Genomic DNA, 71,816 nt, shown 5'->3' with positions numbered 1-71,816 from the left:
CTATACCAGATATGAAATTTATCTTGAAATATACTGCTAGGCAAAGCAAGACATACTGCTAGACAAAGCCAAAAAGTTAATGGAAGTGACTGTATCTAGACACAACTGTATTTTAAAGGTATTTAAATATAATTATTCTTACATTTCACACAACTAAATGTGTTACCTAAAATAATTCATCATATTCTCTTGAAATTTCTTGTTTGAAATGTTGCTCTATTTTTCTGTAAGTCTAGTTGAATAGTTTACCTTCCTCAAAAATGGCATTAAAAGTTGCTTTTTGTTTTGAGCACACAGAGAAGATTTACAGAGCTTCTGCCACACATACTGCTTAATCAAATAAAATATGATACTTTCACGTGTAGAATACATATTTCTGAGATTCATTAAACAACTATCTCCCCTCAAGGCAATTTATTGTTATGCACCAGAGGGCTTTATGATGGACTATTTAGAGGGGGGGGGAAAGGCAGAAAATAGGACAAGAGGAAAAGGGAGAAACCTAAAATAAGCTTGAAATGCATATTCACAGTTTTAAACATATTTCCAATTTACTTCAGCCCCAAGGTGGCATTGACACATTATCAAGTTATATACTCATTATATGCCTATTTAGCCTAGAATTCAATAAAAATAACACCAGGGAAATCACTGCAAAACACTGCATATACAGCACATGTTTAAAGTAGGGAACACCTTACAAAAGCAGACATAATATTAACAATAAAGTGTTGCAGTTAACTCACAGACTGCCCCTGCAGCTCACGTAATTGAATTGTCAACTGTGAATTTGCAGAGGCAACTTTACCATATTTTAAGGCAAAATCTTATAATTCCTAAAAATTAAAGAGAATTTAAATTTATTTGAATAAGGTCCAGTTTTCCGTATCAATATACTATAGCATACACCCACAAAAATAGTAATCATTCAATTTTTGTTAACATTAAAACTGAGAAGCTAATACTTACTTCAGTGTCTATTCTATAAGAAGTGGAGTAATATGCATTTACAATAGTAGGGTAAAAGAGTTACATAGCTTATTTTGCTGTACCAAGTGAGAAATAAAGTTTTCTTTCACAAATGAAGTCAACAAATAAAGTTGTCTTTTCAGAAATGAAGACAACTCAGCATTTCAGGATCCCGAAATTCAGTTCTAGCTATTGAGACTATAGTATTGTCAATTTTTTCTTTAAGGAAAGTTTAGGAATTCTTTCACTGTTTATTTTTATGCTTTCTTTTCTTTGAAAGAAAAAATGTAAAAAAAAAGAATCTTACATATAACACTGCAGGTATCACAAGAACCAGATCTGTTTAGCAGTTTGAGTGTCAAGTCAGATGACAATCATGCAGATTGTTTCAGTATCCTCCCGTTTTATTTATCTATTAAATATAACCTAGTCTAGATAAATGAAAAAGTGAGAATGGCTATACCAAAAGACACACCTTTTCAGTATGTAGAGAATTGTTACAGAAATGTTAAGATCAGTGTCTATGGTGAATCAATAGCAGTATCTGGGTGTGGAAACATCAGAAGGAAAAAGCAGCTGAAGAACATTTTCAGAAATGGCTTGTATTCATAGCATGTAGCATCAAGATCTTAGCACGTATCTACCTACAGTTTAGCAGGACACCCAGATCAGGAGACAAAGGGCAATGAGTAAGTCCCCATGACTTTGGAAGTGGGACAGGATGGTGAAAATAATCATGTTCAGGTTACAAAAAGCCATATCCAAAACCAAGATGTCAGAAGAAGGTATAAACAGATGATTGAGGTTAGTTTCGATTTTAGATAACAGCACCCTCCACCACTAGGAAGTCTTTTGTTGTCGCTACAATGTTGCAATACTATTTTCTACAAACCCTGCGTATGTTATTGTTTAGTATATAAAATCAAATAATCGATTCTGTATGTTCACAGAATTTCCTACAAAAACATACTGCATCAATTCACCTGTTTTGGTATAAGTGGGCCAAGGCTGAATTTAGTATTTTTTGATTATGCTCTCTGCTAACTCCCAGAATTATATAAACAGATCCTCAGCTGGTATTCATTAAAACCAGGACAGCTACGACACTCTACACCAGCTGTGGATCTGCTACCTTAGTTACCAGGCATGAGCAGAATTCAGCTGCTTGTGCATCTTGCCTCAGACCAGGTCAGAGGCCTCATGAAAAACAGACTGCTAAGGTTGGATATACTTCAAAATGAAAGAGATGCTTTTAAAAAAAGATATATAATCAGCTGATCTGCAATTATTAAATTATTCATAACTTTTCTCAATAGCTTTATGAGATTAATCTGGCCAATATAATTCACTTTCTATAGGTGGGAAACGACACCTAGAAGTATAAGCGGCCTGCTTGCAATCACACAGGGTTACCAAGCTTCAGCTATAAGCTGTCTCAAACGCCAATTTGACTACAAGATTGGCTGTCTTCCAGTGAGGTTAATAAATGATTGTACACTATTGAAGTAACAATCAACACTGTTTAAGCTGTCTTCCTGAGCATTTAAGCTTAACTGCAAGCAAATTTTGTTCTGTAATGTTAAAATTCATTTTATGTGTTGCAAGCTAGGTTGGATATTATTTAGTAACACTGGTGATGAGACTCGATTTTTCATACTTCTAAACTAGGAAGTAATGATTGTTCTACAGACAGTTGTTTCTGGATATCAGAAACTACATCTCCAGGACAGATCTGCAGAGATACCAAGGCCTGAAAATTATATTATGTTTAGGCATGTGAGTGCTGTCAACTTATTTTTCATTGATGTATACAAAATTCATGAGTAAACTGTATATATACATATATATATACCCACAACATGTGGAAGAGGTGATTGGGTGTACATTCTATCCCAAACTGGAGTTTTGATTATAAAAGTCTGTTTTGTTATTGTTTAATCAACTGGCATCATACTGCAATGGCTTGTACTACTACATAAGCTACACATCAGAGGAGACGACTGATTTCCAGGTTAATTCATTACAAAAAGGAGACATAAATGATGATGATTCTCGCTGTCCCTTTGTTTCATTGCAAGTAGGAAGAGTTCTGCCCCATGAGTGAGAAGCACAGTATTGGCTTTTTAGGCCCGTGGGTATGGCCTAACAGTGGGTTTGTCACACTACAGGGTAACACTACCAGCATACTTTTAAGTGCAGACCCCATAACCACAGGGAACCGGTTACTTGCTTTTAGGAAGCTGAAGTAGAAAAAGTGTCTTATTTATAGGGCATAACGTGCCTCCAGCGATTGATAATCGATCAGGAGAGCCAGGGAACACTTTCCGCTCGCATAAACATAAAGCAGGGACGCGCTCGTCCCAGGCCCAGCCGGGCCGTAGCCCGGCCGCAGAACGACAGGGGCGGGGCCGGATTGCGCGGGGGAACGGAAAGCTCCGGCCCGGGTTTCCCCGCGTCCCGGTGCCATCCGGGGGGAAGAGTTTAGGCGGCAGCAACCGGGAACGATGAGGAAGGTGGAGGTGCGGAAGCTGTTTCTGTAGGTTGCTCCCTTCTTTGCCCCGGTCCTCCGTTGCCGCCTTTCTCCTCGGCCCGTGGTCAGGGCTGCTGGGTTGGTTACGGCCCCAGCATGGCACTGCCGGCAGGCAGTGCAGTGCGTCGGGGCAGGGTCCCTGGGCACGGCCGGGTGCGGAGCCATGCCCAGTGCCGGATGGCAGGCAGGGGTGTCGCTGCTGGCTGGAGGAGCCGCGGCGGACGGGATGCAGGCCGGGACGGTGCGGCCCTAGCGGGGAGCCCGCTTTCCGAGCGTGGCCGTGTGCCTGTTGGCGGTATGCCTGCTGCAAGCGCCACCTCACCAGTTGCTTTTAAATTTCTAACTGGATTTAAGTGGGGGGGTGGTGTCTTCCCCGGGGGTCTCAGGCCCCTTCGGCAGAACTGGGGTTTGTTCTGTCAGCCCTGCCGGGCCGTCATGTGTTTCTTACTTTGCTTTCCTTCAGAAAATGCTTTGAAAAATATAGGGAAAGCGTGTAAGAATGAGAGGAGTTAGTTTTGAGGAACCATAACATGAGGTGTTGATGTCTGTGTGACTTGCAGGTGAAGGGTACGTTTCTGGTGTAATTGGTTGCCCCATCGCGGGAAACTTTTCCCTAGGGGAAGATGGTGAGGTAATCTAGACTGCGATGTGCTTGCCTCAGCGCTTAGGTTCCTACCTCTGTTGCAAGCTATGCATTTTGTGTATCAGCAGCTAGATTTTCAGTCTGATTTGTAGTTAATGTTGCAAGACACACATTACTTTTCTTCACACGTTCATTGTTATAATTAATTTTCTTTTAACAGGAAAGCTCTAAGTGTTGGTTTATCTCAAGGATCTGAGGGTATACTACTAATAATGTGGAAGGATTCTTCAGTGACAACTTTGGAAATATACTGAGTTTTCAATTATTAAGTGTCTTGTTTTGAATTATGAGTCATGGGAGAGCAAGGCAGAATATTTATCTTGTATAGGGTCAGCTCTGTGGGTGTGAGCATTTCAGAGGTGTTTGTACAACCATTTTTAGAGACCTCCAGTGTTGGTGGTAGAGCAATCTCCCTATACAACTTGTATGCTAAGAAAAACTTCGCAACTGTAAAGACAGTAATGTACTTGAATCCTTCCTGCTATAATTTGAAGCCATTTCTAGTCACATCTATAAATGGCATGGGGAACAACTTTCTTTAAAGATGGCTCTTATGTTTGGTTTTGTTTGGGGCTTTTTTTTTTTTTTTCTTTTTACTCAGGTCTGTTCCTTAAACATTACCAGTTGTTTTAAACTTTTTGTGTATGTTATGCATTTAAGCTCTGATGATTCTTGATCCTCTTAACTGAATTAATTTTAATTGCTTCATATGCGTGTCTCAATTTGAAGGACAGTATTCAAATCTGGGTAGAGTATTCCAGCTGAATTCTACACAGTAGTGAGTAGTATGGAAGATTTATGTGCCATCAAAACTTAACTTCTGTTTATGCATCCTGGTATGGATGGCATGCTGCTGGCATACTCAGCTTCTTTTCTAGCTTAGACTTCAAGGGCTTTTATGCACAACTATAACCCAGTATGTTGTTCCTTTCCAGCTGATTATTCTTGCCTAAATTGAAGATCTGGTATTATTATTAAAATGCACTTCCTTTTTAAAAAAAACAAACAAACAAAACCCCCTCTCCTGTTAGTAAAGACTAGATTAGAATTCAGAATTTTCTTTCATTGTGTTTCCTTTTTGTTGCAGCTTGCTGCTATCTGTAATATTAGTAAACATAAACATTTACTTAAACATTAAATAACACTAGATTTAGGAGGGCTCTCTATGGACCTTCAGTGGCCTGTATTACTTCTTGATTCTGTTTTTCTGCATCACCTCACCGCCAAAAGGAAAAGTAGCACCAATTTAAAATTAGATTGGACGTATGTCACAAACTAAATCCTTATCACATAGGGAAGTACATTTTCTGACTTTAATTAGGGCAAGCCTGTGTGCTTCCAGGCCTGGCAGGAGACAATATTCCAAGATGGTCTTTTGCTCTTTGATGTTTAGCAGCAGCATGCTTATTCCTTAGAGGTGCAAGTCACAGAGCACCCTGAAATAGATGTGAAGAAGTGTGTCCTGAGTAAATAGGATTTGCAGATATATTTGGGCCACACTCTAATGCCCATCTTAGCTCCTTCTTCCTTCCCTTGCATCCACTAAGTTTACCTTATCTGAGCCTTCCATCTTTCACAGGGCACGAAGACTGCGGCAAGCTCTACTCTGCTTTTGACACCTTGTGCTACAGAGCATTTTTCTCATTTACCAGATAGAATCTTTAAAAAAATTATAAGCTAAATACAAAATCCCTTGTGTAATATGCCACAGCTGTCTCTTCCTTTGGACTTTTTTTCTTTGCATGTCACTATACTGTTAGAGCGTTTTCCTGATGTGTAAATTAGAACTGTATGACAATATGTTAACTAAAATTCATCACTCTTTACAGTTCTTTCTCAGGAGGTTTTTCTTCCCTGCAAATGGAGGTTGCCTTGAGCAGTACAGAAAGTTTCAGCATAGCAGAGAAGCTTTTCTCAGCCTACCTGTCTCTAGTACTATTCACAGTAGCACAAACTAGAAAGCATTTGGTGTCACACGCTTACTCTCTCTAAACTTCCAGTTTTCACATGATGTGATAACTGGGAGGAAAAGGGGGTCTCCTAAAAGCATTGTTTTCTTACATCTTCAGAAGGAGACTGAAACTGAGTAGCTGTTAAAATTCAACAGGAAAAGAGAATAGGAAAGGGAAAGTTGACTTTCTGAACTGCTTCAGCATTGATAAATGCTATCCTGAACTACTTCAGTGAGATTAGGTGACAATTGCATCTGAGGCATACATTCAAATGTTATTTAATAACGCCTACAATTACATAGAATCACAGCGTCACACAGAATCCCAAGGGTTGGAAGAGACCTCAAGAGATCATCTGGTCCAACCCCCCAACATGTTCCTCCTCTTAACAGCTGTTAGAAGTGAAATGATTCTACCAGATGATCAGGTTTCTCTCTCTTAAGGTTAAGGGAAGTATTGGTTCACCAGATATTTTAAGTCTTTTGTGCATGTGTCTTGAATCTTGTTGTAAGTTGCAATAGGCTTTTATTCTTTGCAATGACTTTAAATGGACTTTCCAAATATTTCTGGATTTTTAAAACCTAGGGACATTATCTCATTATGAAGAGACAGGGCTGTTGGAGATACTGAGTAAATTATTTTTTTTTCTTCTGCTGGTGTGTAGAAAGAGTGTATCTTGTGAGTTGTAGTATCAATATACCACAAATGTGGTTAGTAGAAATGTCTTGTGCATCTTAAAGTTATTATAAGTCCTAACTATTATGTTGTTGCTTTAAAGATTGCTCCCCCCATCTGTTTTTTGTGTTTTTTTTTTTTTATAAAGGGATATATGTAATTTGATAGAGGTATTTTTATTCTGTTGTTCATACTGCTGAAATACTTAGTCCGGTTTTCTACAGTTTAGGAAGGATGTGACCAATTAAAGTAAGTCCAGAGATGCGTAAAAAGACCAGTCTGTCTGGTTTGGGTTTTTTTTTTTTTGTGTGTGTTTTTTTGTTGTTGTTTTTTTTGTTTGTTTGTTTTTTTACCTAAAACCAGTACTTTTAGAAAAAAAGTTTTTCTAGTTTTGAAAAAAACAAACTCCACATGAGAGAAAGGAGATTTTAAATACACAAACTCGGTGGCAGAGAACACTTGTTATTTATTTTCTAGGTTCACAGCGGAAAAGACAATGACAATAACTTTGTAGTGAAGAAAGGCTCAGCTGAGTGCAAGGAGAATCTTCATGAGAGGGTGGCACATTGGAGCAGGAGCCCTGCAGAGATTAAGGAATCTCCTTCAGCAGAAGTTGAGACTGCTTTGGAAACTGTCTAGACATGAGTTGGCCTCACAGTAGAAGGCTTGGACTAAATGGTTGTTGTTCCTATAAATATTTTAATAACACTTCATGAACTATGGTACTTGCAAAGTCATTCTTTTAAGTTTGTAAGTCATTATGCCTTACCTGAGAAACAGTAGCTTGCCTAAGTGTGTTCTGTCTGTTGAAAATTCAGTTAAAACTACTTCATGATTTTGGTTTAGACTAAAACAATTACAGTGAATTACTGTAAAATCCTGTATTTTGGGGGGTTTGGTTGTTTTTTGTTGTTGTTGTTGTTGTGTTTTTTTTTTGGGGGGGGTTTGTTTTAAGAATGTGCTTTATTTGTAAATAACCTGAAATATCATAATGTAGCTGAACTTTGTATTATTTGGAAGTATAGCTTGAGCTTGACTTAGACGTGTTTGCTGCTTCTGGAAAATAGTGTAGTTTTTTCATATCATGTAATATAATGAGTGACTGCTCTGTTACCAGGAAATTTTAAGCATTTTAAGCAAAGCTAAATCAGGAGTATTCTAATCTGGATGCTTTTGGTCTCATAAAAATTGAGACAAATTTAGGCAATTATGTAGGAATGTAGGCTAAAATAATGCTCTTTTTCTTATTTTAGGGACCTGTGGGATTTAAGAATATTTAAGAAAATTTGCTGCTTCTACAGCCTTCCATCTTAGTGTGCAGTTGATGATTTCACTTGAAATACTGAAGAACAGTAAGCACGGTGTAATTGCTTTTCAAAAATGTTGAAAGTTCAGCAGTGTGTAACAGCTGATGGGATACCCAAGAAAAAGCCATATATTTGTGACATTTGCTATAAGCAGTTTGAAACTCCATCAAAATTAGCTAGGCATTATCTGATACATACTGGTCAAAAGCCATTTGAATGTCATGTATGTCATAAAACATTTAGGCAGCTAGTCCACCTGGAGAGGCATCAGTTAACCCATAATCTACCCTTTAAGTGTATTGTTTGTTACAGAAACTTCAAAAACTTAATCACTTTCTTAGAGCATCAGCAGCATCATAATGAAAATTACCAGAATGATACCAAGCAAGCAGAAACCTTTGTAAATTCGGAGAAAGACGTGGTCACTTGTGGCATATTTCAATGTTCTCTGTGCCAGAAATCTTTTACAACTGAAGAGAGTTGGATGCTGCATCAGTGTCTGAAGGCAAATTTTCTAAATGGTGCTAGAAGGAGAAAGGAAAGTCATGCTTGTGAATCATGCAACAAGACATTTCCATCAAGATCTAAGCTAGAAAGACACTTCCTGATTCACACTGGCCAGAAACCCTTTAAGTGTTCTTCATGTGGCAAATCTTTCAGACAGTCAACGCACTTGAAAATCCATCAGCTTACACACACAGAAGAAAGACCTTTTCAATGCAGCTTTTGTCATAAAGGGTTTAAAATACAGAGTAAACTCATGAAGCACAGACAGCTTCATGTCAGAAATAGGATTTTTCCCGATATTGTATACAAAGCAAAGACTCTTAAATATCCCAAAACATGTAACCTTTTGGAAGGGAAGATGGATAATTTTGAGAATGCTGACACCTGTGAGTCACAGAATGACCTACGTGATGCTCAGTTAATCTATATCATACCCTTTCAGTGCCCTGCATGTGAGCAGTGTTTTGAAACAGAGCAGGTCCTAAATTTGCACAAATGTTATCTGAGAGATAGCAAAAGTTCAAATAATAATATAACAGCATGCAGACACTCAGTCAGCATGAAAAATAAGATCCTGAAGAAGCTGAAGTGTACTGGTGGAAAGGCAACAGATTTTTCTCTGACTGATAGAAAAAAGTCAAAATCAGGTCACTTTAAAAGTCATAACCTGGTTGCAGCTAGAGATCAGGGCTCTGATCAGCGTGCTTCCACTAAACCTTTCAAGAGTTGCCATCGCAAGCTTGACGTACGCAAGGCACCCAGTAATCAGTTGAAAACGTTTTCTGTGCCGTTACCTTGGCAAGAACACCTGCAACCTCACGACTTTGGAATTAATTTAAAATGTATGCTTGCTGGTAAAAGCATGTTAAGCATCAGTGATTCACTGGATAATAAAAAGAATGATTTTTATGGTTCATCAGATGATGGTGTCTTTGATAATCCGGAAGTACTTCAGTGTGCTTTTTCAGCTTCTGCTAAAAATATACATAACAGACACAAAGTGTGTAAATGTGACAGATGTGAAAAAATCTTCCCGTCTTCATCCAAACTTCAAAGACATTATCTTATACACACGGGACAGAAGCCCTTTGGCTGTAATGTTTGTGGGAAGACATTTAGACAGTCAGCTCACTTAAAAAGGCATCAGCTCACCCATACTGAAAAGAAACCCCATAAAAGCCCTGTTTGCCAGGTAGAATTTGAAAACCTGAACAAACTTTTCAATCATCAGGGAGATCACATTGAATTTAAGCCTTCTCAGCCTGTGGGTTATTCGGATTATTCTCAAACACCTTCACAGGCATCTGGCTTTCAAGAATTTGAGCTGATTCAATCAAACCAAGCAGCTGAAATCAAAGTTGAAATTGAGTCAGGGGACTTTGTTCTTGACACCAGCAGTAGAAGCATACAGCCGTATTTGTGTAGTAAGTCGTTGGAAATGGAGCAAAGCAGTTATGGGTATTGGCACAATTTTTCTGAAGGTACTGGAAAAAACAAAGTTGCTAACAAACTGTATCAATGCAGTATTTGTTTTAAAACTTTTAAATCGCCTTCTAAGCTTGAAAGACATTACCTAATGCATGCTGGACAGAAGCCGTTTGAGTGTTTTGTTTGTGGTAAAAATTTCAGGCAGGCCCCACATTTGAAAAGACATCACCTTATTCATGCTAAAGAGAGTTTAAAGCTGAGTTCCACTGAGCAGCAGCCAGAGGACATACTGTTTTTATCAAAATTGGATAATGTCTTATGAAACTGTATGTTGAAATTTTGGGTTACATAATTATTAAAAGTCTAACATATATGTTAGACTGAACAACTGACCGAAAGGGATTATCCTTTTCTGTTATGGAGATGACATGTTGAAGAATTAGTGTACTGTCTTCAGAACTGTCTACTTGATATAATTTGTGATAAATGTGAGGAGATGTTTAAAACAAACAAACAAAAAGCAAAGTGGCTGTTTAATGGCATTTCTTTTCCTAAGTTAATTTATAAATACACATTCTTACCATATTAATAATGTTGCAGTAATCTGCAGTCCTCCAGAAGTCAGGTATTTCAAAAGTTAAACTTTATATATGTATAATATTTTATGACATGTTATCCCATGATAACTGTCAGAAAAAGAAGGATAAAAAGGTAATGTCCAGAATGCAGAAAAAATGGTCCTTTTACTTTTTTTCTGGCTCCCTGTATGTTGCAAGCAAAGGATACTTGCTGTGTATATTTCATACTGACAAAAATAAAAAAAATCCCATAGTTATGTTTAGATAAAAGAAGCAAAGAAGAATTGAGTAGAAAAGGGGGAAGAAGTGTAATGAGAAAAAATGTAGATGTGGCATTATAGAACTGTTAATAGAAAAAAAATTAACTGCTTTGTAATGTGCTTGGAGATCTATGCATAAGGAATTAGATCTTTCCCCTTCTTAAGATGTAAGTAGGCAGTGCTAAAACAGTAGCGTTTATAATCAGTTAATCCATTCTACCATTTCATTATCTCCAGTTCTTTGTATATTCCTTGGCTTTTCTAGCTTCTTTTTTTTTTTTTTTTTCCAATTCATACAATAGCGAACCATTTTTTAGAAAAAAAAAGAGGACAAGAAATTAACATTAACATTACAAACGGGCTTACCATCTGTTCCAGTCTCCTAGCATACATATTGCACCAGTAAAAGAAATGTTCTCTAAGATGTGATAATAACTCAGATGAGCAGTTTTGTCAGGAAGTCATGTTCTTGTTACATTAAATATAAGAGACTAAAAATTACTTTTAGTTCAAATTAGGTAATTCTGGTTTTGCATTAATAGAATCTGTAGTTATACTTTCTGGTAAGTAGAGAGCTGCTGTGCCTGTGGGACTGGCAAAAAGTGAAAGTGCAGTGGAGATTTCTTCATTATGAACAAGAATTAAGTCTTTTTTTTTTTCTTTTTTTCACTGGAAAACTACCTTTCAGGATATTTTACATTGTTATGCAACTTGAAACCTTAAGTTTTTAATCCTGTTTCTAAATTAACATCTGTAAGGTACATGGCATTCTTTTCATTATTTAAATAGATCCATATTTATTTAAGTAAAATGTTTCTTTGGTTCTGTTTTAATTTTTGAAGTGTTTTATCTAGGTTTTGCTGTGGCATGAGCTTTGTAGTATTTGGTATAAATGAAATGAAGGGAGTTTTTATTTTCGTACCTGTTATTCTTTCCTATTTTCAGAGAGAATAAAATCAGGAAGGGTACTCAGAAACAGTCTGTAGTTAACTATGACTTTTGTATGACAGACAATTTCAGTACATTAATAATGACTATACTTATATATTGAGATTTTTTTTTCTCCCTATGTGAATTGTTTCATATTGAAAGAATACTGTATAAAATGTTTTGAAAGTGTATGGTAGAGCTTTTAAAATACTGGTAATAAATTATTTTATTTATACTGTACTTTTAATTGTATACTTTATGTGCAGGTCAGTTTTGAAACTATGTAATATTCAATTTCCAAAGAAGTTTAAGGCTACATATTAAAATAACTAACTTTGCATATTAGAAAAATAGGCTTCAAGATCTCTTTTGTTACCAAATAGAAATATGCTTAAAGATAGTAAGATCTTTTTTAAGGAGTCACAGTCATTTAAAAAAAATTCTATGTTTGAGAGTAATGTTCAGAGAACACTAAACTTGTTGTGTTTGAAAATACTCAATTTGAGTAAAATGAGGGAAAAGAAATATATAAAAAGCTCCTTTTCAGGGATAAATAGACATACATGTGAGGTGCTACTGTCTGATTAATTTGGAAACTAATGTAATATTTGGGTTCCATGGGATTTCAGAAGGGCAGTAAGGGCCACTTTGTTTATCTGGCTCTCTAACCCTTTATGAGAAGTTCTGTGTCAGTATAAATTAATTGTTTTTGAGGGGATTATAGCATAAACTAGCTAGGAAAAGGTAAAGCAGAAGGAGGAAAAAAATCTTAAGGTCGAAATCCTGTCTCTTTTGAAGTTACCAGTAAAATTCTCCAAGTACCTTTGAGAATTTGAGCTAGAATGGTTTTCCCAGTGTTAACAGTAACACTTTGTGTTGTTCATTAATATGTTAGTCATTTTCCATAATGCTTCAAGGCAAGGTCAAGCCATCAATCTTTGAAGTGTATTTTGGTGGCAGAGCCATTGCCTGTGGTTTTGTTAGAATGAGCTGATGTCAAATAGCAATAATCTCATAGTACTGAAGTAGTGGGTTTTTGTAAAAAAAAAGACTATATGCAGAACCAATGCATATTCCTGCAAATATTCCTGCAAACAGGAAAACAGTGGGTCCTCATGTGTTAATACTGAGCTCTCCCCAAGGAGAGCCTCTCAAATTACGCAGATACAGCTTTGAGGTAGTTTTGTGTGAACAAACAAAAGGTCAAATATTTTAAAACAAACAGAAGAAGGTGAAAGTACTTTTAAGACAAAGTACACAATATTAAATTCACTAGAACTGCAGTACCAACTGATCACATCATTTTCTATCTAGGAAATGTGGCTATAGATAACTCTAATATGATTTGATTGCTGTGCTATCCTTGCAATGTCTGCAGAAAACGAAAAATTGCAAAATATATATGTAAGTATTCCCATGTATGTCTAGGGGAAAATTCAGAAAGGAAGACAAGCCATCATAAACCACAGAAAAACTGTTTAATCACTTTTGTACCTGCTTCTCACAGAGTGTTTGGTTTTTCACTTGTCTGTGATCTGCTCTCACTCTTACACCCAGAGCCACAAGAAAATTTAGGCAAATGGGAGACAAACACAAACGAAATGGAATTGTTAATGAGACCCGAGGCTTCAAATTTAGGTGCTGGACTTAATGCTTAGTTTTCCTGGCTACCTTCTGGTATAAATGTAAAACTCTGAAAGTCATAATCTCGCAACAGTAGCTCTCTTGAGTAACACTTACAGTTGGATAACTCTTAAATCAATAAAGGCTATGGGTTCAGTCTTTCTAATGGCCCCTTGTAATAATGTTGAAAATGCCTAGATGTCCTAAATAACTAAAGGGGTCACGGTTCATATTCCTAGCACAAGGTTTTGTGGATTTTTAAAGTGCAAGTTTTACCTTAATAGCCTAGTTTTATGGTCTGATGGCTATAGATGAGATGTGTCTGAGAGGCAGTTATCATAAGGAAAATTGCAGTTACAGAAGTGACTTTTCTATGGTCTCACCTTATTTTCTCCAGGTTGAGCAAATTAATTGTACTTTTTCATATAATGACTAGTTCTGTCAAGTAGCTTTTAAACAGCATCTTTCTTAGCGTGTGTTAAAAAAATGAATCTTCAATGTCCATGCAAGTGAAGAAGTCAGTCTTATGCCAACAAAATCACTCACAAGTAGAATTGATCCTTTCCTTGTTCAAAAATTGCTGTTCTAACATGAAGGTGTCGTTTTGTACATCCTGAGTTACTTCAAGTCTCTAAATGCTGTTTTACTCCTGTACTCTGCCATTCCAGTTCCTGTCTGCCTCTAGGATATGCAAATGTGCATCTTGATTCTGCTGTACACCTGACACAGTTTGTATATGCCACTGAAATTTTTCCTCTTCACTGGAATACTTCCAGTGTCGCTGGTCCAAATCTGTATGGACCGGTGAAACACCATATGTGATTTGCGGAGGCTCATGGAGCTGGTTATTGCACATGTGCTGCCATGGCATGCAAAATGGTGCCTGAGAATGCGAGTGCATGAAGATGGGAGCAGCTGACTGGCTATGGTGAACACTGTGGCTGGTATGTAGGATAGCGATATGAATGAAAGTGGCCTGGGTATGTAGGATAGCGATAGCGTATGGAAATGGTGGCTATCCAGCTTTGCTTATGGCTGCTTCTCCAGATATGGCACTGGAGTGTACTTTGCTCATATAGTGAAGTAAGGGAATACAGAGAATTACGTGGCCACTGCTGTATAATAAATTACCCATGGTGTTTCCCATTTGTAGTGCTAATGCATTGCACTCAATTTCTATTGGAGTCAAAGAAAGCACTATCTTCCTGGTATGCAAATTTGTATTATTTTATTGGTGCATTTTTTTATGAAAGTGTAAGTTTTAATGCTTAGTATGTGCTTGCAAAAGTATGTGCCTGCTTAGTTCCAGGAACTCAGATGATTTCCGCAATATTGACTTTTATTTTGATTATAAGAGGATCCTGAGCAAAGAGATTCCCGTTAGTGACAATAGTTGTACTAAACTGAGTAGAAACCTACTAAGCCATCTAGACTCCTCAAGTGTATCAGTCAATTCGAGGATAATTTTTAAGATCAAAATGGTATAATTTTTCCATAACGTTGGGATCAACCTTGGATTAGTATCTTGGCAACCTTGTTTGCCATAGTGCACTGTATCTTGTATTTTATACTCTTGATCTGTATAGTAGCAGTTACTTGGGTAGTGAGAATGGCTTTGTAAGAATTCCCTCAGGCATTGAATAGTGTGTGTGATGCTGTGCAGTTAGCAGAGGAAAAATGTGAATTTGCCAGTAAGCTAAAATGGTTTGCCATGTAATAGTTGATATCACAATAGAAGCTGGGTTTTGGTTGGTTTCGTTGGTTTTTTTTGAGTAAAATATTAAAAGTTAATAAATTATTTTTCAATATTACACCAATGTGAGTTTTGGTCTTCTCAATAGCTATTCTGTTTTACTGTCATTTTATCCTCTCTTAAAATCCTGGCATGCTAATGGAAATGACTACCAAAAGCCTAGAAAATATGGAGAAAGGCACAGGTGAAAGCTTTAGGAGACTAGAGCTAGCTCTCAGCATCTTAGAATTGTTCTCCCCTGATTAAGTTTTATGCTGCGTATTAGATACATATCAGTTTTGTCTGCAATCTGTGGGGTTTTTTTGGTATATTGTGAGAAAGGATGTGATTGAGAATCTACTTTCACAATGATGCTGCAAATAGATTCAACTTCCCACAGCATTTCCCGAGCATTAGCAGCAAGGACGTTACTTGCCTTAGAATCTCATTTCAGTAATGAAGACCTATTCCTCCATCAAACAGATTCCTCATACATTATCTTTTTTTGTTCCTTAGAAATTTTGCCACATAACAGCCTCTTGCGGGATTTTCAACAAATATTTCTAGGGCTTTACTGGCCATTAGTCTCTTGTCTTCATACCACTGTTCTCCTCCAGTTGGTATGAACCTAACTAGATGTCTCTTAAGAGAATTAGAATAGCCCAGAGTCTGCTCTACCTTGAGCTGTTACCTAAATGTAAGCCCAGCTCCAGGAAGCTAAGAATGACATAAACTCTCTTACTTCCCCCCACCTCCTTCACTAGAGGCAGTGCTTGCTATTCTGGGATGTAAAAGCAGCTGGGTTGCTGAATTAACCATATTTTCTTCTAGTCATGAGCTCAGAATTTCCATTGAAGTTACTGTGAGTTTTGCACAAAAATCAAGGGCAGTACATTGGCCAGAACGTGTGCTAAATAAATATTTATACACAAATCAGAATGCTACTGATGGCTTCTTTACACTTTAAAATTCTAAATATTTTAAGAAGCATCTGTTACTAAACTAGAGGCATCATATTTGCTGAGTGGAAGTACACATACTGATTACCCATATTTAATGAGATAAATACAGTGACAAAGTTTTGCACTAGAAGAATGCATATAAAGAAAATAGTAAAAGCAATGTGACGTGACTGAATTAAAGCTGTAATGAACAGGCTGAATGTCTATGTGAATGCTAACTGCTATGAAGGATAAGCTACAAAGCTTATCCTTCGAACAAAGCTTTCCCATCAAAGTTTACATAGGTCCAAGATAATACCTATACTGACTCTGCATCTCAGTGCAGAGTTTACTTACGTCTGAGAAGCTGAAAGATAAGAGACATGAAGGATAAATATATGTGTGTGTGTGAAAGAGAAACAGTAAAAAGTGAAATTCTGTATTAGAAGTATGTAGCTGCTGAATCTAGTTTGTGGTCATGTCTCACTGAAGACCCTGAAACAATAATAAACCTTAAGATCAATTAATATTAGAAATACTTATAGATTGTTTGGAGTTTTCATTGCTAGAAATTAATAATTTCTGTGACTAGGTAGAACCTTATCTAAAAGGTAGACAGGACAGAACATAGAAACAACACTACCTGATGCTTCCACTGCGTTCCAGAGAGTATCATTGAGACAAAGCCATGTCCAGCTTAGTGGTGATCTTGGCTTGTACAGTTTACAAAGAAGAGGAGAAAAGCATATTTTTCCTAGCTACAAGAATATAGAAGGGCAAGCATCCAAACCAAAAAGAGCTAATTAAGAAAGCAAAGCAGCATTGAATATAAATTGACCAGGACTGTATGTAGCCTAGAAATGAATAACAGTCTTGAAAAATGCATCTACTGAAATGTGTGACTTATTAAATAATACATGTCTTCATGAATGAATTAACAGATTTTTGAAGAGAGGGAATATTTGATTTTCTTGACGTGTTAAGTCAATGAGTATAGAAAGATGGGGAACTTCACTGAAGGCTGTGGGGACAATAGGATGCAAGACTTTATTTTTTCCCCCAACTACAAAGCAGTTTGGGGTGGAAAGTGACAGATGTGCCTCCACTCGGGGGGAAACTGAGCATAGCATTTGAGAGACCAGTCGTAACAGACAGTTGCAAGCTGAAGTGTTTCAAGCTGGGGTGAGAGTTGCTGACAGGGATGTAAGTACAACTCCAGGTGTCATTATGCCCAGTCTCACCACAACTCCTCTTTAAAGTTTCAGCTGCTCTTGAGGCTTGAAAGTGATGTATTTTGCCAAAGCACTAATTTATACTTCAGTTATTCATTTGTAGTCCTACTGCCCCAGCACTCTGTAACTAAACAATACTCCATACAGAGGAGTATTTAATGCATTATTTATAGAGAGGAGATCTTTACTACTTTATTTGACATTGCCACTGAAGGATGTAATAATGTTGCCTAACATTAGCCATCTACTACTAGTTTCTGGTATCAGAAGGTACTTCAGAGAATTAGTTCTGATTTGCCCTCTGGAATGACCTCTGTTGTTCTGAACTCTGATACCAAGTCACCGTAGCCTCTCCTAATTGTCTCATGGTCCATCTTAAACAGAAGTCAAACTTTGGGCTCCCATTTGAAAGACAGTTTCAGAAGATTTCCTATTTTCAGCCTCTTGTAATGAATGAACTTTTATTTCTTTGTCCTTTTTTATCGCTGATCTGCAGCTTCAATAGTTCAGTAAGATGGAGCAATATGCTAACATAGCTCAGCCACCCAGCTCAGACTTTAGGTAAATTTTACTTATATTTTCTACACCTGTCCATGAATGCAGGCTATGGAGAAAGGTCAGACATCAAAAGGGGGTAGTTATATTTGAGTGATTTCAATAAGCCCAAGTCAGCCACAGACTCTAGGTTAAGTTCAATCGAAGTTTCTCAATGTGCTGATTTTTACCAAAATTTAAGCATCAGGATGGGGTACGTTGTTATTTTTTCAGTGCTTTACATTCACATATTTTTCATCAAATACAGACCTCACTGAAGGTTTCAATCATTAAAGAAAATGATGCTCAGCCCTTGTTATTTACGTAATTTGTTACTGGTACTTTTGTTAACTTTTTGATTTTACTAGTTTTCATACAGGAAACATAAGTCTTCTGGACCTTTTAAAGCAACGGCACAAAGCAGGCGTATTTATTTGAATGCAGCTGCTGTCTGATCCTGTTCAAGGTACTGTCATTACGTTTCCCATTCCCATTGTACATTCTAATTCAACTTCAAAAAGAATATTTAGCTTAACCTCCGCCTGAAGAGATGAAATGGAGATCACCTTGATATCAAAACAAAGGAGGTCATATTCAAACCAGCTCCAGTGGCATCTGCCTGCAGTCTGAGGTACGTGAGTGGCAGGTGCTGGATAATGACTGCAGAAACAAAGCCCAGAACTTCTCTAGGGAGGCTCTTTATTTCCTCCTTAATTAATCTGTTTACTAAATAGAGTCAGTTAATTGCAAAATAATCTAAATCATTACCAGGACCCTGACTTGTGTGAACGTGCTATTTCCCCTCTCCACTGTGCTTGTCTGCCACGGTTTCCAGGATTTCAGGGCTGTGAATCGCACAGATACCGCAGCCACACTCTCTCGGTGGCGGTTGTTTGACGTTGGTAGAAGTAGATCTTTTCCACGCTGGATGGACAGAAACCTTTGCCCTAAACGACAAATAGAATAGAAGGAGTCATCCTAAGTGGATTCACAGAGCGTTTTGGAGGCTGGGTGAGAAACAACCTGCTGCACTAACTGCGCCCCTCTTTTCAGACGGAGACTCCTGAATTGCTCATTCGGGTGCCCCCTGCAAAGGGCGGGTCCGCTGCTGGGAACTGGCTGGGCCTAGCAGGAAGCGCGATACGGCGGCCGGCCTCGGGAGAGGCTGGAGAGGCCCGGCACCACCGCTCCGCTCTGCGCCCGCCGGCAGCGGTGGCAAGCAGGGCGCGGCAGGTGGCGCCAGAGCCGCCCCTCCTAGAGGCCGCTCTAGCTCTCCTGTCGCCGGAAGTGCTTCCGTTTCTGCTGCTCCTCCTCACCCGGAGGTCGGGCCCGCTGGGCGGTAGCCGGGGCGGTGCGTGTGGCAGAGCCCAGGCTGGGAGCAGCGGCGCGGATCCCGGCGGCACCATGGCTGCGTCGGCGGCGTCGTCCTCCTCCTCCTCCTCGGCCCAGCCGAAAAAGGTCGTGGCTCCCACCGTGTCGCAGATCAACGCGGAGTACGTGACCCAGGTAGGACTCGTGCGGATCTGTGGGCCGCGGCTCCCGCTGCTGCAGGCGAGTGCTGTCAAGGCCGCTCCGGTAGTGGCGGCGCACGGTGTTCAGTAGTGCTTGCGGCACGTCAATGGTAGGAAAAGAGCATTTTGGCATAAGAGAGGTTTAGCGCCTGCGTTACCGTAGGAAACGTTGTGTGCCCCCAGCATTTGTTGACTAGAGAAATTTACCAGAGCTGTACTGTCGAATATATCAGATTTGTTGTTACACGGGAAAGGTTACTGATAGTTCTTTGTAGCTGAATAGCTTAAGTGGTTTCCTGCAAGTGTTCAATTTTATTTTATTGGTTTTGTGCTGGGAATGCTGGTTTCCTTCCTCTTCAACCAAAAAAGGTTGAGTGAAGTGGGTTAGGAAGCTCTTGCCAACATGGCTCAGGAGTTTTGAAGTGGTAGTTACAGCACATACCCTTAAGGTATTAGGCCCTGTAGTTCTTTGTGAAGTTCTGCAGTGGGAGAGTAATCGTGTGCAGTCTGGGGGTTGCTGTCCCTGAAATATCATGGCACATTTTTGAGAGATTTGCTAGAAGTAACTTAGGCTTTTCTGAACCCCTGTTACATAGCAGCCTGTGCAGCTGGATTTTTTACAGAGAATCACACCTCTGTTGGAAAAGGTTTAGGTATAAAACTTTAAATGGTTGAAAGCCTTGCTGTTGGAAAACATAATTTTGTTACCTGTAGTTACTGTAAGCTAAAATTGAGGTACTACTGAAATAAAGTTTGGGATGGAATGTTTCATAGAGCTATTACATCAATAAAACTGAAAATGTATATATTTAACTTTTTTTTTCTTTCTTCTCCTCATACAGTTAGCAAATAAATACTGGGCTCCACATGTGAAGAAAAAATTGCCTTTTGATTCAAAGGTAAATACTTCTACTGGAATTGTGTTGGGGTGTAAAGAATGAGGATCAACCATTTTCTGATGTGCCAGCTTCCCATGGTGCTTATTTTATATAAGAGTATAGCAGACTGCTTGGAAGATCAGCAGCTGATTAACACTGTAATTTGTTAATGTATTTGTAGTTTATAAATGTAGGCAGTGTTATGAAGGTGTGCAGTATGCTATACAAATGCAGTTCTCCTGCCTATTTGTTCAGTTTATTTTGGTAAAGAACTTACGAGAGTGAAAGATTTTTTTGAGCATCAGCTTTACAGTTAAAAGATGTTTAAGGAGGGGCTATTCTTAGCAATCAAAGAAGGAGGAAAGATGCAAGTATTATTGAACTGTATGCTTCTTTCTAAAAGCTTCTTGAGAGAGTTTTGATCAGACAACTTTATTACTGTTCTGGTGGATATGTGTGTTTTGAATGTCAAAAATTTGTCATGATGTGTTCGTTTTTTTTGTATTGTATGGTTCTTGAATATCTGGTTTCATTCCCTTGTGAATATTTGGCTAAATTTCCCTTTCCAGTCTTGGTTTACTCTCTCTCTTTTTAGTATCTGTGATAGTATTTATCTGTTATTGTTAGAACTGGGATGTAAATAAGCAGTTGAACTCCATCTCTGAGCCTGTTGCAACAGATAATGCAGATGCTTTCAGTCCTGTTGGAAAAACTAGGTAAAAATGTCTGGATGTAATTAAATGTCAGTTAAAAGAAAGTGACAACAGGTGACAGAGTTGATGCAGGCTTTACTCTCAAAGACTGTTCTTTAAATTCAACGCTAAGCCAAAGAGTAACAATAAAGGAATTTGCATATCTGTTTGACTTGTCTATAAAAATCTCAGCAAGATGTTTATTCCTTCAGAATAATTCAAATGAGGGTCCAGTTAGTTCTCTGTCATGTGCTTATCCTCAAGTTGGTTCACCTTCTTTGTGGGAATGTATCTGTGAAGCTTCTGGACTCTTCAGAGCTGAGACACAATTGTTACAACACTTTTGATCAAATAGCAGTGAGCAGAGAGTAAATAATTCAGTGTAACTTTCAGTGCATAAGGTGTCTTAATACATTTTAATCACTTGAGGTATATAAAATTCTTAACTACTTTTTAAAAATATTCTTTCCTATAGGTTATTGAAGATGTGTATACAAAAGAAATTGTCAGGTCAAAGTAAGTACATTAATCACTTTCACTTGCAGACAAGCATTCCAACATCTGTTTTTGAAGTGGTTTATAATGTCTTGTAGAATTTCAAAAGGCATTAACATGTTGAAAGCAGATGAGTATTACTCCAGTGCATGTGAGTCATTTAATTGTTACAGTTTTTCAAAGTCTGAATGAGGCAAAAAGGAAGTTCTTGAGCTCATAAATGTGATGGTTGGACATAATATTGTTTGGTTCCTTGCTCTGGTAGTGTGCTGAGGTTTATATTGGCTTTGTCGTGATGGTTACAGAACGTTGACCCCTTCTTTTGTCACTGAGGTGTGTAAATTAAAAAAACACTTGAGGAGTGTGCTGCCTCTAGCTCTTTGCTTTCTCACTAGTTATTGTTACCTGGTTTGTAAAGGGCAAGTCTTACTTCAATGAAATGTAATGTTAGATGGTGGAGACAAAGAATTCAAGATTAACTGCATTCTATAGCTTTGTGCGCAGAAAAGAGTTGTAACTGTAGGCGCTTGGAGCTTTTCTGGAGAAGTTTGGGCTCTGGAGAGAATTTTCTTTATAATTCATGTCCTTCATGAAAGTAGTCTAAGAATTGCCGTATAGGATCAGAATAAGCTTCAATTTCCAGTCAGTGAGAAGAGATGCCATTACGAACTGATGAAATACATAGTTGTGGTTTTTCAGAAGACACTCAGCTTCTAGCAATTTGTGTCTTTAAGGCTATTGGAAGTAGTGTCTTCATATTTAAAAGATCTAGATGTTTTTTGTTTCATCATGTTTTTGGTTTTGTTTTTTTTGTTTGTTTGTTTTTGTTAATGTGTCTGTGATTGCTTAATGAAGCTGCATTAACTTTAGGTTCCATGGTATTGCAACAGTTACTTCTGCATTCAAGTGCTCTTGCATGGAAATGGAGGGAGGGAAAAGGGAGAAAGGGAAGCAGAAATAATTTCTAGATGTTTCAACAGCTTTTGTTATATAACAAAATAAGGGAAAAGTCAGCTGTTTTCCTTCAGCTGTGATGTGTATGGGAGGCTTTCTTACCTGTGTTAATTGATTACTTTTTCCTTTTTAGGTTTGCTATTAGAAAGATAATGCTTCTTGAATTCAGGTAAGCTAATTGGAGTGAAATTCTAAGTTATTTTTTCATAGGAACCTGTAAAGGTAAGAAACAAATGGAGGGCAGTAAGTCAGTTTGAATTAGTATTCTCATTTATTACTATTTACTAAAGCCTTGAATTGTGTGCCTAGAAAAATGAAGTGAGGAGAGCTTGATTTAAGGTTGGGTTAATTTCATAAGCATAAATAACATATCAGAATATTCTGAATTTCTAGTGTAAGCGAAGCGAACCAAAGAAGAGAGTATGAATGCAGTAGGTAAAAAAGCTTGGGGCTGTAATTTGGAATGTGTTATCAAGCTTGAAATCAGAACTCAGTGAAGTCAGAGGAAGTTTTTAGATTAAGTCTCTTAACGGCAAGGGTAAAAGTGAACTGTGCTGCAGCAGCATTGCTAACATGTTTTTTCGTTTGAAAATAAATGGAAATCTGTTTAAAAGATTCTTGCATCTACTTCAGACTTTCCTGGAAGAACTGATAAAGCATGTCTAAAATGATGTAAAATAAATATTGGTAATATTTACATATTTTAGGCCACAATATTTAATGTTTTGTTGGCTCTGTTTTATTTCACAGATCTTATGAACAGATAGAACGAGGTGGTTTTTGGTTGAGATAAATTGTTTCAAAAGCCTGAAATATATAAGTAGTACCACTAACTAGAACAGTAGGACAAACTTATGTATGTTTTTTATTTCTCTTGTAGAAAAGGTGGACAAGAAAATAGAAGCTATGTTTTGGTTTTGACACTAACAAATGGCTTGCTGGTAGTATGAGTTCTGGAATTTGCATGCCAGCAATACCATGGAGTTAGAAGTTTTCATTCTTTTTATGAACATTCTTAATGTTACCAGCCTGTAATTTAGTACTTTCTGGACTATAGCGCTATCTATTGCCATTTGTCCTTGTAAGTCATGTTCTCTCTTTTCTTCTCCTGTCTCCCCCCATCTGTCTGTCAGACTCTCCTGTCTTCACACACATGAGATATTCCTGTCCTTCATTCTTGCTCATGTAGGGTTTATCCTGGATAGAGGGCATAATAGTAATTTTAATAAAATATTCTGAAGGTTTCAGAATTCCTAGGTTAAATGATATGTGGAGTTCTGTGGATGGATTTAGGGGGACAACAGTAGTTGTCCTTTGCATTTTATGCTAGGAAATGTTGCATGAGGTGATGTTATTTAGACAAGTGAAGGGTTTTTGTTTTTGTGGTTTTTTTTTTTGGGGGGGGGGGGGGGTGGGGTGGTTTGTTTTTTTTGTTCTCTCTTTGGAAAATTAACGTGAATTTGTGTTATGACTTTATTGGGTTATGGACACTTGTTACATATGAAAACCTTCTGGTAAATGTGTCTTCCTGATAAGAAACTCATCTGCCTCTTTGTAGCAGTTATGGAGTCTAACAAGTTTTGCTGCAGTAACCTAAATGAGAGGTAACGTCGGGAACTACTTGCAAACTGTGAAGACAGGTGTAAGGAAGAGGAGGAAAAAGCCCTGTGCATAACTGCTCTTTTAAATGAGTGACAGATTATGTAGGTGGCAGCAACTAATGAAATATTCTTTGTCTCTTCACAGCCAGTACCTTGAAAATTACCTATGGATTAATTATTCTCCAGAGGTGTCCAGTAAGGCATATTTAATGTCAATCTGCTGTATGGTGAATGAGAAGTTTAGAGAGAATGTCCCTGCATGGGAGGTAACTGATTTCAATTACAGCTGGAATTGACTTTGATTCACAAGTTGCAGCTTTTGCAGTGTGCTTGCTTATACTGACAGAAGGTAGCAAAGCTTGTAGTGTTAAAAGTAAATGGTATGTCACCTGGAATGCCACATAGTGGTGTTTTAAAGTGTGTGTTCTTTTCAGAGAAAGCAATGGACAAATGAAGTCACCAGATTCTTGCTGAAGTATAACTCCTTTGTTCTGCTGTGTGATGCCATTACATCAGCAGCAGCGTTTGCTTTTTTTGGCACTTGACAAAAGTCAGGCATTTGCAGAGTTCTTGCTCTGATACTGGAAAAAAAAAAAGGATTCCCATAGTGTGAGGATCCTTGATCAGGAGAAGATCATTAGTCAGTTTTGTTTGTGCTGCCTGGTCAGAATAAATGAAAAAGAGAAAAACTTAAGCCTTCCTTTAAGAGATACAAATGGGTTTAGAGGACTTAAACTATGTTATGTGAAAGAAGAGTAAAATGATTTGTATGAATCTGACTTAAAATCAACTTCCTATTCTATTTTTAGATATTCCAGAAAAGGCCAGAACACTTCCCCTTCTTTTTCAAATGCATACTGGAAGCATCACTGGTCGAAAATGACAGTGAATACTCTCTGCATGAACAGACAGTCCTGCTGCTTCTCCTTGATCACTGCTTCAGCAGTTTGGTATATTAAAAGTAACTGTAATATTTCCAATGTATTTATGCTATTTGATATTAATAACAGTTTAGTTTTAACAATCCCTGCTTATAAGACAGATGAAGCAAAATTCCTATTTAAGGAAAAGATGGTATGAAAGGGTTTTTACCCCTGTTTTTGGCTCTTGCTGTATGGTTCCAGATCACAGGCAGAGTTGGAGAGAAAACATTTGAAATGACAGTTGAAATGACATGAATTACAGAGAAAATTAGTTTTCTCGGATTTGGAAGAGTGTAGATGAAGTGGGAGAAGCTTGATAAGTAAAGGCTTCAGGAGGAAAGGTAGCATGAAAACAGAGAAAGCACAGTAAAACAGCTCAATTCAAGAAGAAATGACTGAAGAAGGAACATCAGTTCTCATTGTCTTTCTTCTATGCTAAAACTACTTACCTGGAAGAGGCCCCTGCTCAAGTGTTAAGAACTGACAGAATCCACGGAAATAACCTAAAATGCAGAAGTCTTCAACAGTTGCAAGTGTTACTGAGGGGCTATTGTGCAGTTTCCTCTTAGGAAATTGTGCAATCTAATGCAATAATGTGCTTGGTTTTGTCAGATGGTAATATGCATTGGGGTATTTTGTAAGGAACTTCAGAAAACATAAGAATTTAAAAAAATATTTTCTGTCTGTAACTTTCTAACAGGAAGTGGATTTGATCAGAGCACAGGTGCAGCAGCTCATTTCCTTACCGATGTGGATGGCTCTACAACCTGTAAGCATAACACTGTAAACTGGCAAAGCAATCTTCTAGGCATTTATTCAGGTTTTGTAAAGTGACTTCTTATGGAACATTGTTGTGGAAGTCTGATTATTTAAAGCTGCCTGCTTTGTTGTGGAATTATGTATTTGTGTATTTGGTAGCATTATCTTTCTTGTTTATTATTAATTTCAGTGTAATTATTAATGATGTAATTTTTCATAAAACTAAGCTTTGTTGCTTATAGCTTCTTCAGGCTATAATTTGTAGACAAGGCCATGAAATCACGGGAGCTGTGGAATGGAGCTGATATCTAGCCATACCTACTCTCTAGCAGGATTATGTTCTTGCTTTACAGTAATACTTAGATTATCTGAGACAGCTATTTATTTTTGTTGTATATTTTTTCTTTTTATAAAAAGACTGGATTGTATTTTTATCTCGCATGAAAACAAGGATTCTTGGTGACTGAATAACATTGTAACATTTCAGAAACGACTGGAGCAAGAGCTGAAAAAGACACCAAAACTAAGAAAATTCTGGAATCTAATTAAGAAAAATGATGAGAAAATGGATGAGGAGGCAAGAACGCGGTATGTTACAGAAGCCTTTTTTCCTGATAACTTCAAAGCCCTTAATGCCTTTGTTGTGTTTCAGCGAAAATAAATTGTTTCAATTAAAAAAATGTTTATTTTTTTTTAAAAACAACTATGAAGATGACACGTAAGGATTAATCATGTGGTCTCTATTTATGGAAAATACTGTTATGTAGTTACTCATATTTTTTTCATGACCTTTAGCAAATGTTTAGCTTTTAAGAATATAGCTTATGCAAGTATTTGAATAAATTTGTGTGTATATCACCAAAGTTAAACATTCCAGTACTTTCATGTTACAATCTGGTAAGGTGGTGACATACTTTTCCGCTTTGGCTCAGTAGAAGCATGGGCTGTTAATCAATTCTGTGCCTTAAAGTGTACACCACTAATCTGTCTGCCTGAGAGAAAAGTTATAATTGAAACATTTTACATGTGTTTCAAAGCAGCCTGCTACTGTTATATAAATTTTAAAGCAGCTAACTTTGTGTTAGTGAAAGTTACAATGTACTTCTAGTCTGTGTTTAAGGAATATTAATGATTTTCTCATGTATCTGATTTTAGAGCATATCAGGAGAGAAGATTTCTTTCACAGCTCATCCAGAAATTCATTTCTGTGCTGAAGTCAATACCTGTCTCAGGTAACTGGTTCTTATGTTGCTTTGCTATCTGGTAATCTGTCTTGAATTCTTTCCTGTTGCTGAAGCAACTACTCCTAGGGATACCAAGCTGAGGTTGGAGACCTTCTCTGGATAGGGTTTTAGTGAAATACATGCCTGTCAGCATGAATTTCATGTCAAAGTTAGTATTTGCATTTGTATATGCTTTAAAAATGAAATGGCAGAAAGCTGCTTTAAATCTCTTCTTCTGGTTGGTATGGACTTAATTAAAAAATATTTCTGGGAACTGATATTTTTGTTGCATGCTTACAGCATTAAAACATCTCTTACATACTTAGATGCTTTGTTAAACAGGTGGTATAAATACATATAATAAGGCTCTGTTCTGTTAGTACGCTTGATTTACGGTAAGAACAAAAGCCTAAGTGAAATTCTGTAAGATTTGACTGTGCTTGATTTATAAGTCATTCTGACAAGCAAAATTACATGCTTGCCTGATTTAGAAAGGAAGAGCGTTTGTAAAGGCAGGTGTTAGCCTTTTGATAAAAAGGCTTATTATGCTCCAAGCACAGCACAATTTGGGTAAAATCACTTCCTAGAGTTCTGCTTCTGCTCTTAAATTCAGCGAACTTTAGCTCTTAACTGAGCTGTAAGGGGAAATTGTGTACTGTAACTTCCTCAGTGTCCTCTCTGTTTTTCCAATTATGCAAGACCCATTGTAGGAAGACTTATATGAACAGTTATTTGGAGGTTTTGGAAGTATATATTAATTAAAGCAGACTTAATTTGTGTTTTGACATGACTCTAAAGGCTCCTCAGCAGTTACCACTGAATATTGTCAAGGCCTTTCGCACACACCATGATTATGGCTTTAAAAATAGGTATTTTTGGGTACGTGGAGTTAAAATTTCTGAAGAAGCTTAGCAGGCCATTGGTATCTTGTGGAGGTGTGCATTTTGTGTTTCACATTGCTGGTTTTTTTTTCAGACTGGATAAAATCACTCCTGAAACTGGTTCCATTACTTTCTTGTATCCAAATTTTTTCTGGTTTGCAATGAAAGAAAGGATTGTTTCAGAAAGAGAAGAATGTGCTAGTTAACATTTAACAAGATTAAATGTTATATCAGTATATTGTGGTATATTAGTAGCATTTGTTACGTTTTTAAAGAATAGTTCTAGTGCAAATGTGTGGATCAATTGCAAAAAAAAACATTTTTTTCCTATGTAGGTCCCATTTCTATGGACAAAGTTCATTATTGTGAGAGATTCATTGAACTTATGCTAGATCTTGAGGTAAGTTATTGTAAGTTATTCAACTTATTTCCAGGTGTTCTAATGTTCCAAGTTTTAAATGCATAAAGTAATTACTCCAGCTTTGTTCCAATTAGCAGGTCTTTATGTTGCAGTTGTGCATATGGTTGCTTAACATTTGTCTTCCATCTGTAAATTGGAGGTTTTAGCAGTTCATCCACACTGGGAACTAACTAGTAAGGTTTATAAACCTGATGAATTGTTAGGAGAGAGCTAGGATCCTGAATTACTCAGTGAAGAGGACTTTGTTAATTGGGGTAATGGTAATAATTCTGGCAATTGACTGTGTGACACTTTAATCTGCTAGGAATAACCCAGTATTCTTTTCAGTGTGCAACAGGTCACTTAAAAGTACCCCTTGTGTTGTAGGGCATAACCCTAGAAAGCATCACTACTTCTGAAATGCTATCTATTTCTGTTTGACTAGAATTCAATATTTAGAAGTAAGTTTTGGTGGCCTAGGCTTGTTACAGAATAACAGGACCCCTAGCAAGGTTTTGTAAAATTTTTAAGCAAGTGCTGAGAAAGTGGGACAATTCTAAGCTTTACTTGTACCAGAATTAAAACTAAAGGACATTAATTTATAATTTCTCATATGAGTGAGAAATGAAAATTAAAAATAACTTGAGATTTAGATGACATTCTGAAATAAGACTGTTTTCTGAAACAGTAAGAAGAAGGAATTCTAAAATGGCTTGATCTTCGACTCATATGGGCTAACTGTCCTCTGCTAAATCACTGAAGTTGATGGTGCTTGTAGTTGCAGTAGAATGAATTTTTTAAATTAGAGCTTGTTGTCTTATGGGTGTAGTGTGCTCTCTTAAAACAATGTGTGTATTTGAAGTTAAACTTTAGTCTGGCTGTTAGCCAAAGTGCTTACAGGTAGTACATCTAATGTTGGTTCTTGCTGGGTATTTCAGGAAGGTTAGAATTCAAGCAGTTTTATGATCCTGTTTTAAGTGACTGGAACAAGCAAATGAGAAATTTGCTATAAATCCAAGTCTTTTTTTTTTTCCTTGGTAGCATGTACTGTGTTAATAGACTCTTTTACCTATGTTTTTTTTCAGAATATTACAGTTTCATATTACCATATATAGACTGCCATAAAAGCTTGGTGATTTGATAATTTGAAAATAATGAATCCATGGAAAGTTCTTGTGGTTTTCTGATTGCATTTTTTTGTGTGTGTGTGTTTTTATGTAATTATTGTGCAGGACAATTAACATTTTCTACTACATATTCTTTTATTTTCTTTGCCTTAGTTCTAAACACCACGTTGATACTTTTTGCCTTTCTAAATTCAGTCTGTAGATTCCATTGACAACAACTCACTTTTTCTTCTCCAGTTGTTGAGGTGTACTGCTGTATGCTGTTGAACAGGTGCTGAGTAGAGCATGTTCTCTGGTTGTTGGTTTTTTGTTGTTGTTTTTGTGGTTTTTCTGTTTTGTTTTGTTTTTACAAAAATCTTTTGTAGGTTTTTAATTAAGATTTGAAAAAAATCTTAGCTCTAATTCGAGTATCTTACGAGTAATAGAGATACCATACAATATTTTGAAGAAGCACGATTTCACAGAATCACAGAATAGTTAGGATTGGAAAGGACCTTAAGATCATATAGTTCCAACCCACGTGCTATGGGCAGGGATACCTCACACTAAACCATGCCACCAAAGACTTCATCCAGCCTGGTCTTGAACACTGCCGGGAATGGAGCATTCACAACTTTCTTGGGCAACCTGTTCTAGTGCCTCACCACCCTCACAGTAAAGAACTTCTTCCTTATATCTAACCCAAAGTTTGTAGTTTTGAGAAAGACATGTTTAAAATGAATGAGTATAGAAAACAAATGTTTAAAATAATATTTCAGAGTTTGACATACCCTTTGTAATGCACAGTCATTCAGTAGACACTCAGTAGCAGAATGATTGCTTTGTTTAATTTACTTTTATTACTGGCAGAATGCAATCGCACTAATGGCAAGTTTGTGCCCTCCTCCCAATCATACAAGTTGTGTCGACAGTAGCCTACCTGCATAAAATCAATCTTGCTTCTTTAATGTGAGATCCTCTTGTAGGGCATTAGGTATGTAAACAGCTGTGCAGCAGTCCCTCTTGGTATACCTTCTTGAAATGGAAAATCATGGAGAATCAAGATTTCTTGCATTTTGAAGAGTTGCTTGTATTAATGTGAGGTTGTTTACCACAGGCTTTGCTTCCCACACGACGCTGGTTTAATACAGTGTTGGATGACTCCCACCTTGTTGTTCACTGTTACCTGTCCAGTCTTGCTAAAAGAGAGAAGGAGGGTCATCTCTTCTGTCAGGTGAAATGCAAAGTTGTTGAAAATAACTTTTTCATTCTGATGCAGCTATAAATTCTTCAATTGTTTTGTTTTGTATGTTTTAAGGCAGGTTTTTCTGATTCATGCAAACTACATGTTGATTTAAATCCTTCAGACAGTAGTTCTTTCCTAACTGCACCTGTGTGTGTGACTGCTCTTACATTTCTGGCTCTGTTTTTAAATAGTTCTTTAAAGTACAACCTAGAAAACAATGCAGCTTCTGGCATGCTTTACCCCACATGTTGCAGAAGTTGTTACCAGTGCATTCTTCTGTGATTCATTCTGACCTCAGACTATTCTACCTAAGAGTGCCTTTGTGTTTCACTACTGTCCTTCAGTTTACTCACTCCATATACAGTATATTGTTTTTTTTGTGGCAGGAGATGAAGATCTGTCCCATTTCCTGTATTTCAGCTGCTTTTCCTGCTGCTTGCTGTCCCCAGTCTCTGCCATTTGTTCAGTTTCTCTGAGGGTCAGTACTGATGGAACACAAAGCCAGCAGCAGATCTGAATAATTTTCTTCTCCCATGTTAAATAATCTTACTGAAAGGTAGGATGAGTTCGAGAGCTGACATCAGAGAGGGTAAGAGGGAGCAAGACCTTTCCCTTCTTTGGTAGCAGCAGGCCAGAAGTGGGGTTCAGTGTCTGAGTGAACCTCTGGCTAGATCACCTTAATGTGATTAGTTTCAGGTTCTACTGTGTAAAAGAAACAGCATTGGTTGTGGGCAGTGCTGTAATTTCTATGGCTTGTAAATGAGATAAAAAAATTATTTTATGCATTAGCAAAGTATAAAACTTAGACACAACTTCTTAGTCCATTTCTCCTAGAACTTTGAGGAGCTCTTTTTTGTAGGTAGTGCCCAGATTTGTCATTTTAAATTGTGGTTTTTGTTTGTGGTAGGGCATCTCTTATTCTTAATGCACTAATTTATATGGATAATGTCTCAGCTTTTAGATATGCTTAAATTCTACACTGGCTTTGAAATCAACGATCAGACTGGAAACGCTTTGACAGAGAACGAGATGACAACAATTCACTATGACAGAATTACTTCACTACAGGTAGGCGGACAGTGAAGCATTCATGGGAGAGGAAGAGTTTGGTTTTGTTGTTTTAGTCCAATTTGTGTCTGGCATAGGCATTAATTTAATATCCAAAGCAAACCCCTTATTTTTCCTGTTGAGTTACAGGAATAATTTTAACTTTCTGTACCATATTGAATAAATTTAACATTTCAATACTAAGTGTGTGACTATGGCTAAATAATATGCTCCAGCAGAACCACCACTTTTGATTTGATATTGTCAGGGTGAACTGCTCCCATTAAATCCATTCAGAATAGAAAATTAAGTGCTGTAGGAACTTAATTTACGATTATGCAGTAGGTGGCACCATTTCTTCAAGATCAGTACGTACATGTGATGATAGCAGTAGTGGCCCCTTGTACATAACAGACAAAAATTCACATTACTTGTAGGCATATAAAGATAGCTACACTTTTCAGAATTTTCCCCCATCAATTTTAACAAAAAAATTAAAAGAAGCAGTCCATATTTTTCTTAGTTGCCTGCCCCTTATGTTTTAATGACAGAACAAGCGCTGATAGGAGAGTGTATAAAAAAGGATAGTGTCAGAAGCACAGGGGTAACGGATAGGTGGTGCTAAGGAAGAAAAATTGAGGTTTTCCCTGGTTTTTGTTTCTGTCCTGATAATGCCCATAGGTTGCTATGTGTTAGGAATCATAAGCTATGCTTTTTTATTAATACTTAGATTGTTATTAAATTGTTTCATTAATATGCTTACATTCTGTTTTGGGGCATGGGTCTTTTGTAGAGGGCAGCGTTTGCACATTTCCCGGAGTTATATGACTTTGCGCTCTCAAATGTAGCTGCAGTGGATACTCGTGATTCACTGGTGAAGTTATTTGGACCCCTGAGGTAAGTTACCAATATGAAATTTAATACGAAACTGCAATTCTTTGTTCTCAGTAGGTTTTAATTTAGCAAATTGCTAGCCATTTGTCTTTCTGACTTCCCATGGTGCCTTTACATCTGCTAAAATAGGGAGACGCTTGTATTTTCCTTTTTTTATTTATGAATTTACAAAGGCCCTAACTTTCTGGAAAATAGCTCCTTAAAGTAATTGTAGCAGTAATTAACTTGCAGTAGTTAACCTCTTAAGTTTTTAAATTTGGCTTTTTTTACTCTTTTTTTGTACAAAAACTACAACAGAAATTCTAAAAGTATGCCACTGTATTAACTGTGCTGTATTGTTATGCTGTGATTAAAAGGGTAACAGTCTGTATTTTGACAAAGGCAATGTTTGCTCTGTTGTTTGGTTCTGCATTCAAGTACACATTTTGAAACAATAAAGAATATTCATATCTTGCTTTTTTTATTGTGGGTGAGTGGTTCAGCTTATACTTGTGCCTGAACACACTTCCCCCATGGAAGTGCTCTAGATCATTTTGTAACAATTCCAAAAATATTTTAAATATCTCAAACTTCACTTAAAATACTGATTGGTAAGTTTTGGTCTTTGAAATTAATATTTGGATTTTGGGGTTTTTTGTGTTTTGGGTTTTTTTTTTAAGAAAAAGGAAAGCTATGGTACGTGCTGTCCTTGCTTTTATTGCAAATGACCAATGACCCAAGTTTCTGTTTTTCCTTCTGCTGTGCAGCTCAAATGTTCTTCACCAGGTGGCATCATATCTCTGCCTGCTGCCATCCCTTCCAGAAGGGGAAGACTCAAGCTATGAAAAGGAGTTTCTGCTGGAGCTGCTGGTAAAAACATAGTTAATACTGCTTGCATTTTTTCTTTTGCAAACTCAGGGCAGTTAAATCTAGCAACTACACTGTGGTAAAGTAGCCATTTAGGACCTTTAGTTGAACTGCCTGTGAACTACAGCAGTGTTTTAGTAGTAACACTAAAATGGGGTTTATGATCATAAAAATGAAGCATTTCAAAATGCTTATTTATAGAGGTAGTTTTCCTGAGAAACTAGGATGTGTATGTTTGGTGTAGTTGTAAAGGTATAGACAAAACCCAGAATCTCAGAAACAGTTCTTCTGGAAAACTTTATCTAGTAACCTCTTTGTCCCCTTTAGAAATAAGAAGACCTAGATGTAGATACTCAGTACCTATTTGATTCCTTGAGCCCATTTGAAGTACCATTTTGATACATCATGGTTATTTGGATATTCAGTGTATAACAATACTGTGGGATTCTACTCTTGATATCAGTGTTAGAATGGCATAGCTGTTTTAAAAATCTTTTTTATAGGCTTATTTCGTGGTTGTTAATTCCTTTAAAATTCATTTCCTAAGGTTTAGTTAGACATGATGTTTATGGATGCCATATTTGTTCAGACGACATTGTAGTACTGTATAGATACTTTATTTTTCTTTTTTTTCCGTCTTGAAGAGGAAATTAAGACTAGTTGCTGAATGAGCAGTGTGAGTTAATAGCATTAACTGTTGACCACATGCTTAATGGAAAAGCAAATAAATTTTATTTGAAGTTGATTTGCTGCTAAGCCTTAACTGAATATTTTCAGTTTGGTTGTGTCATTTTGGGTCTGCTGAGTAGCCAGATGATTGATTGACTCCTGTACTATGACCAATAGTTGGACTATGTGTATGTTCATCTTCTATTTTCACTGTTTGTATTTAGTTTCATTAAAAAGAAACCAAACAAAGCAAATGAAAAAAAAACCCCAAAATAATAACAAAAAAACCCCCGAACAAACAAAAAAACCCAGAACCAAAGCAAACCTAAATGTATTAAAAGAGAGAAAATGACAAGTGACCAGCAGCAGTCTTATGGGTCAATATGCATATTTAAAAAATAACTTTCTTTTCCTTTTTTGACTTATAGAAGTTTAAAATGCATCCTTTCTTTAGGTTTCCCGTCATGAGCGACGAATATCTCAAATTCAGCAACTCAACCAGATGCCACTCTATCCCACAGAGAAGATTATTTGGGATGAAAATATTGTACCAACTGAATATTATTCTGGAGAAGGTATGATTAGTAGTTCAGTAAATGCTGAAGAGGACAGTAGATGCTGCAAAAAAAAGCAATTCCAATGTTAGGTTGGTTCTGGTTTTGGAACTTATGTGCAGTAGTTTGGCATTTTCCAGTATTTTAGAGTGAGGTTAGCTTTTATGAGTTGTGAGTCAGGAACTCTGAGGTGAAATTATTATCAAATTTATAGTAAAGTTTAAGAGAAATCCAAAGGCCTGCATTTACAAAAACGTTTATTTGCTTCTGGTCTGGATAACAGATATGGTATACAGATACAGATACGGTGGCACAGATAGTTATTGTAAGGTGAGAGGGGTTGTAAACATGCAGCAGAAAAGCTGTTGTCTGTACTTCGCTCTTAAGTATGTTCACCAAAGCCTTTTTTTTTTCTTTGTTGTTGGGTTGTTTTTTTTAAGTAATGGAATTGGCACTGATTATCTTCCTCTTACTTTAAGGTAGTTGTGTACACAGTCACTGAAATGTAGTATATGCACTCTAAATTCAGAACCTAGTGTTCTTGCTCGATGTTCTCATGATCAAGCAAACTGCAGGTGTTGCAAGCAAGGAGTTACGTAGTTTTAAGCTTTTCAATGGACAACATTTATTTTTGTCTAGCTGCCTTAAAAAAATGTGTTAATGGGGATCATGAGATTTTTCATTAGGAATGTAAAAACTTTAATTTGGAGCATGGAGATTCCAAATAACATATATCTTTAAAGACTAGTACAAAGTATGTTTCTGGTTTGAGCACCGAGTATTCCATACCCTCCTTCATACAGTTTTAATTCAGAGATATTTTTTGTGTAGGTATAAGCCTTAACTTCAGCTGCTTAGCGTAAATGGGGGTTGTTTTTTTTTCTTTTTGATAAATTCTCTGTGAACAAATATTATTGACAAGAAAGATATATTTTTTTGAAGCATTTTGTCTGCAGACTGTTACGAGTATTTTTCAGTTTTGCTTCTTTTAGTTTCAGTTTACTGTTTATCTTTTTAATCTCCACATATTCTCCAGCCCTTATTTCAAACAAGACAGTTTTATGTTGATAGTCTTGTTTTTTGTCTTGCTAAAAGTAGCAAAATTATTTTAGCCCAAGAAAGATAGAAGTACTGCTTCTGTTTTCTTCTAAGAAATGAGGGAAGAAAAGTCTGTCTGGTAAACGCTGTGCAGTCTTAAAGAGGTGTTGCTGCAAGCCCTGCCCTTTGTGCATATAACTAGCTTTACTGGACCGGGTTTGTTACTTGTTGTTGGGAAATGAGTTAAAATATTTTATTACTATAAGACTTTCTGGAATAGAAATTGCCGTGTTCTACCACCTTTTTCCACTGCCAATGTATCTTAGTGCATGTGAAAGCTAATATGAAGTACATATACCAGTGAAATGTTTCAAGGATAACATTGCGAGTTACCAAAGCTTGATGTTTTCACAGGTCTTGAGCACAGATGTGAAGCTGGAACATTAGTCCAGTATTGTTAAATGAGTAACATGTAATAATTTTTATTATGGAAAATTTGCACCTAAAACTATCCTAAAGATGTGCAAGTTTTATAACCTGTCTAGGAATTTTTATACTCCTTGTTTAGTTAGATCTAATCTTCCCATGTTTTTCATTCTCATTAAAAAAGAAAAAATAAATAAAAAAAGCTATGATCAGTAACAGAAATTTCTGAGGAAAGTTGTGCGTTAACAATGATTTCTTGGTTTAAAACTTTTTTCTACATTAATTTTTTTTTGTGGCTTGTAATAAGCATAAATGATTGGAGTTGGGGAATTGTTGAATAATTCATGGGTTTTATTAGTTAATGAACCTTTTTCATCATTATTTAATGCTGGCTTAATTGTTGCATTCCCAAAAAACTGTTAATTTGCCCTTCATTTGATTTTTTTTTTTAATTCAGTTCTGTTGTCTGAATACAGGGAAGGATTCAGTCTTCATGAATTCTGCATTACTGCCAGAAGGATGAAAATTAATTTTGTGCAGGTTCATTTCAAGAAAACGTGAAAAATGTGTGCTTTTTAGAGACCTGTATTTATAAAAGGGGGTAGTTCTTAGAGTCTTCCAGGATAACAGTTATGGTAGTTACAGAATAACATATGTATGAATTCTTAGAACCAGTATATTAGTTTATGTACTTTTCCTTTATCCATCAAACACCTCTTCCCTTCTACCCTTATAGGCTGTCTTGCACTTCCCAAACTGAATCTGCAGTTTCTCACTCTCCATGACTATCTGCTGAGGAACTTCAATCTTTTCCGCTTAGAGTCTACCTACGAGATCAGACAGGACATTGAAGATAGTGTCAGTAGGATGAAACCATGGTAATATTTATTAACTAATGCAAACCAGTAATTCAACTTCAATTGTAATCAAAGTGCATTTGAAAATGAGTAATTTATATTGTGTGTATACTAAGTACATAGTAACAAATGTATTCAAAATTATTACACAGGTACTACTTCATCCATAAGGTTTTGCAACCCTGTGGGATGATTTTATAGGGGTGTGTTTATATGTATCCCTGTAGATGTGTTAAGACAGTATGTTGGTTGCTAGCAACCAATCTGTGTTGTGTTAAGGCATATGAGTTTTCCAAAAGTACTAAGCCTTGGCTGGCATTACAAAATCTGGAACCTTACCACCAACATTTCTGGTTTATGGGAGGTGTTACTGAGTAGTCTTGAATTTGCCATCTGCCACGTTTTGATCCTCTTTAGTTTTCAAGGGATCATTTGGTGCCATATCTCTTATACTCAGTACATTTTTATTTTGTTCTTCATAATGCCAGCATAAGTTGCTTTTGTTTCTTGAAAAATAGGAATAAGTCAGTTCAGGTTATGCTTCAGTTCTAAAATACAGGAGTATGTGAATCTGCATCAGTAGCATGTAAAATTAAGACTTCTACTTTTGTCTTAGAGCTGTGAGGTAAACTGTTTCACACTTTAGAAAAAGAACTGAATCTTTTGTCAGATAAACACTTAAAATTTCTGTGTTTGGGTTTTTTGTTGTTTGTTACAGGTTATCGGAATATGGAGGTGTGGTCTTTGGTGGATGGGCTAGGATGGCACAGCCCATTGTCTCTTTCACAGTGGTGGAGGTAGCAAAGCCCAATATTGGTGAAAACTGGCCCATGCGAGTACGAGCAGATGTTACCATTAATTTGAATGTCCGAGATAACATCAAAGATGAATGGGAAGGTACTTAAGTTCTTTGAAATAAAGTGATCAAAATAGGTGCTCATCAAAATACACTTTGATGTAATCTTATTTGTAAGACCAGTTATTTTAATCAGAGATGCAGATTTGCTGATCTTTACACAGTGTTTAAAAGTTAGTTACTCAAATTCCAAGTCTAAGAAGTATATATTTTCCTAAAATGAAGATTATATTGACAGTGTTAAAGTATTTGCATGTTCATTGGGAACAGAATGTTTCCTATTTCAGCCTGATGTCATTCATTTTCTTAATGAAAAATTCTGCCCTTTACAGGGAATGTGGAAAAGTAAGTTAGCATTTTAAATTAATATGCATGCTAATAATGTCGTATTGGAAAGATAGTGGGGAATGTGATACCTGTCTCATATTCAAGCAGAAAAGACAGATTGTGATTAAATTCAAGCCAGTGCATTTTAGTAGCTTTCAGTGTATTTGAATGTTGATAGGAAGTGATGATTGTACTGTTAGTACCAAATACCATTGTTTAGAAGTGTACACAGGTGACAGTTCTTTTGCTTGAAGAATTGAGCTTTAGTTGACTCTGTTGGCAAGTGGCATAGAAGCATGTACTTGTACTTGGATTATCAGTAAATGTCACTCCCTTTTGTTAGAGAAATCTGTTGAGTGTGCTGTAGCTGCATAGTGTGATTACAGGTCACATACACAAATGCTAAAGTTGGAGCATATCATAAATAAGCAGATACAAGTTTGGGAATGTAGATGTATATTAAAGTAGAAAACCTAGGTGGGTGGCAGCAGACTTCATCATACTGAAGGTATCTATATAGTGGCATACCTGGCTTTTTAAATACTAGAATAGCCTCTGTGATCTCAAAAGCAGTACTGCTTTAACTTCATCAAACCTAAGTGAAGAATTCATGAATCATTTCCTGACGTAACAGGGTCGTGATGAAACTGCTTTAGGTTGAATAATATCCTGTGTGTTATGAGAAATTATTTCTCTTGTATAAAAAATACAGCATGTTTTTACTAAATTTTGAAGGTGTCTTGGATCTGTGAGAAACTGTAGGTACACTGGAGAAAAGGATTAGTGTTTATGCTGGTGAATTGGAGAAACTGCATATTAAAAGTAGGTGTAGTTCACTGTGATGAATATTAAGATACTAAACTTAAGCAACAACAAGTCACTACACAAATGCATGTTGTAGTAATGACTTATTAGGCAGTAGCTCTGCAGAATGGAAAGAGTCCGATTGCTCAAAAGCAAATGTGGCTCCACAAGAACATGTTACTACTGAGGAGAAAAATAAAAATGCTAAACCAAGTCATACTGGGATTTATAAACCGGAGTGTAGCCTGGAAGACAAGTAGTTGGGTAAGTGATCTTTTACCTTTCTAAGTAGATAACTAAACTTTGTTTAGGATTTTCTGTCCTAGTTCTAGGCATTGCACTTAAATTGAGATAAGAGATTAATGGCACACTTGAGGTAAGACTGAAAATACCTAGGTTGTGTGTAACTTAACTGAGATTATTTCAAGACAAGTCTGTTGTCATGAAGACAGCAGTCAGTTTCTTCTTCTCGTATCTATCAGTGTGCAGGAATAGTGGAAGAGATGATGGTATCCTGTGGTTTGTATCCTGTAAGTTAAAGGCATATGTTGAAACAGAACACATTCTTTTTTTAAACAGGTGCGATTTTACTTAAGTTCTTGTGGATTCTGTTGTGTGTTTGTATATATGTGTGTGTGTGAGTATATATATAAAGGAATAGAAAGGAAGTGGTATTTGATCAAATCACTGAATGCTTCTCTTTGGAATCAGGTCTGCGTAAACATGATGTCTGCTTTTTGATCACGGTACGTCCTACACAACCTTATGGCACCAAGTTTGATCGACGACAGCCTTTTGTTGAGCAAATTGGCCTGGTGTATGTCAGAGGCTGTGAAATCCAGGGCATGTTGGATGAGAAAGGACGTGTTATTGAAGAAGGTAAGAGGTACCAAAACCTGTTTGAAATTTTTTTTTTCCTTTTTTTTTTTTTTCTTTTTTTGTAACAGCCTACTTGTTGGCTTGCTTGTCTTCTAACCAGTGCTCACTGAATTCATTACCTACTTAAAAAAACCAAAGCAATTCCATAAGCAGCCATAGAAAGGTTAACTAGTTTCCTCCGGTAAAATCTGATGTAATTAGATTAATTAAATTTGGTGCATTTCCGTTTTAGGAATAAAATAGCTTCTAATTAGAAACTTCATTAGAAATGGGATGAAAACATGAAATGTTTGTAATGCCATGCAGAAATGAGTTTCATCATATGAATTTTCTAAATTTCGTTTTAGGAATCACTTATTTGAATGATAATCTGGTTTTAGCACTAACTCAAATTCTGTTTTTACTGTTTCATTATGGGCAGGACCTGACCCCAAACCAAGACTTAAAGGGGATTGCAGAACATACAGAGTATTTCTGGATCCAAACCAGTATCAACAAGACATGACCAATACAATCCAGAATGGAGCAGAAGATGTTTATGAGACATTTAATATAATAATGAGAAGAAAGCCAAAAGAAAACAATTTCAAGGTAAGGTGCTTGTTGATTAACGCTTAGGATAAGAGTTGGTCTGAATATGCCAGCAATAGAGATGTGTTCATTTCAGATGCACGTTGGTAGGCTTTTTAGGTGACATTTGATCACTTCAAGAATTTAGAGCATGTCAGCTGCTGACTTCCCCTTTCAGAGAAGCATTGAAAGTAACTGAAAAGCAGACCACTCCTACTTCACTTGAGTGGTTTATCATTTCAGTCTTTTAACAGGTAGCCTACAGATTAATTTTATTTGGCTTTTTGGGTAAAGGGAGTATGTGGAATGTTTTTGTTATGTGATGTGATAGTGGACAGCAGGAAAAGGAGGAGTAGCTAGTCAAAAGGTGGAAATTGGAGAAAACTGTTACCTTTTGGGAGCATCACTGGATTCTTACTGGTCTTTGGACAGTGTCAGGTGAGGTTTTTAGCACTGATTTGATAGACCTTATAGAGATTTTATGTGAACTGGAGCTTTGTAGAGTGAATGGTGCCTCTTTTTCCTGAAAATGTTTCGTGTATGCATGCTCAGTTTCTTTGCTGTTTAGACCTTTGAATCTTTAATATTCCTTGAGTTTTCCATTATAAAGATGCAACATGAATGACAAACTGCCTTTCTTTTGGTACCTTAAAATCATGCATTGTGTAATTGAGGTGATTTTCATTGTAAAGGATTCTGCAGCATGTCCTTTGCAGGTGGATGCAGAGGGAGGCATGAAACCTTAGACATTTCTGTATCTGGAAAGATGCCTCTGGCATAAAACAGTATCTTTTGGTCTGCACAGAGCGTCCGTGCCATCCTGCTGTGGACTGGTATACTGGAAGTACTTCACAAATTTTAACTTTACATTGCCCACACTCCCCTCCACCAGAAAAACCAAAAAACCCAACCAAACAAACCTAAAAACTTAAATGTTGTATGTCTGGCAGGTTCATTTTACATTATAAGCACAAGCTCCCTCTGCCAAATCCAGTTGGTGTGCCAGCAGTATAGATCTGATTTTATTCACATATGTAGGCACTTTTGTGTTGTCAGAAGGAAAGTCAATACTTAAGTTTGTTCAGAATTGCTGTTAGATGAGAGTGTACTGTGTCCTTACAGCAATTTCATAGGCAAATCACAATGCAAACCATTTTATGCTGGTTTTTACTTAAGTCTCATATATTAATTTTTCAAGATAAACTAAAATATTTCCAGATTTATCACATTCTTATCAATTTAGGTGCAATAATTCTGTGTTATTTGACAATCTTTCTGACTTCAGCTGGATAAAAATACCCATTATGGAGGCTGACTGTTTAAGCAGAAATAATGATCACTTTGATTCCTGAATAATACAACACAAATAGTAAAAGGGCAGAGAATCCTATTCTTTGGAGCTGGATATGTAAATTTATGCTACCTGAATAAAATTCCATACTTTGTCTTGGCTGATTATTCTTTCACAATATCAGCATTTGGAAAATATGTATTATATCCTGTTGTGGACCGCTGATGCACTATGTTTGCCATCTGTGTCTGTGTTTGATGGCTTGGTAAGTTGGAGGATATAGAAATCAGCAAAGGTTTCCTATTCTCTGTCTCTTCTGTTGAGGAGCAGGTGTGTGATGTCCTAATACCAACTTTTAAGTAAGATTTCTTGTTGAAGACTTGCCACTGAATAGTCCTTTAACAGGAAAACTAAAGTTCAGCTACCTCTTAGTTGAAATACACATCCTCTGTGCATGTTCAGGGTCTGGAGCATTGGTGTTTTTATGGGAGGGGGGGAAAGAGAAAAAATATTGACATAACTGCAAGTGAGTAGAAAAATTAATTTGGAGAGAAACTTGACCTGGCTCCAGGATGAAATTTACAGGGTTGATAGAGAAATCTTAAGCTGCATGAGCATATTTTATGTCATTTTCTTCCCTCTCCCTCCTCTAAGTGTTCTGGAATGAACATTTTACTGATGTCTGTGGTCCTCTTTACTAACAGAATAGTTGAATATTTTAAGAATTATGTTTGACACTGATGGGGGTTTTTTGCATATATAAAAATATATACACAGAATGTGTATATATTGACTGAACCTAACCAAACAACTGTCAGGTAAAGACTGTTATATGCAAGCATTTAGAATAGATCTGGTTAGTCTTCTTGTCATTATGTCTTGTTTTCTTAGTAAGAAGTCAATCTCCCCAGTCACGTTTCTCCATTTTTCTAATTCACAGGCTGTTCTGGAAACTATTAGGAATTTGATGAATACAGATTGTGTGGTTCCTGACTGGCTGCATGACATCATTCTTGGATATGGAGACCCAAGTAGTGCACACTATTCGAAAATGCCAAATCAGATCGCAACTCTGGACTTTAATGACACTTTTCTGTCCATCGATCACTTAAAAGCTAGCTTTCCTGGATACAATATTGAAGTGACTATTGATAATCCGGTTCTGCAAATACCTCCCTTCAGGTGATCTAAAAATCTCAGGTTCTTCTGATCTGGTATTCTTGCAGAAGTGTGATGTTAGATGGAATTGAGATCACTGGTTGAAGGGAGATGTTTTCACAGTATCACAGTATGTTAGAGATTGGAAGGGACCTCAAAAGATCATCTAGTCCAATCCCCCTGACGGAGCAGGAACACCTAGATAAGGTTACACAGGAACGTGTCCAGGCGGGTTTTGAATGTCTCCAAACAAGGAGATTCCACAACCTCCCTGGGCAGCCTGTTCCAGTGTTCCGTCACCCTCACTGAGAAGAAGTTTCTTCTCAGGTTTAAGTGGAACCTCTTGTGCTCCAATTTGTACCCATTACCCCTTGTCCTTTCATTGTTTGCCACTGAGAAGAGCCTGGCTCCATCCTCGTGACACTCCCCCTTTATATATTTATATACACTAATAAGGTCACCCCTTAATCTCCTCTTCTCCAAACTATAGAGACCCAGCTCCCTCAGTCTTTCCTCATAAGGGAGATGCTCCACTCCCTTAATCATCTTAGTTGCCCTGCGCTGGACTCTCTCCAGCAGGTCCCTGTCCTTTTTAAACTGAGGGGCCCAGAACTGGACACAATATTCCAGATGAGGTCTCACCAGGGCAGAGTAGAGGGGAAGGAGGACCTCTCTCGACCTACTAACCACCCCCCTTCTAATACAACCCAGGATGCCATTGGCCTTCTTGGCCACAAGGGCACAGTGTCGGCTCATGGTCACCCTGTCGTCCACCAGGACCCCCAGGTCCCTCTCCCCTACACTGCTCTCTAACAGGTCGTTCCCCAGCCTATACTGGAACCTGGGGTTGTTCCTGCCCAAATGCAGGACTCTACACTTTCCCTTGTTATATTTCATCAAGTTATTCCCCGCCCAGCTCTCCAGCCTGTCCAGGTCCCTCTGGATGGCAGCACAGCCTTCTGGCGTGTCGGCCACCCCTCCCAGCTTAGTGTCATCAGCAAACTTGCTGATAGTACACTCAATTCCCTCATCTAAATTGTTGATGAATATATTAAATAATACTGGTCCCAGTACCGACCCTTGAAAAGATACTAAGATTAAGGTAGATACATACAGGGTTAACTGTACCTACAGTGAGGCTCAGGACCAACTTCTGCTCTGTTCTGTTCTCGGGAGCATTGATTGAATAGATGGGAAAAGCAACAGTATGGGATAAAATGAAGAGACATAGTATGCACTTCTGCATGATGCTGTCTAACCTCTTCCAGTTCAGCCTGAAGATTTTTAATTACATAGCTTCTGTATGTGTTTAATTAAAGCAAGTGAAGAACAGCAATTTCAGTATCAGTTAAAACTTCAGCTTTTTGAAACAATTCAATTAAAATAAAGAATTAAATCTGAAATCCCATATTGCTTATTCTAGTTAGAAATACTTTCTGAAATAGGATGCCTACCTTTGTGCCCGCTAAATGAGATTTGCATATTTTGTTTCATTGTTGCTTTTGTCCAGCATTTTTAGACTTGATTGTTCTGTCTCTCCTGGTGGACCTCCTCATATACTTCAATGAGAATTGAAATACATTTCCTTTTAAATGAGTCAGTTTGACTGGCAAGGGAAAAGATGGCATTTCCCTCTGCACCAGTTAGCTCTTATGGCTAAACTGAATCTAGAAAAATAGGAAGGTCATTTTCCATGCTGCTTTTGAAACACTGCATGTAGAATATGTGCAGCAGAGGTACTAACAGTATATAATTGTATAAAAATTGTATGAAGGTATTAAGACAGGATAGCACACACTATTTACCATGACGAACTAGTGTTCATTTTCAGGTCATAGGTTAAAATACAGATATTCCTGTTTATGAAGAACTCTTGGTCTTCCTACTGCTGCATTTGTCCTGTAAAGAGACAAAGAGGTTACTGCTGTTAAAGATGTCTGCCTTGTTGTCTGAAGATAATTGGATAGCCATTGGAATTCACTGTGACTTGTTTCCAAGTTGGAGAAGCTTGGTAACATATGATGCAGAAGGCTATAAAAAATATTGAAAAGGGAGGATAAATGGCTTCATGTGTTTGAACAGTTGAGAACATGGATATACCTTGTGTTCAAAAAAAGAAAAAAGCATCAGTTCTAGAACAAAATCAAGTTACTACTGTTGAACAGTGCTGGTGGCTTTCTGTTGAAACTTTGCTCCTGTCCCTTCCATTTTCATTTACGAGCTTTTTGCCTTCAGTGGTTTTTCCAGCTGGCTCTCAGCACTGTTCCTGGCTTTTCAGGCTATGTAAAGAAGGCTTTTGGCATACTTCTTGTCAAATATGTTTTCTTAAAATCTGCTTCATCAATTTATTTGTCATTTCTTTCCTTATCTGCATTTGCATCTCTTTTTCCCCTGTTGTGTGAAAGTTTGTGATAAAAGTCTTTCTGTATAAACTTCTAAGACAATATGGTATCATAGTGAATGTGTTGAAGCATAGCCTTAAATTATATGTTACAGGATAACTTTCCCTATAATGGGAGGTAAAGGAAAGAAAAGAAAAGAAGAGGATGGGAATGAAGAAAAACCTGAAGAAGCTAAAACACTGATTGTAGAGCCTCATGTCATTCCAAACAGGGGACCATATCCATATAATCAGCCAAAACGGTAATCAGTAGATGAGAATTTATTTACAAATGCTAAAACATGCATAGTAGTTAATTTTCAGGAATGCATGAAAAGTATTGTTGATCATAAATGAAATGTTACTTGTTTTCATTACCAAAGGAAGATTTGAATATGAGACTGTTTTGTTTCACATTCAAATCAAACTATTCTATTACAATGTCTCTGTTAAAAAATTCCCTTGAAGAACAAGGAGACATACTGTCTTTGGTGTTGTGTCAGGTCTTTGAATACTAGGAGAATAATACCTGAAGAATTCTACAGCATTCTCAGCAAATGGCAGAAACTAAAGACAGACAGCCTTTTAGGTGGGATGATTTTGTTGTCATGTGGACAATATGATTTACTGTCTTGCTCCAAAATTGCAGGTTTATCACATCTATAAAGAAGATAGTTGCAATGTTGGTTTAGTTTATATAAGTTTGCAAGCATACAGTTTAGCCAATTAATTTAAATCGAACTTAGTAAAACAAATTGCTCTTATCAAAACAGTTGGCAAAATCTGTCAATTCTCTGATCTTGTTTTGCTTTGTTACAGCAATACTATTCAATTTACCCAAACACAGATTGAAGCTATACGTGCGGGAATGCAGCCTGGGCTAACTATGGTAAGAATATTTTAAGGATTTTATGTTCTTATTTATGCGATTCTGGCTTTAGGCGTGTGCAGTGAAATACCAGTAATGCCCATTTCTGTAACCTTGCTGGGGTCACCTCTAGTAATAATTTAAAAATATAAAAAAAGTTACATACAAATGTTTATGTATTATAAATGTTGAACATTTATACAAATGTTCAACATCCTCCCATCTTCACAGAATCATACAGAAACATATTTGATGTGTAACTGTATCCTGTGTTTCAGTAGCTGAAGACTTTCTGCAACAACTGTGTTTACTTTTTCAGTGGTTGGATTGCTAGTTTTAGACTGCAAACTTTTTGGCACGTCTGTCATTTTTGGTTTGTTTAATTACTTGCATCATTTTTAGTTTCATCTGTCTCCATTAAAGGAAATGAAATTCATTGAGTTGTCTTCAGGGACCTTTTTTCTGCTCTCTTGTGTAAATTGTCATCCTTTTATATCCTACTGAATTCTAGAACTAAGAAGTTACAAACCAAACCAAAGTGGTAGATTTGTTCTGAAAATAATTTCTTATCAGTGAATTTCTGCAAAGGTCTTTAAAGTTTACTGCTCTCAGTTAGACTTTGACTACAAGTACCTGTCTCACAATGGAATGTCTATCCTTGTAGTGATGCAGTGGAATATTTGAATGACTTTTTTCTGGTGCTTTTAATTTCTTCTTGATCTCGTATCGGCAGTAATGCTAATTTTTAGATTTTGTATTGGTATGCATTAGTATCATGCTTTTCCTTGTCACTTCCTCCTTATGTTTTGACTCCTTTATACTCTTTGAAGCTAGCACACAAAAGATGCAAGTCAAAGGAAAAAATAAACTTCAGTAGAATGGTATTGATTCTTGGCAGTGTTTTTTGAGTATGATATGTTTTCTAGTGTAGCACAGCAGAACTTTCTGGTTGTTACGAGAATTTCATTTTTAAGGACTATTCAGAAATGAGAGGTCTTTTTTTTTTTTTTTTTTTTTAAATGCTGTGAAAATGCCACAGTGATAAATGCTTTAAATTTGATTGTTAAACAGTGTTGAAAGTGGTATTTTGGAATGATTTAAACTGCTGGATTTTACATAATTGGAGTGTTTGTCCAAGAATACCCATGCCAATATTGTTTTATATTAGTAATGTTAATAGGAGAGGAAACTGGGAAATTAAAATCTTAATTACCATTTTTGTAGTATATAATTAACATACAAAGTACTAGAGAGAAGGTCTCCAAGTCCCCTCGTTTTTATTCTTGTCTTATTTAGGTTTTAAATATCATTGCATGCTGTTATTAGTATCATTTAATATTTTTTGATCCAATAATGGCCTTCAAATGCGAGTGTATATTGCATTATAAACTACCATCTACCTCACTTTTGGAGGGCTTTAAAGAAGAAAAATAACTTCCTGTGCATGGTACTCCATCAACTTTCCTAAATACTTGAGAAGAGAGTTGTTAAATAATTTGGACTTTTTTACTAAAACTGTGTTTGTTGATGTTTAAAGAAGTTAGAGGTCGCAAGGGAAAACAAATGACAAAATCGGCTTTTTGGTTATGAGGATATCTGAAATTTTTCAATTCCTTTTGGTTTTGGTGGTGTTTGTTTTTTTTTTTTTGCCTCACCCACTACTTTGCAGGCAGAAGAAAGAAGGCAGACTGAGAAAACAGTTCTGTGATATAGGCCTACGTTTTATTTTCTTTCATTATGTCCTGTACTTCTGTGCAATATTTTTGACAACTACAGTGCTGCTTGCATTTGTGTCCTGTGATCAGTGAGATTCCTTAAAGCAAGTGTGATTTCATAGCAGTTTCTAATTATTTGTAAAGACATATGAAACCTGCTATTTTATGTTTCTTAATGTTGAACAAATTATGTTGAGATACTCTGTAATGCGTTGATACCTTTAAAATGTCTCAGGTGTCAATTTTTTAACATTGGTATAATTGAGCTTATAAAAATATTAACTATCAGTATCACTTCTAGGTCATCAGTTGTACATTTTTGAGGTATATAAAAAGAATTGACTTTTTTTTTTTTCCCCTTGTTCTTTCTATCTGCCTCACCTTATTCCCTGTGCCCTCCCCCCACAAGTTTCCCCTGTGTTTATTCTGACCTGAGGCTAAACAGCCTTTTTTTCTCTGAGGTCTGTTTTCATGGGTTGCAAAACAGAATCATACTTCAGATGCTGGGTTATTATATTCCTCTTAGGCAGGAATCTACCTAACTAATCTGAATGAAGTCTTTTATGATATATTGTATTTGTTCTTGAAGTTCACAAAAGGCAGAAATTAATTGCTGGATTACTGTATTCTTAGGCAGGAATCAGCTTTAGCCTAAGTCTTTCATGTTGTTTATACACGTTCTTGAAGATCATAGAAGCCAGCAAGCAATTTTACATAAAACAGAAGATATTTTTGTTTGTTGTTGTTAATGTATGATGACAGTGTCCTGTGAGATTGTTCTGTTTTCTTCCCAGCTGGCTATATTTCTGTATTCTGCAACATCCTGGTAAATTGTGTGTTATTTTTTTTTTATTTTTGGGGGTGTTTAATTTGTTGTTTTGCTTTGGTTTTAGGTAGTGGGTCCACCTGGTACTGGAAAAACTGATGTAGCAGTTCAGATAATATCCAATCTTTATCATAATTTCCCAGAACAAAGGACTCTTATAGTTACCCACTCTAATCAGGTAAAGTGTCAGTCATGTATGAAGTTTTCCTGTAATTAAAATCAAAACCAGTAGGTACTGAGATCAGTAGGTTTGGGATTGCAGTTGCCTTTTAACAATGAAGACTTCAGTTCGCTTGTATGTGGTTTTGCCAGTTTCACAATGTGAAATTATTTTTTTGAATTTCAGGTTTGTAGTCCTGACTTGAAGTACAGGTGGAGGTTGCTCATATTTATTGTTTGCTTCATAACTTGATGATCCAGTGCTTACAGACTTACTCCTTTGGAATACACTGAATTGGACAGTTGCTGTTAAGCTGTTTAAGGCAGAGAAGAGTTTAAGAACAGTTTATTGAAGAATTTAAGACAGGAGATGTAGCACACCTTGAAGTTGGGTTCAGCAAAATTTACTTATCCATGTGGAATAGTCACAGCACCTGCCAGTCAGTACCAGATAACACTTTTCTCATGTACTGTAAAAGTTGAGTTGTTTAGTCGTGTCACAAAATCCATGTTTGCAAAGTGTGCCTCTTGAGACAGTTTATAAAACTGATAGCTTTAGCAAGTAAATTAATTACAGGATAGAATGAAATTTTAAAATTGTTAGAAATGTAAAATCAAATTTAATTATTATAAAGTATGAATACACAAGACTTTTGGTAGTCTAATTTCCCGATTACCAAGATTAAGAGCTGTAATTTCAGTATTCATGTTTTCTTTCACTCCCATTTATTCCAAAACAGGCATTATTTCCTATCTGGCTTACAAGTAATTATTTGGTTTTCCCCTGCAAGAGCCTCTGAACTTCTAAAAACTACCTTTTCTCCTGTTCTTGTCAATCTTTAGGCTTTGAACCAGCTGTTTGAAAAAATCATGGCTCTAGACATTGACGAGCGCCACCTTCTGCGTCTGGGTCATGGAGAAGAGGAATTAGAGACAGAGAAAGATTTCAGCAGGTGAGAAAGAAGGTGCTAATGATAAACTCATTTACATAAACATTGTAGCAAGAAGTATGCATTGAATCCATTCTACCCCCCTTGTAAACGAGCAAAGAGCTGTGCTTGACAAGTTTTGCCTTTCTCTTAATATTGTTGAATCCCAGTAATGCAGAGTGCACCTGCTTTCAATACAGGGTTAAGTAATTTTGGTTATTATTTAGTGGAGAAACTGTGTTGCCTTTGAGTATCTAAAGGCAGAATAAGGCACGTTCACAAACTCAGCTGCTTAGTTAAAAGTAGCTCAATATATTTTGGGCCCATACACACTTTATAGAATTAATCTGTTTTGTGAGAGAAAGGTAGGTTTCTTCAGTTGCGAATTTTTTGTGCCAATATATCACTTCTACTGGCATGGTGAATATGCCATTAATAAATATAAACATGAAATTAAACTTTCTGGTTTTAATTCTTTAGTGTATTGCTTTAATGCAGAGTCACTTATTTCATTGGTAAATAACATGTTTTGGAGAATAAAAATATAAGAAAGCTATTAATTCTGTCAGTCCAAAGGCTTAAAGAACCTGTGCTTGTAAATATTAGTCTGTTTGTTATGTGTTAGTCCAATTGACGTCAGTAAAATTACATACATTCATCAGTGTAAGCAGGGGTATAATGGTCATGCCCTGGAAATAACTGAACTATCCAGGACTGGATTACTATAGCAATACTTTGACTTCAAAAGCTGTAGTAAAAATTACATGTAGTGACTAGAAACTATCCACATGTGCATAGTTGTGTTTCATTTAGCAAAATAAATACCTTGTGGTCTTTTTTTTTTTTTTTTTTAACAAATGTGAATGCTTTAACATGCTCAAATTATTCCAGAAATCTGATAGCCAAAATCTTAGTGAAATGGTGGCATGGCAGATACTTACTTAGTAATATCCAGAATTTAGTATATTCCTGGAACAGGAATGCTTATCATTAAAAAGTTTTCTTTGAGGCACTCTGTATTGTCTGTTTTAATTCTTTTCAATGTAACTCCAGACATATGGGACATTACTGCAAGTTCTAAGGGTTCTGGCAGTTTGGGAGGGAGGATGAGGGTTGAGCAAGATATATGAAGGTGGGCTGCACTACTGTAAGAAGGGAAGTTTATTTCTCATATGCCTATTGTTTGTTTTATTTGCTTCTGATTTCATGGTTTTTTTCTGAGTCAGGCTGTTTTGGAGGTCACAATATTGCCTAAAGAATTTATGCTGCTTGCAAGCGTAGTGTTCCTTTTTTGCTCCTTCTGCAGGCGCAGCAAAGCAGGACAGGGGTATAAGAACGTAAGGTGGACGGGAGCCAATTAAACTGGTACTGCCACTTAAACACAAAGGGGATCACAGCCAAAGAAACTTTTGTAGCAATGAGTGAGGGTGTCATAAAATAGAACGTGTGGGAAACGAGGGGACATTGGAAGTGTGAGGGGGAAAAAAAACCCCAAACAACCAGTTGCAGTTACTTGTAATTATAATGGATTGGGTTTGTTGAGGATGAAAAAACTATTTAGTACTCCAAGGATCGTAAACTGTCATAGTTCCCAAGGAACTTGTTTTATTCCGGTTGTCAACAATATCATAGTCAGTCGTTTCTTAGTAAATTCAAATCTCCAGCTTTAACTACTCTCACCCTTCTAAATAAGACAGTAGAACCCATTGTGATTAGCAGGGATTGTGTCTGTTGGTTTTTGGGTTTTTTTTGTGCTGAAAGCTTACCTTATTGCTAGTAAGCTTAGTAAGAACTTAAAAGTTAGCCCTTATTCATGAATGTGTCACACTGACATGTTTTTATTTGAGCTTTTAACTGCGTATGCATTTTTAAAAGAAAGTGTCCTGTACCTCTCATTTCTTTAATTTCATCTGTTGGTATCCTTTTTTAATCTGTTTTCTTTTTTTAGAAAGTGATCCATAGATTATTTTTTGTTGTTTTTGTACTGCTTCTGGGAGGCGGGGAGTGCATGAAATAAGGAAATTGATTTATAAATAAAAAAAATTTGCCTTGAGTTTTGTAAGAGGGGGAAGAATGGAAGGAGTAAGTTACAAGCTAGTCATAAAAGTTATTCAGCATGCAGCTATGAGCACAGGGTGTCTCAGGTATGTACATATTCCATGCCTCGATGGAAACCTGTATGTTATGCTGGGCCAAGTGTTATTACAAGAAATTTTCTATGTTGTCAAAGGAATTCAGCCTTGCCATACTGAAACTCTGGGTATTGATTCTGTTTATGAAGGTCCATAGACTTGTATAACTTGGTTGAATTTATGTAACGTAGTTGACTGGTAGCTCATAAACAGTACACTGTAAGTAATACTTTTTCTACTTTACAGATACATCACAAGAATGTTTTACTAACACTTAAGAAGCTTTTGTTGAAGTGATAGGATAAAAAAAACTGTACAGTAATGGCTCTTGCATAGCTTTGTAAATTGTTAGGACTCAGCTGATAGAAATAGTCAGCATGTAGCATATTCTTGGGTTTTGGGACTAGCTAGTAGTTGTGGGTTGTCTTTTTTGAGGGTACATTGTGTTTGGTGTGTGATCTCTCATGATACTTAAAATAAACCAGTTTGAATTAGCTACATTTAAATACAAATTATGTTGTTTAATCCATTTTGTAGGTATGGAAGAGTTAATTACGTGCTGGCTCGAAGACTTGAACTTTTACGGGAAGTTGGACGATTGCAAGAGAGTCTTGGAGTCCCAGGAGATGTTTCCTACACTTGTGAAACAGCTGGGCACTTTTTCTTATACCAAGTAAGGACTGAAATCCTTCTACAAAGACTCTATGACCTCAGTATGTTATGAAACAATTCGTAAAAATTTGAGTGAATTTTCAAAATTGAATCTAAAAGAAAACCAAAGCAAACCACATTTTCTTTGGTGATTTAAAATACAATAGCAGCTAAAGCTATAATTGCAGCATTAGTTGCTTGTATTGTTATTGTTTTAACGCCTGCATGATGACTCGCCAATAAGTTACTCGGGCTAGCTGTATTGTGGGCCTAAGCCTTAAATGGACATTAGGTGTTGGAGAATGCTAGGAGCACTGGTAGAGCTCATCTTTTGGTTCAGTTTCCTCACAGAGAAGTCCCACTTGGTATTTCAACCAAAGTACTATAAGTGGAGGTAATCAGGAAATTCTGTCTGTACTGGGTTTATGTGCAAGATTTTAATAGATGTGATCTGCAAGTATAATCTCTGAGAAAAGGCATGGGACTGCTCAGTGCTGGACACAGCCAGCTCAGGTGGACCCGCTGCTGGCTGAAACTTGAGCCCATCAGTGACACTGGTGGTGCCTCTCTAAAAGCATCTTCGAGAAAAAGTCAAAAACCACTGTGCAGCACCTGGGGCAGAGAGGGGAGTGTGGGAAGCAACCATACACACCAAGGTCAGAAGGAAAAGGAGGAGCAGGAACAGAGATTCCCCCTTCTTCATGGAGAGGACCATGGCAAAGCAGGTTGTCCCTTCCAGCCCATGGAGGACTGTGTCACAGCAGATATCCACACCACAAGCAGTGGAGGACCCCATGTTAGAACAGGTGGATAAGCCCTGAAGCTGCAGCCTATAGAAAGCCCATGTCAGAGCAGTGGAAACGTGTGAGGTGGCTAAGATGCAGTGCTACAAACTTGAGTGACAAAGCCCCATTCCTCCTGCACTGTTCAGGGTGGGGAGGAGGTAGAAGAGTTGGGAATGAAGGAGTGAAATTGAACCTGGGAGGAAAGAGGGGGTGGAGAAGAAGGGTGACTTTGGTTCTGTATGTTTCTCACCTTTGTACTCCATTTGTAATTGGAAATAAGTTAAATCAGTTTTCCCCAAGTCAAGTCAACCCATCACAGCTCCAAAACCATTGTCCTGATACAAGCTCAAGTGCCAATTTAGACATAACCTTGCTTTTGTGATAATTTTTCTTAATATTGTGTGTGCAAGACTACACCTTGCCAATGACTGATATTAAAACATGTCAGTATGACACTTCTGTTTGTCATAGGTAATGTCTCGTTGGGAGGAGTATATCAGCAAAGTGAAAGTTAAGGGTGGAAAAGTGCCAGATGTTGCGGATGTCTCCAGTTTCTTTCCTTTTCACCAGTATTTTGCAAATGCTCCTCAACCAGTTTTCAAAGGCAAATCCTATGAAGAAGATATGGAAATTGCTGAAGGGTGTTTTAGACATGTTAAGAAAATATTCACTCAGCTTGAGGTAAGGCATGAAACTTAAAGGTAAGTGGATCTGCCTAATCCTCTAAAAAACTTTACGCAGTTCCAAAATTCTCCTTTGCCCTGTATTCTCCAAGGAGTATATAACTCTAGGCAGCTTTATTAGCTGCTTAGGTGAGAATTTCCACCTTTGGGTAATCTGGCATGGTTCACAACAGGCACAAAGGTCTAATTTGTTTTATTTTGATCTTAGGAAGCAGCCATTCTGGGTGTTCCATTTTCATTGATTAGGTTACTGGGATTTGTTTGCCTATCACTGCTCCTCTGATCCTCACAGGGTCTTTGCAACAGTGAGTTGCCTTTAATCAGATAACCTAGAGCTTAAATGGACTATCTTCTAGTTTTCCCAGAATTGCTTTAGAGGCTTTTAAAAGTCTGGGTAAAGGTGGTCTCTGTATCATTGAGTCATATTAACTTAAATGGTCTTCTAATACTGATTTTGATGTGGTGTTATAGGGGAAAACAAGAAGATATAGTGCAACAGAATTTTGGGGGATTCTGAGAGAGTTCCTCGGAATTGATTGAATAATTGTCTGCAAATTTGTATATGCACACAGATTGCAGAATTATTTGTGTGTTTAAAAGATTGCTTTTTGAAATTTTTGAAATACTATGATTTCCAAGTTTAGCATTAAAAATTATTCAAAATGGGAATGCTAACAGTAGGTACCTTCAGAACTTTCTTGCTGAATTATTTTAAGAAGGTGGCCAGATAGTTGAAGTGAATACACTTTATAAGGAATAACTTTTTGTATTCTGACTTTCACGGTTTTCTTCTCTTGCATAGGAATTTAGAGCATTTGAACTTCTTCGCAGTGGCTTGGATAGATCCAAATACCTGTTGGTGAAAGAAGCAAAAATCATTGCCATGACTTGTACTCATGCTGCTCTGAAACGACACGACCTGGTTGAATTAGGTTTCAAAGTAATGATTTTTTTTGTTTTGGTCCCCACCCTCTCTTGTATAAACTTTTTTGTCTGTACTAAATCTAGGCAACTAGGTTATTTTGATTTGCTTTTTTTGTACCAGTATGTTTCAATTTTTAATTTTACTGAAGAAAAATGTAAGTAAAAAATGAGATCACTTCTAAGTTACTTATATTAAAAAATGCTTAATAGTGTAGATGATGATCTGCAGTGGTATGATTGAGGAATAAAATAAAGGCAGAATTGGGGGAAAAAAATGGCCTTTATAACTTTACCTAAAAATGAGCAATTTGATGAAAAGCTACTATGATGCAATGCTGTTCTCACTCTGCAGTATTAGCCATAGATATTAATTTAGTACAGACTTGTATGTGACAGTAGCCAAGCACCAATAACTTTTAGTATTATTTTTCTCTGATAATGCCCTGTATTGGATCACAAAAGCGCTCTTTTTTTCTGCTTCAGTGCAAAGGTACCAACATAGTTTGATCCACTGCAGAAAGCTTTTCTGCATGGGTTGTGTGATGTGGGAAGCATGTAGTGATTCAGTCAATGGATTCCTTCTGAATGTAAGCCCTGGTTGGTTGGTACAGATAGATCTGCTATTGATGTGGTAGGATTTCATCCTCTGACATTTAGTTTTGGTAATACTGATACTTTGCCTATGAGGTAAAATCCTGCTGTAATTGTTCCACCTGTCAAAAATCAAATAACTAGTTGATGTCTTCTTTTTTCAAGGCTGAATAACTAAATTTGTATTACTTGCCTGATGGACATACCTTTGTTTCCTTTTTTTCCCCTCAGTATGACAACATCTTAATGGAAGAGTCTGCTCAGATTCTGGAGATAGAAACCTTTATACCTCTCCTGCTGCAGGTTAGACCTGAATCATAAAATATATTACAAAAAACATTAAATGAAAGTCTGTGTTCTTGAACAATACAGAATATTTAAAGGGAAATATCTTGTGCAGAAAGTAACCTAGGACTAATACTTGCCATGTGAGTGGACAGCAAGAACTTTAACTTTGTTCTACATCAGTTGTTTATCCTTGGGTATTGATGGTATGGAGTAAGCTAATAGTTCTAGATATGTTGGTTTTATTGACTAAATAGTAGGATTAGCAGGCTTTTGTTTTGAAAATAAAAAGTGAAGATATTTTATGTAAAGTAGTCCTGGCTTCGTTATATTCTTTGTCAATAATAGTGATTATTTCTGATCGTAAAAATTGTTAAAATTTAAATAAGGGCTATTAAGGAATAGCAGATAAAGGAATGCAGATGTGATACAGTTGAATGAAAGTCTTGCAGCTGGAAAGGTACTGCTAATGCAGGGAAGGAAGGAAGGGAACTGGAGCTAACATGGAACGGGATATTTATAGCATAGTCTTTAAGAAGCCAGGTAGCAATAGCTCTGTTATGTAAGGGATTTTTGTAATATATGGCCAACACTGCTACTTCTGAAGTTGAATGCTTTTCCTTAAAAACGTTTGTGCTGATCATTCGAAGCTCAGGATGCTTGGACTTTCTTGACTTCTTTATTATTTTTTTTTGGCTCCAGTAAAGATTGTGTGTGGTTGCTTTTAGCAACTTGTCTTTTAAGAGCTAGGGGATTTAATAAGTAAGTAAAATGTGCTTCTTGCACATCTGTGGCTCTGTTATCTCTGTAATCTGCGGTCATTGTAAGATAAAATTTCACCTCTGGAAGTGTGGCCTCCTTCAGGAACTCTGGGCAAACTGTAGCTGTGAATCAGTTTGATGTGTGGAAAGTCAGTAAAACTGAAGACAGTCTGTACTGTTGATTTGATTCTTACTCTAGTGGCTTTCTGAAAAATATGCAGCCTTCATTTCATATTCTCAAATTAATATTCTCATAAATTCGTTTCAGAAGCTTTGCCTGGAGGAGATACTTTCATTTAAAAGCAATAAATAAAGTCTTCGAAGAAAACCACATCCAAGCTTTTTTATTTCCATTCTAAAACAAAATGTGTATTGAAAAAGGCGTGATAGAAATTTCTTGAAATACTGGATATATTTGTAATTGTATCTCATAATTTTTCATTTTGCTCTGTTCCAGTGGATATTAGAACACAGTTGCAGGAAAGTAACTATGGGCCTAGCACACAAAAGAAATGCGCATGTCTGAGTTGCTTTTAAAGCCCAACTCCTGTTCTCAGTTGCTGTTTAACTCTGTAGGTTTTTAGATTTTAGGAATAAATATGTAGTACTTTACACCTTGAGGTGTTTAAAGACTGATGACTTTTGATAATTCTGAGCAGGCAGGCAGCTAATTCACCCTCTAAACCCCAAATACTGCCTGAACTCTGAACAGGAACACGTACTTCTCCATCTCATTTGGGTGTCTGCAGAGCAAACTGCTGGAGTGAGGCTTCTCACAAATTGTGACACAGCATTGTAATGCAGTGCTATGTAATGACGAAATTCTGTGTGCTTTTACCATGGTTTTCACTGATTATGAAATTACTGGATTTAGTGAAATAAGCATCTTAGAGTGTTTTTTTAAGTGGTTGAGTGAACATTGAATAACCAGGTGTATCAGGCTGGTGAGGGGAAGTAAGTGTACATGAACAATACATAAGCTGACCGTTCCATCATAGAGTCATATTGTGTGTGTTATTCTGTGACCTTATTTACAATAGCTATCAAAATAGACCTTGAAAATTGAGGATTTTTTGTTTTGTTTTTTAACAAAACCTGAAGAGCTAGGCTTACAGAGTAGTACTTGATTTCTTGCACTTACAATTCTGAATAAGAAATTTAAAAAAACAGAGTTCTTTGCAGAGCTCTTTGAGATTGAAATGGCCGATCAGAGGAATAATTATATTGGCTAATTGGTCTTCTCCAAAGCAGTAGCCTTTTGGGAGGGGAAAAAATAAAATCTTTTCCCTTGCCCTTGAAAATAATTTCCACCCACTTTCTTACTAAGGCATCTTTTGTCTTGGTTGAGCTGGACAGTCCCGAATTCAGTTTTCATTCTTTACTCTCTTATCAGAGAGGTCTTCATTTCTTTCACATTTCAGGATGGCAAGAAAAGGAACGTTAGTCTTTGTCTTGAGTAGTGGCAGTATGGGGAAAGGTATCCCAGAAGCGTATAACAAACATGGGTCTGAATTGTAAAACTTGCAGGTGAAAATTTCAGAATTCCAGTTCTACTCTTCTGTTCCCCTTTTGTCCCTATGTTACAATGTTCTTCCATGAGTTCCGAAACTCATGAAAGAGAACTCGTGGGCTCAGCAGTCATTACTGAGTTCTGTCAGTATGTAATTTAGGTAGACAAAGGATGATGAGGAACTGGAAAGAGATATACCAAACATACTGAAGAGCATTCAGTCCAAGGGCCAGGGTGGGGATTTAATTAGAGGCTCATTCTGGTCATGGAAGAGGCCATGTGGGAATTCCAGAGCTAAACAGGTGAAACGCATGAACTACAGAGACACTTGAAAGGCTGGTTCAGTTTGTGCCTCAGGTACATGAGCACTAAAACTGTTTTATATGCTGCAGGTAGTTCATATTTGATATCTTGGAATAAAACACTACTGTGTAGAAACCAGATTTTTTTACTATAACTTGATGTATTTGTGCTTTTTTCCCTCCCATTGTGTTCTGACATGTTAACTTTGACTTTTAAAACAATGCAATATGACATACTGATATTTCTCTACTATTTAAATATATAAACTTACTTGTTGCTTTATAACAAACAAGAGTTTATGTAAAGCACTGCGCCTTTTTCTGTTAGTAGATTAGAAAGAAGCTATAATAGTCTTTAAAATGACTGCAGCTCAGTGTAGCTTAAGAACAAATGTTGACATTTAGGACTCAGACTAAGCCAGTTTGACTGCTAATGTGTTGTAGTTGAGTACCTCAGTTACACTGTAATAGTTACAATTCTGCAATTGTTTAATTCTAGAACCCACAGGATGGATTCAGTCGTTTGAAGCGGTGGATTATGATTGGTGACCATCATCAGCTGCCACCAGTCATTAAGAACATGGCTTTTCAAAAGTACTCCAACATGGAGCAGTCTCTTTTTACACGATTTGTTCGTGTTGGAGTGCCAACTGTTGATTTGGATGCTCAGGGAAGAGCAAGAGCAAGGTGAGACATACAAAATGTCATGTCTATCCGTATAAGAAAATACAAAAAAAGTACACATATACTTTTGGAAACTTTGTTTTATTGTTAGGACAGGAGTTTGCAAAACTCTGTCTCTTCCATTTCTTTCAGCTTAGGCTAGGAAGGTGGATTTTGCTTTGCTGAAGTACGATCAGATTTATTTTCCTTTTTTGATAATATAATAGTACTCTGCTATATTATGAGTATTTTAATGATAATCATATTTAAAGGAATTTTAGTAGTCAAATTTTGTTGTGTTTTTTTTCTTTACAGCTGAAACTTTTTAGAAGCTCCCTTTTCTGAACTAATGTATTTAATATATCTAAGGCCAAATAAATACATTATTTACTTAGAGTTGAATATGTAATATTTCTCTTAAATTCTGCAAAAGGGTTCTTTTCTTGTATTATTTCAGCAGAGCTTCAGCTTTTATTGAAGACAATCATGTTGTTCACCCAAGAGTGTTAAGCCTTTTTTATATATTTAAAGAGATACAGAATGTCTCTAGTATGATATCTCTTTCTTTTTTTATCCATGTATTTGTCACTTTACTGTGGTAATGTAGATGTTTTATTTATTGTGTAAATTGCATATTTGTGGTGTTGTAGTAAGAAGGTAAAATAAAACCAAAGAGAAAATTGCTCCATATAAAATCTTGCTACTCTAAGTTTAGTTTTAAATCCTGGTATTTATTTTTTTTTATAAAATGAAGGAGAACTTAATTTTTTCATGTAGGAATTGTTGGGGGTGATAGAATATTATTTTCTAGTCATGAAAAACAGTTCAGTCTGATTTAAAAAATGCAGATTATAGCTGAGTATGGTGATAAATTAAGCTTATTTTGCCATCTGCTATTTTGCAACATCTCTGCAAATTTCTTAGAAATGAGAGAGCAGAATTCTGTCACTTCATAAACCATTTCATCATCTAGTTTTTTTTCCATACCTTCTTATGCTTTGTCATAAGTAGCTTCCCATGAACTAACTGCTACTTTACCTGGTCTGGATTTTGTTGTATGTTTGTGAATGAGGCATTTTGGTTATGTTACTGTCTCTATAAATACCAGAGATGATTCAGAAGTGGGTAGATATCAGTTGCTTCCCTTCATGTCCCATGTTAATATATGGCAGTATACAAAATAAGCAAATTAATTTCTTTTTGCAGTAAGAAACTTTACAGCAGATAATGCTGAAAATCCTTTTTCTCCTAGTCCTTTCTTTTTGTGAAGAAACGTTAATATTCCATAAGTTTTGTTACCCATGGAAATTCCTACTAGATTTCTTTGCATAATATGTACCCTTCAGCGTTAAGTCTGACCAAGTAGAACAGTCTTAAGGCTGAGGGTGCTGCAATGAAGTAAACTGTAAAGCTTTCTGTGAGACATAACCAAACAGAGTTAAAAAACTTAATATTGCTGGATAGCTTGTACAAGTGCATTCGTTTATATATGTATAGCTGTCCAGCAAAATTATTTTTTCAATTGAAAACCTGCAGAAACATTAATGTTGAAAGTAATGGGGTGTGTGCATTTGAATTGTGTTGAATGAGTTGAACTGAGGGTTTGTCTCTGTGTGGTTTTGAACAGTTTATGTAACCTTTACAACTGGCGTTACAAGAACCTGGGTAACCTGCCTCACGTGCAGCTTCTGCCAGAGTTCAGAACAGCCAATGCTGGGTTTTTGTACGACTTCCAGCTTATAAATGTGGAAGACTTCAATGGTGTGGGAGAGTCTGAACCCAATCCTTATTTCTACCAGGTAAGAGAAATACTACATATATACTTTATTTAACCTAGATATCGCATATTAAATCTGCCATGAAGACAGACTATCAAAATACAGTAAATGGATGTTTTAATTCATGTTCTCAGATAACTGAGTCATGCATGTGCATGATTCTTTTTTCTCCTTTTAAGAGTTTTCAGTGTTGAAAATGATGATGTATTATGCTTTGCTTTTTTGCTCAGAGTGAATGACTTTGAGATCTGTGTTTTCTCAGTGTTTCAGGAGGAGTGAGATTTGGTTTACAGTTCATTACGAAACACTTTTTTTGGCCTGTATCAAGTTAAATACTGCTGTGATTCAGCTGTACTGCCATGATAGCGTAGTAGCATTTCTCCTGTACATGAAGGATCAAAGATTGAAATTAACATGGAATTAACACCTTAAATTTTACGTAAAATTGTGAAAAGCAAACAATGTTCTTTAAGATTATAATACTCATGGTCATTTTTTTCCCCTGTTAAAATCATTGAGTTATGTTTATGTATTTTTTTTTCAAGATATGTATCCATATGTTTTGCTTGGGCTCCTCCCACTTTTTTGTTATACAGACTAGTGTGCTGTTAGTAAAGAAAGCAGTGGTGAGTCATAATCCAGTTTATCTCACTTCTAGGTTGAGGGCACAGTTACTTGGAGGGAAGAGTTTCTTATTATTTTGGTTTTATGCTGTATTTGTTTTTAACACTGTAATGTACAAGTGTTAAAAAGTTGTCCTGTGGACCAGGAACAGCTGGAGTTACTGCCTTAAAAATGGGATTCTGGTAATTGTGAGTCTGAGCACTGGTTTTGACCACTCCTGGGCCAAAGAAGACTGGGACCACTCATGCAAGAACACTGACACCTTTATCATTACAGCAGCGCTTTCATGTGCAGGCTCTTCTCATATTTCCTATAGGGTTTTGGGAGGTTTTTTTTGCAGGAGAGAGGGACTTTGGGTTTTTTTTTGTGGTCTTGAGGATTGAGAGATATTAGTAGAGTATGCTGGTGGCATTGCGTTGTTTTCCATGAGGTAAGATTGCAGCCATGTATTATTTATTTATGAATTTGGGCATTTCTTTCTAGACTTAGAGGATTAAAATTTGTAGAATAGTTTTACACCCACAGGTGTTTGATATGCCCGGCAACTGCATTTTCCAAGTAATGCAGAGCCCACTTAATGAGAAAAAATAGCCTAGTCAAATATATGCCAAGTAGGGATAAGATTCCCAGTATAAATAGAGCAGGAATAAATGTCACTAACTGAGAACAACTTTTTAGCATGAAAGATAATTTTTGTTGACAGAAAATGGATGTAAACAGGCTGTGAATAACTTTAGTCTGGAAGTTTTGTCCTGTTTCAAATAGGCAGTAGAGTGATGCTTTGGGACAGACATTGTTCTTTGTAAGTAATGGCACAGAAAAAATTGCAATATACAAAATATGAAATAACAACTGGTCATTTGAAATTGAATAGGTTTGGCCTGCAGTAGAAATAATTGGGTTTGATAATCCAGATGTCTGTCTCCTAATTAATAGTCAAAAGGAGTTTAGTTATTCTAGTTCAACTAGTTTTTACTTTCAGCTTACTCGAGAGTGAGTCATTGCAGCTATTTTCAGGCTTACTTGAAATGATGTTGTATTGGTGCTAAGTGTTTTTTAAACCCGTGTATTTCAATACAGGTATCTGCAGATTACCATCTTCTAATACTTTTTGACAAATAATAATTTCATAGTTTTACGTAATGTGAGATTTTGGTGTGTGACCTTTTAAGAAGGAAAAAAACCAAATACTCTTTTTGGTTGAGCTGTGTAATACAGTTAAGTTGGGAGTTCCTTTTGTATATAAGGCTATCAGTACATAAATGCATTTAGGTACAAATGTGTAAATATATAATAGTCCCTAAATGATTTAATTTTTAAGCAATTACTATTATCTTTAACAATTATTAAATACTTAGAGACGTTCTAGCTCTGAGATTTTTCTGTAAATAAATGATAATGTCACAGGTATTAATTTTTCCAACGTTAACAGATTGAGTAACCCCTTCTTTTTTCTTTAAGAATCTTGGTGAAGCTGAGTACGTCGTGGCACTCTTCATGTATATGTGCCTGCTTGGTTATCCTGCAGACAGGATAAGCATCCTGACAACATACAATGGACAGAAACATCTGATCCGTGACGTCATTAATCAGCGGTGTGGAAATAATCCACTGATTGGACGGCCAAACAAGGTGACTTTGAAAATGTATCAGTCATTGCAGTGGTTCTGATTTGTTTGGTTTTAAATTGAAGTATTATACAGCAGGCTAATTTCAGAGATGCACAGATTTCTGTGCAAGTATTCCTTGGTAACTACACATTTATTAACTTACATTCTATGGAATTTTGTGAAGTAGTGCCCTTGTTTCTGCCTGTTTGTAATTTGTCATACAAAGTGAAGTCCATGAAGTTGGAAAAGCTACAGACCACCAGAGGCAGAATAACTCTTTTGTAATTTATTTTGTTCTCAAAACCCACAAATCCCCAAACCCACAACTTTTAAGAAGATCCACCCAGAGTAGAAATGCTTTGATAAACATGTGATGGATGACAAATCTGATGAAACAAAAAAGTATAGTTGTAAAAATTTGGTGCTAATATGAACTCTGTATAAAACTGATGGCTTTCCACAGTCTTTTTGATATTAGCATTCCACTGTTATCTGTGTTGACTAAAAATGTAAAAGAAACAGTATACAGTCAGACAAAAGCTGCTCCCAGCATTTCCCAAAAGGAGCAGGCTGATGATTTTTGGTTAGCAGACAGCTAAAACAGAATTAAACCATTTTCTTTTCTCTTCCCATTTATTGCAATCTCAGTCCGAAGTTGGTGTTAAAATTTTGGTGTCACATTTTAATTGAAATGGCAAGATTTAACCTATGGAGGTTTTTTCTTGATTTTTGATTCTCTAGGTAACAACTGTGGACAGATTCCAAGGTCAACAAAATGATTATATTCTCCTTTCACTAGTGCGTACCAAAGCTGTAGGCCACCTTAGGTATGTGACAAGATACTCTTGTAATGTCATTAAACTGCATGTTTTCTGTATCAGAAAGATTGTTTATAATACATTACATAAAAAATGTTCAGTTGTTTGCATACATAGTAGAAATGAAGTTTAATACTATGTATTGAATGAAGTTCAGACATATTTCCTTTTATAACTGTCTGGTAGCCTCTTCACAACCACTTTATCCTTTAGTAATGGCTGTTATACTATAATTAGTTTATATTACTGCTGATAGGCTGAACTTGGTTTCACCCTGGTAGAACGATAGGAATGTAATACTTGTTGAACAAGTGCAGGCTTACGTTTTTTCATGGATGCTTTCTTGTAAGTGAGCTTTTAATTTGTTTCTGTATCAGAAGTTTTTGATCACTGCAGTCACACAGATCATCTAACAGTAGTTCGGTGAGTTATCAGAGTCATGTTTACTCATTCAGGGATACAGAAATGCTATTGTGATTTGTATGTTAACCTGTGAAGTCTAGGGAAGTAGTAAAGGGTGATTTTTTTTATTATTTTTTTTTTATATATCAACCTTTCTTTTTACCAGTGCAGTAAACTGATACTCATACATACATATACAAACACACAGTTCTATATAATGTTTCTAGGATTTGGTAGTTATTGAAACAGAATGTAAGGAAAAATTCTAAAGACAAAGTAGTATTTTAGCATATTATTTTATATTTCCTTTATTTAAGGCTTCTGTATACTTCTAGTTATTTTTATTGCAACTTTATCATCATTGAAAAAGAACATGATTGGGTTTGTTTGTTTTCTGAAGGGATGTCCGACGATTAGTCGTTGCCATGTCAAGAGCCAGGCTTGGGCTTTATATCTTTGCAAGGGTATCACTGTTTCAGAACTGTTTTGAGCTAACTCCAGCTTTCAGCCAACTCACAGCTCGACCGCTTCACCTCCATATCATTCCCACGGAATGTTTTCCAACAGCAAGAAAGGTAGGAACAGCTGCTCTGAATTTCGTGGTCTGTAATGGGAGTGCATCTGTTTGCCGCTTTTTAAGTGGGCTGTAAGAGGTGGAACTGCCTTCTTTCACAGAATCACAGAATAGTTACGGTTGGAAAGGACCTTAAGATCATCTAGTTCTTTGCTAAACCAGTGCCTCTTTGATAATTATGTCCCTAGATTTAACTGCTGTCGTAGTACACACAGGCTGGTTTTAGTTGATTTTTCCACAAAATACAGTTATTGAGATAACTGTGCCTACTTTTTCCTAAATTCTGCCTGTGTTAAGTGATTCAGTGTTTTTCTCTTCTGAGAAATAGGTTTTTAGTGTGTTACATAATTTTGGTCTTGTTACAAAATAATCTTACTTCTCAAAAAGAATACAAGCTAATAATTTCTCACTGAAAGAGGTAAAATTCTGTTTGAGTAATTCAGAATAACCAGTTAATTTATTTTTTTTAATTGGCCCAGAATTGCAAAACTCTTTTGTTGCTGAGCGAGGTTCATAAATACAGAAATATTATTTGTAATACTGCATTACATCTTGAAGGAAAAGTTTTTGTTAAGCATCTAAGCAGAGGAGGGCACACAGAGTAGGATGCGAAATGAAGAAACAGAAGAAAATCTGCTTTGCTGTATGGAGCTTTAAGGAGTGCCTATATGAAATTCAGTTACAGATCTTTCCCTGGTCTTAAGTGTTATTGACAAGTCTGGGAGGGAGCCCTTCACTTGAAACTTCCAGGTCCACTGTGCAACAAAGAATGAAGTATGCACAGTAAGTGAGGGTGATCCAGAAGGAGCTGGACTGTGATGGACAAGTAGGCCAAGTCGTAATCTGATTGATTGTCAGCTGTTTGGCCTTTAACATGCTAAATGACTCAAGTCCAAAATGGATTATGGAATAAGCATCAAAACCCAGCCTTCCCCAGCCCTTGGGCTGCAGTGTCATGATTAATCCGTTATTAATCTAAAGAGTAAGACTTACACTTCCTGTCTTTCCAAAGAATTCAGGTTTGGGTTTTGTTTTTTTTTCTTTAAAAAGCATTTTTTAATTTTGGGGGGTTTATGTTTTCTAACATACTTAAATAACTTTTGAATAATGGTTGTTTTGCTTTGTTTGCTGACTGTCTACTTTTTTTTCCCTTCTTAGAATGGAGAAGGACCATCTCACCAAGTACATGTTATTAAGAATATGCCACAAATGGCTAACTTTGTGTACAATATGTATATGCACATGATACAAAGTACACACCACTATCAACAGGTAAGGACCTTTTAACTCTTGGAAGGTGTGCATTTAAAATAAAATCGATTTTTTCATAAGTGACAGATGCTGTTGAGGTTTGAGTCTCTTCAATATCAGATTTTCGGATGGTAAATTTCTTTTTCTCTGCAGTTCTTATCCAGTGAATCTTCAATTTTATTTTTTTTTTCTCTTCTGAGAGGCATAGCTTCAGCCAGATCTGAAGCATTTTGCTACCCAGAAAAGGCCTTTGCCAGGTGGACAGGGTACTTGCTATTTTGGGGAAGTGCTCTAATTATGTCTGCTGTAAAGAAAACGGGATAGAGAAAAAAGGAGTGACACTACTGAAATCTCTTCTTCTTGTAATTGTATATTTTTAAAGTATCAAAGTTCACACTGTTCTATTAGAAGCCCAGCCCTTTGTCAAGATTTGTTTTGGAGTCAGTTTATCGATATAGTTGGAGATCTTTCAACCATGCAGACTTTATGTGATGAAGACTCAGCAGACTATGCAGTTGGTCACATTCAGATGCAAATTAATAGCCCTGTCAAAACCAAAAAGGTCATGAAAAGCAGATGGTAATCTCTAAATTTTACTTAAAGATGGGTTTGCTTGACACCTTAATCAAATATGGACCAAATCCTGTGCTAATACCAGTTATTCTTTTTAGATTTCTTATTTTTTTGTATTGCTAGCTAAAATTGGTTACAAAACTGCAGCTTTCCTACTGCGGCAATGAATCACATTCTCCTTGCAGGAGAAGCCAAAAAGTGAACAAAAAAAAAAACCAAATAGGAAAAGAAAATGCAGGTATTAAATTTCTTTTATCCTATATAGTACAACATGGTATTTTTCCTTTTCTTTTACACTAGACTTAAGAGTAGTAGTCACAAAGCACAACATACATCTAAATGAATCACTGAAGAAGCCTTGAGTTTGTATCAGGATTATAAAGGATCTTTGGTTTTGAAATACACTTTTTCTGAGAACAGATGGATTATAAAAACCAGTATGGTAATTTCAGAGTCTAAAAAAATGCTTTTCATATCTCTGGTGGTAGTCATAATTGCTTCAAAGATTTGCCTGTGCTTGTCAGAAATTTGTAGTATTGGTGTCATCTAACTGAAGATAAGACATCACTGTAATTAAACACTCGATTTGTCATGTGAAGCTAAGCTGCCTTTAAGGAAAACAAAATGAAAGAGTCATCCATAGGAGGTTTATTGAGCTTTCATTTCATTAAAATGCTTCACAGTATTTCAAGGAAATACCCATCCTGTTTTTAAATAATGTAAGGTTGCAAGAAGTAGGAGGGTTTCTGTACAGCCTGGAGTTGTATAGCTGGCATCCGTACTCTTCAGCTAACTGTATTGGTATTGCTTTTTTCCCAAAATCTGTAGTACAGCTACCATCGCTGCTTATAATATTTTGCCAACTAATTTTTGTTTGAAGGCAAAAGACTTCGAATTTATGGATGTATTATGTGAAAAAATACGTAAGCATTGTTTTAAGTGTTACTGGAACTTGTGTTATTCCACATTTAGAGCTGTTGGTGCAACTTCTGTAAGTACAGATAATGTTCACATAGCATTTTATAAGATGTTTCAATGGGAAATTACTGGAATGAGTTGTTGAAAACAGGCTTATTAATGGCCTCAAAAAGCAAGTTAAACATATCTAGGACTTTGAAATAGTAATTGATGAGATTATGGTAGGAATGTGATTGTTGCTCCAAGTAGGGATTTACCATAACCCTATTACTTGTCTGGCTGTTTGGGATACTGTGTTTGATAGCCTTTAGTTGGAAGTACTGAGTTTTTAACACCCTCTTTCAGGCAAAAAAATATCACTAATAAGACTGTTTTGTGGGGTTTTTCTATTTTCATATAGGAGTTACGTGCCTACAGGTGATTAGGGATTCTAGATTGTCTTTGTTGTTCACTTGTTATCTAATTCAAAATCCTAACTACAAGGTGAACAGGTCAAGCTAAAATAGGAATATATGCCAAAATAGATGCATTTCCAAAAACTGAAAATCCTTTATTTTTTTTAATCATCTAGCGTTTACTGCCCCCACCTGCCATGGTTGAAGAACCAGAAACTACTCAAACTCAGGAGTCTGAGATAGAAGATGGAGTGCAAGATATGCAAGAAGATGCAGCAGCAGAAGAAAATAAGGCAGGAGAAGAAATAATAAAGGAAGAAGAACTGAAAGTGGATGAAGTGGATGAACATCGAACAATGCCAGAACACCCTGGAAGAGACAGTGATAGTGGAGACAGTGAACCCGAGAATGAGACTGAAAAGTGATTCACGTGATGTTTGTCCTCTACATGTTTTGGAAAACAGATAAGGGAAAAGACATTTAGGAATAAAATTGCTATTTTTACACTGACTTTTTTAAATGTCTGCTTGTGTAGTGTGACCTGTTTGGTATATTTTTCACTTTATGGACAAGCAGAATGTTTGGCAAATGCTCTACTGAGTTCCTGTCAGTATCAGTAATGTGATTTGTTTGATGGCCTCAAATGATACACAGTTTCCTTTTCATAAGCTATTCAGTAAAGATGCTTTTTATACCAGTTTTGAATATTTGACCTTTAATTCAGTCACTGAGTTGTCCGTTAAATCTCACTGATTTAAGTATATTCAATACTAGTCAGACACTCTATAGTGTCCGTAATATTCTGTAATGGAGAATTCCATGTGCAGAGCTGTACTGGTACACACTGAGGTGTTATTTTAGGCATAGGCTCTAGTTCAGTAAGATATTTAATAGTATGTCTATGAGAAGTGTGAATTACTTTGGGACTTCTAAATGTTCAGAAGTTTTATTGAATTGTGACCTCAGCAGATTCTCAAAATTTCATAAGGCTCAGGTACTTATAGCAATTTCTCATTGTTGACTTCTGAAGCTGTTTGTAATTCATAGATGAAGTAAGGATGCAGCTTTTCAATAGCACTGCTTTTTGAATTAGTGTATTGAAATACATTTCTCTTGCTGTAACAGGACACAGTAATTGCCCAGGATAAAGCCGAAGAGGGAGAAAAATTAAAGTAATTCCCTGACTGCAGGATTTGCAAAATACACAATATTGATATTAATGACATCACGGTGGAGTGGTTTTTCTAGGGCGACTTCTGAGTGTACATCTTTCATAAAGTAATCAAGAGAGTTTTTTCCCAGGTTCATTAAGAATATCTGCCAACTTGGCAAATTATTCAGTGGTTCAAAGAGACTTTTGGATTTCCAAGTGGATTTTCAAAGCAGTAGCCATAGGGACACTTTTTACTGCTGGCAAAGGGAAAATGGTTGGTACTGCAGTTGTGAAGCTGCCAGAAGGACTTCCTCAATAAATTGACCAGAGAATAATTAAATTGACTTTATAAGCTTTTACTGATAGCACTGAAGTTATTTTTCTTTGTATTTTTGTAGTATAATGAGGAAAAAAGAAATAGTATAAAGTGAAATGTAAGCCGGGCTCCATGAAACAGATCTGTTGTATACTGAAATCATTCTCCCCCTGAGAGGGGAGCTCAGGAGTAACAAATCCTAATACTTGCTGTAGCTACACAGTGTTTTCTTACAGTTTTTGTTTGCTGAAATGAAGTTTTCCCAAGCAAGAAAACTTACAGTATGAGCAGAATGTGTGTTCTTTCATTGGTTGTTTTGATTGGAAGGGGGGTGTACTATTTATTACCAAATCACCTCGGAAGAGCAAATATTACAGTGTTGAACACCTGGGTGTTAAGTTCCGTGCAGCAGCATTCACCTGTTCATGCAGGTTCAAATAATACAGGGCCTTCGAGCCACAAGGATCTAACTCCTCTGTGGGTTTTCATCTTTGTTTTCCAGCCTATTTTCTGTAAGTATTTGGGTCTGACAATCATTTATTGTGCTGTAGCATTTTAGGAATTGGAAAAGTATTCTCAAGCTCTCTTTATAAAATGGATAATGTAACTGACAGAGATTCTACCAGTAATTAGGACAAAATTACCTAAAGCCAAAAGGAGATGCAAAGACCTTTTTGAGTCATGTACAGTTTGCAATTAATTGTGAACACGCCTGCCTGTGCGGTGATTGTTCCATGTGCAGGTCTCTGGTGTACGTGGTCATTTCTGGCTTAGTCCTTGTATAACAACAGCCAAGTATAGAGTCATCCCAGACTTCAGTGTTGCCCTAAAATGGTGGGACGAGTTGTAATGAAGGTTGGTTTTGGCTGAGGTGCAGGAAGAGACAATTGAACAGTTGCAAAAGTTTCAACAGCCTTAGTACACAGTTTTCTGAGGGACCAAGCACCACCTGCGAAAGAGATGGAAGGTTTTGTTGAGCCAGCTTGAACTGAGCAAGTGGTTCATTATCCTTGCTACCATCTTATGTATGCTGAACTTCGCTTTTTTTTCAAGGACATGGTAGCATTAGAATACAGCTTCTGAAGTCTGGAAAATCATGTTCTTGTAGCAGTGGCTGTAAGTTTCCTGAGGCTTTTACAGTGTTTGGTGGTTTGGGACTTTTTTCCCTCAAAGCTTTTCAGCTGTGATTTTTGGCAACGAATTTTGATGATTACCAAAATCATCATGATGACTTTTGTCTTTGAACAAAGATGAACTTTGTCCTTTCTGCCAAAGTAGTTTTTGTGTTCTGTTTACATTTTCTCACAAGAAAGAGTAAGTGGGAGAAGTGCAGCAGTCTAAAACTAATTTTGATCTACAGTATTGTTGGATAACAATTGAGACCTCACCTGGAGTATTGTGTGCAGTTCTGGTGTCCTCAACATAAAAAGGACATGGAACTGTTGGAACAAGTCCAGAGGAGGGCCACGAGGACGGTCGGGGGACTGGAGCACCTCCTGTATGAAGATAGGCTGAGAAAGTTGGGACTGTTCAACCTGGAGAAGAGACGGTTGCATGGAGACCTCATAGCAGCCTTCCAGTATCTGAAGGGGGCCTATAGGGATGCTGGGGAGGGACTCTTCATTAGAGACTGTAGTGACAGGACAAGGGGTAATGGGTTCAAACTTAAACAGGGGAAGTTTAGATCGGATATAAGGAGGAAATTCTTTCCTGTAAGGGTGGTGAGCCACTGGAATAGGTTGCCCAGGGAAATTGTGAATGCTCCATCCCTGGCAGCGTTCAAGACCAGGTTGGACGAAGCCTTGGGTGGTATGGTTTAGTGTGAGGTTTCCCTGCCCATGGCAGGGGGGTTGGAACTTGATGAGCTTAAGGTCCTTTCCAACCCTAGCTGTTCTATGATTCTATGATAAGGTAGGTTCTAACTTTCTTCAAAAGAGAAGCCCTTCTCTTCCCCTTAAAATAGACCTCTGCAGTTTCCTGGGACATATTGAAGGATATGAGTCCTGAAAAGTATTTTCATGAGGAGTAGAAGTTAACTTTTGGTGACGGAATGGCTTTTTATGACAGGACAAGAGAGACCAGATTTATCGTCCGAAATCACAGAATTCTTTAAAAAAAGATGACCTAGAGGAGGTGTTGACCACATACTGGATAAACATGATGACATTCAATTCTTGTTTCAATAGAATTATGTAACACTGAAAACCTTGTAAAACAAGGAGACAAACACAAATGTCCTAGTGAGCAAACAGATCACAACCCACAGCAGTCAAGAAGCTGTGAATGTCATTACGACATAAGGCTGTGTGGTTTCCCTTTGCCAAACATGGTAATCCTCCCAGTACAAACAATCAATAGAAAATGAATGCTTTAGGGAGAGTTCTGGAGATTGTTTTCATGGCTCTTACTGCTTCCTTTTCTGTGTGGTTTCTCAAACATAGTTCTCTTAACAGTGCTTTTTCTCAGAGGACTGGTTGCTTAGGTACCTGTCAAAAAAAAAGCCCTATAACTGTA

At 36.7% G+C, this 71,816-nt stretch overlaps 2 protein-coding genes across 6 annotated transcripts; both read left to right on the top strand.

Moving 5' to 3' along the window:
* The first annotated feature begins 3,376 nt into the window (after positions 1 to 3,376).
* On the top strand, positions 3,377 to 11,510 carry ZNF770 (zinc finger protein 770). Of its 5 annotated transcripts, none has more exons than XM_061367664.1 (3): positions 3,377 to 3,488; positions 7,247 to 7,447; positions 8,023 to 11,510. In XM_061367664.1, exon 3 carries the CDS (start codon positions 8,150 to 8,152, stop codon positions 10,331 to 10,333), a length of 2,184 nt encoding a protein of 727 aa, XP_061223648.1. In that variant the 5' UTR covers positions 3,377 to 3,488; positions 7,247 to 7,447; positions 8,023 to 8,149; the 3' UTR covers positions 10,334 to 11,510. The 5 variants fall into 5 exon arrangements, with proteins under 5 accessions (XP_061223648.1, XP_061223645.1, XP_061223649.1 ...); XM_061367661.1 differs by having other exon boundaries at positions 7,247 to 7,491; XM_061367663.1 differs by lacking the exon at positions 3,377 to 3,488 and adding an exon at positions 3,631 to 3,652 and having other exon boundaries at positions 7,247 to 7,491.
* A 7,699-nt stretch (positions 11,511 to 19,209) lies between these two features.
* On the top strand, positions 19,210 to 69,056 carry AQR (aquarius intron-binding spliceosomal factor). Its single transcript, XM_061367660.1, has 35 exons — positions 19,210 to 19,347; positions 20,195 to 20,251; positions 21,398 to 21,438; positions 22,505 to 22,540; positions 24,118 to 24,238; positions 24,782 to 24,922; positions 25,596 to 25,664; positions 26,142 to 26,242; positions 26,810 to 26,886; positions 28,094 to 28,158; positions 30,382 to 30,498; positions 31,465 to 31,578; positions 32,351 to 32,454; positions 33,198 to 33,300; positions 34,421 to 34,541; positions 36,721 to 36,862; positions 37,560 to 37,738; positions 39,540 to 39,707; positions 40,129 to 40,298; positions 42,509 to 42,750; positions 45,223 to 45,369; positions 45,926 to 45,995; positions 48,583 to 48,693; positions 49,518 to 49,627; positions 52,273 to 52,408; positions 53,643 to 53,852; positions 54,657 to 54,794; positions 55,601 to 55,672; positions 58,727 to 58,914; positions 60,518 to 60,689; positions 62,754 to 62,924; positions 63,644 to 63,729; positions 64,523 to 64,697; positions 65,855 to 65,968; positions 68,010 to 69,056. The coding sequence occupies exons 1-35, from the start codon at positions 19,246 to 19,248 to the stop codon at positions 68,256 to 68,258; spliced, it is 4,419 nt and encodes a 1,472-aa protein (XP_061223644.1). The 5' UTR covers positions 19,210 to 19,245; the 3' UTR covers positions 68,259 to 69,056.
* The last annotated feature ends 2,760 nt before the right edge of the window (positions 69,057 to 71,816 follow it).

Source organism: Neopsephotus bourkii, unplaced genomic scaffold, assembly GCF_033783945.1.
Source record: "Neopsephotus bourkii isolate Nb327-2 ecotype Australia unplaced genomic scaffold, CSIRO-AGI_Nbou_v1 NB_1388, whole genome shotgun sequence".
NCBI lineage: Eukaryota > Metazoa > Chordata > Aves > Psittaciformes > Psittacidae > Neopsephotus > Neopsephotus bourkii.
Note: the sequence above shows the minus strand (reverse complement) of the source record. Positions and strands in the feature narration are given on the sequence as shown.

What these genes read in the sequence shown, in the direction of transcription:
- AQR (XM_061367660.1), top strand. Translation starts at nt 19,246, where the DNA reads ATGGCTGCGTCGGCGGCGTCGTCCTCCTCCTCCTCCTCGGCCCAGCCG. An exon ending in TGCAGCCTGGGCTAACTATG is followed by an intron (nt 45,996 to 48,582) that starts GTAAGAATATTT and finishes CTTTGGTTTTAG; the next exon opens with GTAGTGGGTCCACCTGGTAC. An exon ending in TGATTGGACGGCCAAACAAG is followed by an intron (nt 62,925 to 63,643) that starts GTGACTTTGAAA and finishes TTGATTCTCTAG; the next exon opens with GTAACAACTGTGGACAGATT.
- ZNF770 (XM_061367664.1), top strand. Translation starts at nt 8,150, where the DNA reads ATGTTGAAAGTTCAGCAGTGTGTAACAGCTGATGGGATACCCAAGAAA.